At 35.8% G+C, this 72,089-nt stretch overlaps 2 protein-coding genes across 3 annotated transcripts; both read left to right on the forward strand.

Annotated features, from left to right (window-relative positions):
• Window positions 1-8,972: 8,972 nt before the first annotated feature.
• Window positions 8,973-11,102, forward strand: GJE1 (gap junction protein epsilon 1). The gene is made up of 3 exons (XM_036413524.2): window positions 8,973-9,063; window positions 9,957-10,139; window positions 10,659-11,102. Exons 1-3 carry the CDS (start codon window positions 9,025-9,027, stop codon window positions 11,052-11,054), a joined length of 618 nt encoding a protein of 205 aa, XP_036269417.1. The 5' UTR covers window positions 8,973-9,024; the 3' UTR covers window positions 11,055-11,102.
• Window positions 11,103-19,036: 7,934 nt separating this feature from the next.
• Window positions 19,037-60,023, forward strand: VTA1 (vesicle trafficking 1). Of its 2 annotated transcripts, XM_036414166.2 has the most exons (9): window positions 19,037-19,207; window positions 35,766-35,860; window positions 37,558-37,685; window positions 38,340-38,415; window positions 40,608-40,640; window positions 45,864-45,972; window positions 47,951-48,124; window positions 53,959-54,039; window positions 58,686-60,023. In XM_036414166.2, exons 1-9 carry the CDS (start codon window positions 19,096-19,098, stop codon window positions 58,829-58,831), a joined length of 954 nt encoding a protein of 317 aa, XP_036270059.1. In that variant the 5' UTR covers window positions 19,037-19,095; the 3' UTR covers window positions 58,832-60,023. The 2 variants fall into 2 exon arrangements, with proteins under 2 accessions (XP_036270059.1, XP_036270061.1); XM_036414168.2 differs by lacking the exon at window positions 40,608-40,640 and having other exon boundaries at window positions 19,038-19,207.
• The last annotated feature ends 12,066 nt before the right edge of the window (window positions 60,024-72,089 follow it).

Here is a 72,089-nt window from a genome sequence, read left to right on the forward strand (position 1 = left end):
TAATTTCATTTGAAATTATTAGAGGATATGTGACAGTTTTAGTTCATATGATTCATAAAATTCAAATAATTATAGTCAGTAGAATATTAATATAATCATCTCACATATGGTTTCATAGTTCACCAGCTCTAGTACATTTGCATCCCAAGATCTATCAATATATTAACATTTTAAAGATAAATTAGCACATCTTAATACTTAGTAAGTAGAAATTCATAGAAAAATGCACATTAAATTTTCCTTGTAAAAGGGAGCAAAGGTGATTTTATATTGGGTGTTTATTACAGGGGAATACATTAATCAGCTTTCAAAAGCTAAATTTGTCTCAAGCTGATTATTATTCAAAGCAATGAATTTTCTCTGGTAACATGTCACAAAGGAAATAAGGAACAGAAGTTCTAATGAAAGCCCAACAATTTAGCATAGAGTTTTAATTCAGTAATCTGGAGTTCATCACATATAAGACTAATTATATACACTAAAGTTTGATTCTACAAGCATTTCATAATTCAAATGAATGCTCTGTGTATATAATACAAAATATGATTCAACATATACTGAAATTAAGAAACAGTATATTTCTGTGTAAAACATAAATCATCATTAATTTTCCCCACACTAAGGCATGCAACAAAAACATTAATACTTTCTCATTATGTCCAACATTGAAAAATGATAACAAATTGATGACTTACAGAACTTACATTGATGAAAATTGGGGTGAAGTCAGGAATAAGCACTGACAAAGGAACAGTATTAAGCCTGAGCTTCTGAGTTTAACTCAATAGCAAATAATTTCACAGAAATCATTGACTGTCAGATGTTTGGTACTTACAGTTCCAGGTACTATGTTAAATACTTAAAATAACCCATCTCATTTAATCCTAATAGCAGCCCTATGAGGTGGGTATTATTATTTTTGTTACAGATGGGAAACTTAAGTCCAGAGACTAAAAACAGAAATGCATCCAATTTCATACAACTGATAACTTAATAACAGAAATTGAAAGGAAAGTTGTCAGATGTCTTCATTGTAAGAACTATCTAAAATCTACACAGTCTGACTTATTACTACTGATCACATACTACTTAATCCTTGAACAGAACTCTGTTAACATATTAATTTTAAGTATAAAGTCAGATGTACTTTATAATATTACAAATATTATAAAATTGATATAACATTTATTCAGGGGTCAGACAATTTTAACTCTTCAGAATTGTTGAGAAACATGAAACCAGTTTGAAAGGATGTTTGTTCTGGTAGATATGAAGTAAAGAGGACTGGATGTTCTTTTCTGCTTCCTGCTTTAAACAATTATAAAACTGAATCCAAAAAAGTAACAATCATTCTAAAATATAAGACAGCTATCAGAAGAGTTGTGAAATTATTTACAGATTATAGAATTCTGTCTATTCCTTTTGGTGCAATAGAAGACAAGCAGGACTGTAATCACTGAGAAGAGGAAAACAGACCAGGCCAGTCCTGACTGCATTGAGTTTATGACCTACAGGCAGCTTTCAGAAAGGCCAGCTTTAAGAGGCCACACACTGCTCAGGTAGTGGAAACCCTAATTGAAGCACCAGAGATCACTGTTTAAGGAGGCAGAGATGGATAGAATTGGAAGGATGGAGTACTACAGAAATGGGAGCCAAACTGAGAGAACTCCAGAAGTCCGCAGGAATCCACTTGAGGCTCTGCCTATGTACTGACCAGCGCATATCTGAGGAAAAGATCCATTGTGTGAGAAAGAAACACCCATAAAGATTTGAAATATAAACTGGGCTGAGAATAGTTCTGCCTACACAGCCAGAGTGGGAAGACCTTGCCATGCAATGTTCATCCTTTAGAATACTCAGTAGCACGTTACTTTAGTTGTGAGCCTAAATTTGCGCTGTACCACAACCTAATCTAAACCTATCTGAGCCATGCTTAAATCAAGCCTCAGAGGTATCCTACTGATTCCAGTAACGTATCTGCACACCAGAGCAAATTTTAACACTATTAACAGGAAAACAATAAAATACAGTAACCAACAAAATGTCAGGCATTCAGTTAAAAATTACCAGGTTAAAAAAACACACATACAGAAATATAAAACCCATAATGAAGAGAAAATAGTCATTATAAATGGACACAAAATAAGATAGAAATGATGGAACTAGGGTAGAGGAAAATATTAATATTCTGATTTGAAAAATGAAAATTTAAAAAAATATATAATCAAATTCAACATCTAGAAATAGGTTGGCTCTAGAAAGTCTGGCAAAATTTTCCTTGTAAGGAAAGATAGTAAGTATCTCAAGGTTAAGGGTCATATGACCTCCACTGCAACTATTCAACTCTCCAACAAAAGCAACTATAGACAATATCTGAATAATTCAATAAGTGGTGTCTTACAAATGGTGTGTCTGAATCTTGAGCAATAGTACCCTGAATCTTGATCTAGAGGTTAATATGTCAGAAATAAAAAGTGTTCTAAATAGAGTTAACTTCCAATGAAATCCTGTATAAAAATCAGTGGAAGTAGCATAATAACTATTCGCAATGAAACATAATGATTAAAAAAAAGCGTTTATAGATAAGATCAGGTACATTTGGGACCACATCAAGCAATCTAACATATATGATTTGGAGTCCCAGAATTAAAAAAAAAAAAAAAGGAGGGGGGGGGGACAGAACTAATATTTGAAGAAATAATGGTTGATATTTCCTCTAGAATTTGTTGCAAACAAATTCACAGATTCAGAAAGCTCAACAAATTCCAAGCAGGTGAAAAAACTGAGGCTTGGCTTGGAGTTGTTAGGTTATTTTCCGGAGGCATTTTCATAACAAGCCATGATTCAAATCTGTTTGATGATTTGGAACCGAAGTTTTTACTTATTTGTTATATTTCCTTTCAAGCTTGATGGTATGAGTCTAGTCTTCACTACAAGAGGGAAAATCATGTTTATTGAGAAACCAGCTATATATTAGGTGCTGTGCTAGATGTTATAGCATGTATTATCTTATTCAATTATAATATCTCTATTATCGAAAGATAAGAATAATTTCCCCCATTTTAGAGATGGTAAAGTTTAAAGTCACAGAGTTAACACAGAATGCTTAGAAAAAACAACCAGTAATGGTAGAAAAAGACAGGTAGCATAAGCCTCAGGTCTTCTGGGTTTACAGACTGTCTTCTCCTATAAAACTTGGCTATATGGATAGAGTACTTGAAAAAGAAATAAGGCATGCATTATTTAAGTAGAAATCATGTAGTTTAGAAACATTTGAAATAGAAACCTACTGATAAAGGAGGAAATGAGGCCTTTGATTTTAGCATTAGTTCAAGCAATCACTGGCAAAACACAAATTACAGACAATAAATTTCAGAGCTAGTACACTAGCTCCCGGTATGGCTGTAATACTTAGAACCATAAAACCATAGAGTTGTGAAATTATTTACAGATTGCAGAATTCTGTCTATTCCTTTTGGAGCAATGGAAATGCAACCCAGTAGATTGTATCATTTACCTAAAATAGCATCATTGGTTATTGACCCTCTCTTCTAAGCCGCCCCCAATTTCATTCCAGAAAATATAAATTATTCATGCAGAAAGACAAACCCAATTTTGGCAGGTCAGAGATTTCAATGAGATGTGAATTGGTTCAGGATTGTGATGTATGAATTGAGGCAGCTTTCCAGATTGCCTTATCTCAACTGTCCTTCTGTGAAACATACTATTTTGACTATCTAAATTGACCTCTATTCCATCCCATTCAACATTTATCGGCTATTTTATTAAGAAGAATGTAAAGTAACAAAATGCAAAATTCTGAAAATCAAAGGATGTTAAAAAGGATACTTATAGAGAGGTCATTTTCGCCCATTTTGCCACATGTAAAATAATCTAAAATAGTTTGTGACTGTACTCTAAAGGATAAAATGTAAATACTTTAAGCAAATTATCAAAAACATAAATGTCAACCATATGCATACAAAGTACATTCATAGATTCAAGTACACATGCTGTTCTGAAAGCCCCATAAAGACAGGGGCTGCATTATTCTCACACATTCCCAATACCTTGGATAGCAGCTGGGCGGCTGGTGGCTCTGGGTGCTCAATATTTACTGCGTGAATGAAAAAAATGAGTAAAAAAGGTGGAAACCGGTTTGGCTCAGTGGTAGAGCGTCGGTCTGTGGACTGAAAGGTCCCAGTTTCGATTCTGGTTAAGGGCATGTACGTTGGCTGCGGGCACATCCCCGGATAGGGGATGTGCAGGAGGCAGCTGGTCGATGTTTCTCTCTCATCGACGTTTCTGGTTCTCTATCTCTCTCCCTTCCTCGCTGTAAAAAATCAATAAAATATATTATAAAAAAAAAAAAAAAAAAAGAAAGAAAAAAATGAGTAAAAAAGCACAAACATTTGGAAAAGCATAGATCTAAAGCAATATATGTAACTAGATTTTAAAGTATTAATTAGAGAAAATCATAAATTACAATAATAAATAACATGTATAGATTGATTGTCATGTATTAGCCATCATGGGTAGTGTTTTCTATACTTTTATTTCAGTCAATGCTGTCTTGGGTTCTGCATGAAGTTAGAAGTCTATCCCCTTTCAGAATTAGACCAAACAAACCTTAAATATTTTTAATCTTAGAAATTTTAGGACCCCAAGAATATATATTCAAAGACTATATGTGACTTTCAGGGTGTAGAGTAGTACTGGAAGATAGTGGTGATCAAGAAATGTCAGCAATGTGTGTGTGTGTGCGTGTGTGTGTTCATCATAGAAGTGGCAGATCTGAGCTTGTCTTTATTCCTCTATCTGAAGTAAAAGCTTTTAGCAAATTTGAGCAAGCAAGCTGATGTGGTTTCCTTAAATGTTAGTCTTTTATTCAGGAAATTTCTGGAGATATAATGGTCATTTTTTAAATTTTTAGGGCTGGGAAAACAGAAGTAATTTTAATGATTAAATTTTCTCAAAATACCCCCAGATTTAGATCCACTAGTCTATACTGGACAGAAGTGCATGTATTGGCAACTTAATAGTCTCTAAAGGAAGGACTCGCCCTACCAAAAATAGATAGACATTGTAAAAAGACATCAAATATTTGTTCTCTGATAAACATGAAGGTTCTTTACATTGGAGAAGTAGTATTCTTGCTTGCTTAAAAAAATTACTTTTTTAATTTTCTGTAATCTATACAAAAAGGGAAATTAATAGAAAATAATAGATAGCTCACTCCTGGCTAGTGTTGCTCAGTGGTTGAACATTGACTTATGAACCAGGAGGTAATGGTTTGATTCCCATTTGGGGTACATGCCTGGGTTGTGAGCTCAATCTGGGTAGGAGGTGTGCATGAGACAGCTGATCAATGATTCTCTTTCATCATTGATATTTCTATCTCTCTGTCCCTCTCCCCTTCTCTCTGAAGTAAATAAAAAATATATTTTAACAAAATAATAGATGGCTTAGGCAGAATGTTCTCCCAAATGCTTTAATAATTCTCATACAACAACCCTATGAGGTAAATACTAGTGTCATCCCCCATTGAAGAAACAGAGATGGTCAATATTTTTGAGATCCCAAATCAAGCCAAATGTTAAACCAGGTTCAAACATAGTTTCTATGACTCTTGAGCCCATGTTTTCCTTTTCCTTCACACTGACTCCATATGAGAAAGAAACGTGCTGAATTCATTTCTGGGAAGTCCTTCATGCTTCTCAAGAGATTCCCTGGCACATAGGATATGCAGTTAGTTCTCTGTTTGGCCTTTCCTCTTCAGTTGAGATCTGGCCAGGAGCATGGGATAAGGGCCAAGCTCTGCAGCCCTCTCCAGATGCTGTACACCCCAATAAACCCCTAAGCTCTTCACAGAAGAAAGTCTGAGCTTATTTCCTCCTAACTCCCCATGTTTTAGGGCTCCAGAAATCAACCTAACAATATTCTCATGTGCACTATAGCCTACCAGTTAGCAACAAGCAACTCGGTCACTATCTGTCACTACTCAGTTTTGCCGCTTACTAATTGTAACTTTGAATACACTACTTAAACACTCTAAACTTTGTTTGCAAAATACTGTGAGAGTGTATGCTTCGTGGAGTTGTAAAAATTCAGGGATATAATTTTTTTTAAAACACTAGTTAGCAATACAGGCCATTTAATAAGCATAATGCATTTACAGATTAGCTTGTTTTTATTTCTTTCCCCACCTGCTCTAGTGGAGTAGAGTAGACTAGAGAGCAGCTCTCAGGGAATAATACTGTGCCATATTCATGGAACATTCCCCTCCTTCCAGAGTAGGAAGAACTATCAATATCATCCTCCAAAAGATTTCAGAATTGTTACAAACTAGTGACACCAGTGTGCCTCCTGCTCTTTCATTTTTGGAGTATAATTCTCTACTGAAGTCATCCTACCCCTCTGTCACCATGGTACATTGATCTTGTGCGGAAGATAACTTTTCCTTTTGTTTCATTAGACTTTGGATGGCAAGGAGCCATATCTGAGTCATATCCAGATTTGAACGTGATACAAATCACAAAATCCTGAACTTCAGCCCAGGGATGAGGGCAAAGAAATTGTGGGAGTGACATGAATATATGTGATCAGAGGGCACACTGTGATGAAATATAAAATTAGCTACAATCCCTGAAGCAATGCAATTGTATAAAAGGCAGAAGCTATTTCTTAAATCTGAGTTGGTGCTAACTTGCTCTGCCTAATGTAATAGCAGACAGGAAGCAAGCAGAGGATGAAATGATGCATGCACATTAGAGACTGCCCTCTTTTTCTGCTTTTAGGCCTCGCAGCTGTTCACATGTAAAGGAGCCCAGGTTATTATCCTAATGAACAGCTCTACCAATTGCCATACCTGTGAAGCCAGCTTCACTATTAATTGCTATCTTCCATGGTGAGTTTACTTTACGTCTGGAAGATAAAACGGGGCATGTGTCATTTTATTTCGCAGCACTTTTCCCCTCAGGAACAAGTTGTCCACAAAGGTCTTCGGTTCTGTTCTACTCCTCTCATGCCTAAATCTTACAGAGTCAGGGGGGCATTCCATGAAGCAAAGGAAGCCATGATTTGGCACTGACCAGGCGTGCATGGCATCTAAGAATAACACTTTCCCAAAGAGACGAGACATATCTCTCCTCCAACCTAACCTTTATGGTAATAAGAGTGTAGTCAGGTGATATCTGCCATATCCCTTTGTCTTACAACTCAGTTAGATGATCCTATATAATAAAAGGCTAATATGCAAATTGACCGAACGGCAGAACTACCAGTTGCTATGATGTGCACTGACCACCAGGGGGCAGGCGCCAATGCAGGAGCTGCCCCATGGTGGTCAGTGCACTCCCACAGGGGGAGCATTGCTCAGCCAGAAGAGAGGCTCACAGCTGGCGAGTGCAGTGGCAGTGGCGGGAGCCTCTCCTGCCTCTGCTGCAGGCAGATGGTAAGGAGCAAGGGGTCCTGACTGTGAGAACCCGGGACTGCAAGAGGGATGTTTAACTGCCGGCTTAGACCCTATCCCTGAGGGGTCCTGGACTATGAGATAGTGCAGGCTGGGCTGAGGGAAACCCAGTACATGGATCTTGTGCATCGGGATTCTAGTGCTGGTATCATTTATTGGGTCCTTCATAGTTACCAACAATGAAAATGATACTGCATTTTTCTCTTCTACACATGCAATTATGGTTCAAGTTTATATTGTTTATCTCTGGAAGAACACAGGAAGACTGATGTGTGTTTTTTTTTTTTACATGTCTGACATTGGTATATATTTGACTAAACAAAAAAATTCATTACTGTACAATGGTAGAAGTCAAACAGAATTCCTCCCATGCAAATGTTTGTTGTGACTTTTAGGAACCCCTTTGATTAAATCAACACATAGCAAACCTCTAATTTTGTTTCTGAGAAGAGGACAAATACTCAAACTCTCTTATCCAACAGCTCTGAAAGATCATTAAGTTGTTCTTTTTTATTTTTTCCTTTCCAAGACAACAAGGCCAATGTCCCTTGCCCATTGGTGACAGTTACATATGTTATGCAGTCATTTTTCCACTAGGTGAAGAGAGCAATGACGTTTTCTGTAATCACAACTTCACAGATCACAAACAAAACAAAGATGAGAAAGGCAGGCGAGGAAAACAGATTTTCCCACCACTGGCTGTATGATAGTTTGGGTAGATGAAAGATATTAAGCAGACATATCAATCCGAAGGCAACTACTTGTCTATCTTGGTCCCTGCTGACCATCAGCACCCATAACAATGTCTAGCAAATTATGTATATCTGCTGAAAGACAAAAGAAGGGGGATTATTTATATGATTTGTGCTAGATCCTGGTCTCATCCTGGTTAGCAGTACCCTATCCTTTTCCCCAGAACAGAGCTGTAACTTTAGATTTTGCCATAATTATGGTAAGCATTCAGCCAAAAGGAAAATATAGCAATACATCAGTAATAGTTAATAAAGTAATAACTATCATAGCTTCCCAGAAATCAGGTCTATTCCATGGAAGAAAACAAAAAGGAATCAAGAATATTTCTTTGTACTTGTTTAGACACATGTACATGGAAGCCAAATAATGATAATAATAGGTCATGATATATTTTTTAGAAAACTATAAGCCACAGTTCACTGATTTACACATGGGCAACTTCTCAATACAATTGAGAAGTATTAAATGCTTGGGGCCTTTATCAGTCTGGCTTCCTGCTTTGCTGGCACTCCTGTCAGGCTGGCTGTGCTGACAGTGTAAATCAAGGCATTATTAGCTTGACCACTTGCCCTAGGCTTTTGTTTCTTTGTTTTGGGACAGATAGGAAATTTGCCTGGGGCCCCAGAGATTGGGGGGGAGGGGGGGGCGGGGAGAGACAGAAAAAAAGGAGGAGGAGGAGAAAGAAATGCACAGTGGTAAGTGATTTCTGCTGTAAAAGTTGTGACACATTAGTTTGATTCTGGCAGAAAACTGGCAATGTGGGTCAAGAATTAACCTAGAAGGATAACATCTTCTGAGACATGTCTCTAAATTACATCAAAAACTTCTATGAAGGTTGTGTAAGTATTATACATTTTTTTTTAACTGTATGAGTCCAGTCTGTGTGTTTTAACATGATTCTTGTAAGCATTGATGAATAATAAGTTCCTCTATATATGGAGAGTAATATAAAGGTTAACCATATACTTAAAAATATTCTGAATTTAAAACTATAATTAGGATATTTGAGGAAGTACTTTTAGCTGTTTGTTTTAAAGTAGCCCACTCTCTTGCAATTCAATAAAGAAATAGGAAATAGACTGTAATGAGAACTACATAAACATTATTTGGTTGTTAAGATAGTGCATGAGTTTATTATTGAACTTATTATTTACTTTTCCAAAAGAGGTCCTAGACATTCTAACATTTTCTTAATTTTATTACAAAAGAATTAGGAATATTAGGAATATAAATTGAATTTTAAGCTTTTTAAGTATTTCCAAAACTATACATTTGATTAGTAACATGTCACTGTTGCCCTTCATATTTTCAGTATGAAAAGAGGTGAAATCTCATAATACAGGATTTGCATTGAGCTTGATGATCTTTAAGGTTCTTTTTTGCCTCAATACTTTATGAATCTTAAATTTTTAAAAATGTGACAATGAAAAAAACTTTAAAATATCCTCCTCTAATGTTTGTTTTCAAAAGATTTTTTTCCTGCCGAAATTGGTTTGGCTCAGTGGATAGAGCATGGGCCTGCGGACCGAAAGGTCCCGGGTTCGATTCTGGTCAAGGGCGTGTACCTTGGTTGCGGGCACATCCCCAATAGGGGATGTGCAAGAGGCAGCTGATCAATGATTCTCTCTCATCAATGTTTCTAACTCTCTATCCCTCTCTCTTCCTCTCTGTAAAAATTCAATAAAAAATATTTTTTTTTAAAAAGATTTTTTTTCTCCTAAAATTATAATAGGTGAAGCCTCCAACTGTGATTGGTCAATTCCACACCCTTTTCTTTGGATCCATCCGGATGTTCTTTCTTGGGGTGTTAGGCTTTTCAGTCTACGGGAATGAGGCTTTGCACTTCAGCTGTGATCCTGACAGGAGGGAAATAAACCTCTTTTGTTACAATCAGTTCAGGCCAATCACTCCACAAGTAAGTTTTTCTGTGTGCCCATATGTCTTACTCTATACCAGATAAAATTGTTGTCTTCTTAATGAAAATTAATGCCATAATGAAATTAAAAATACCTTAATATGTATAATTTACTAGAATTATTACTATTTTTAACCAGCTGTTTATTTCAGGTAAATTAATTTGAGTTGATTGACAGTTTCTTCCAACATTTTATTACCTACCGATGTTAAAATTATACTCCAGACCTGTAATTTGAAAATGAAAATTACATAGCTACTAAAATAAAATATTTCAACTTTATTAGGTAATTGGTAGGTGATGATAGATAGTATAATATGACTACATTTTCACAAATTAACTTATTAATTAAAAGAGACATGTTCTTCATTACTACCTTCATTATATTATTTTTATTGTTTATAAGACTTATGAAACGTGGAATTCTTAAGTTAGTCACTCTTGATAATCAATGAATTTTTAAAGTATATTTTGGTTATGTGTTGATTGATTTGAAAAGATATTTCTGACATACTTTAGGTGTTTTGGGCATTACAACTAGTGATTGTCCTGGTTCCTAGTGCTACTTTCCATCTTTATGCTGCATTTAAAGACATCAGTCAAGAATGCATTCTTCAAAAGCCCATCTACACTGTGGTTTATATCGTCTCTGTTTTAGTAAGAATCAGTCTTGAGGTGACTTCATTTTGGCTTCAGATTCACCTCTTTGGTTTCCAAGTCACGCCTCTCTACCTGTGTGATGCTGGATCTCTGGGGGAAAAGTTTACTATGATAAAATGCATGGTGCCAGATCACTTTGAGAAGACCATCTTTCTCATTGCAATGTACACATTTACTGGAATTACCATGGTATTATGTGTTGCTGAGGTTTTTGAGATCATATTTAGAAGACTATGCTTTCTAAGTAAGCAGTGACCCAGAGGTTGCTTAATTGCTATCATACCACAGTTATTTATCAATCATTGTAATTATTTTTACTTTATTCAGTGAGTACCTTAATATCAAACATAAATATTTATTCTTTCAATATACCTCAGTGTGTCCAAAATTTATGTTTAATATAAATATAATGTTAACTTCTAAGGCAGAAATTCCTGAACAAATATTTCAGTTTATTTTAATTTTGTCAAGCATTAGAAAATATACATAGAACTAATGTTAACTTGTTTACTCTGTACTTTTACACAATGGAATACTATGCAGCTGTAAACAAGATGGATCTCTTACCCTTTAGGACAGCATGGAGGGATCTGGAGAGTATTATAATAAGCAAAATAAGACAGTCAGAGAAAGACAAATATCATATGATCTCACTCTTATGTGGAATCTAATGATCAAAATAAACTGATGAATAAAATAGATCCAGAGACATAGAAGTATGGAACAGTCTGTCAAATCTCAGAGGGAAGGTGGGGCAGGGCATGAGGGGTGGAGAGAGATCAAGAGGAAACTTATAAGTATACTAAAGGCCTGGTGCATGAATTTGTGCACCAGCGGGGTCCCTCAGCCTGGCTTGCAGGATCAGCCCAAACCTGCTCTCCAACATCCCCTGAGGGGTTCCAAATCGCAAAAGTATGCAGGCGAGGCCGAGGGACCCCACCAATACATAATCAGGACTGGGATAAACCTGGGAGGCTGGCCAGCCAGGGAGGGACTGTGGTAGGGCTCCAGGGCATGTCCAGCCCATCTATCTCAGTCCCGATTGGCTGGACCCCATCAGCAAGCTCACCTACCAGTTGGAGCGTCTCCCCCCTGGTGGTCAGTGCACATTATAGTGATAGGTCGATGGTCAATTTTCTTCCCCATGGTGGTCAGTGCATGTCATAGGGAGAGTTTGAGCAGCCTTATCATATCATTAGCATATTATGCTTTGATTGGTTGAATGGCCAACCAGAAGGCCAGACACTTAGCATATTAGGCTTTTGTTATATAGGATATGCATAGCCCATGGACACAGACAATAGTGCAGTGAAGACCTGGGGAGGGGGTCAATGAGGAACAAAGGGGAGACATTTGTAATACTTTCAACAATAAAGATACATTTAACAAATAGTACTTTTATAGAGTTCTCTGACTTACAATATCTTCATAGATCACAGTACTTTGTGGATAGAGAAACTTTTATTATCCCTTTTACACAGAGTGAAAAATTTTGGCTCAAGGAGGTTAATATATGGGCCCAAATTCACACAATCATACTAGAATCCAGATTTACTAACTCTGAAACTATCTCCCTTTTCACTGAGCTATGCAGTTTTAACTTAAGGAAACAATTATATTTGCAGTCATGTTAAGTATAACTTATTTAAGCACAAAAGTTATAAGTTAATTATTAAAAGAGTCATTCTATATTTGAACACTAACTTGAAGAAATGTGACAATTACATTTTTACTATTATACTCTACTGTTTTCTTGAATTTTTAAACATTAAATGATATGGTAATAGAGCCTCCAAATAAATAAAAATGATATGAAAAATATTGTGCAAGGCTTTCTTGTTTCTTGTTGAAATAAATTAAAACCTCTGTGCTCATAGATATAACTATCACTTCTATATTCAAGATTATTGAAATGGAAAATTATATTTATATTACATTAGACTTTCTAAATAGCCATGAAATTATTTCAAAGACAATTTTATATCAATTCAGTGCATTTCTTTCCATCTGTCTGCCTTACCAATAATCATCTTCATTTGGTGTAATTTAAAATCTTTATGTATGACTGCCTTCTACTGGTGCCTTATTAGAGAAATAAGTAGAGTGAGTCAATTACTGAGGTTTTCAATCTTTCCCTCAGTATTATTCAGCCTATGTTTGATGTCATGAATTTCTACATTTAGGAATTTTAAATTCTTGAGTCTTTCTCCATATGAGTACACAGGAGAAAAATCCTGCTTACCAACAGTTAACAAATAGCTGCTGAGTATCATTTACCATTTACTGCACTGAGAGTTCATATACAACGATAACTAAGATTTAGTACCTTTATGAGATCATATTCTAGTGGGAAGTTCAGAGGCATTACTAGAGGGATGGCTGATAGAAATAGCCCACTTAGAGGGAAGGAATATTTATTCACTGTCTTTGTCTAGATCCCTAGCCCCTAGTGCTAATAAATAGTAACAATGTTTATTCCATTTCCTTCTTATTTTTAAATTCATTAAAGATAATGCACATTTTATTGCCTGCCCCAGGGTAGTCTACCAATCCTTGCACACACACAAATGTCTTCATATTGAGTAATACTTTCCTGTACCTTTGGAAGGCTAGTAAGTTTTGATTGGATGCCAGAATGGGCATTTGACTTTGTTGAATGCTGTACATATTTCTGTCTTCCATAAGTAGACATAAACTTTATTCTAAGGCATAGTAAGTTGCTTGCAAACAGTTTATCCTTTGTGATTTTTTAAAGCTTTAGTAGGTGGGACCAGTGTAGCCCTCACGGAGGGCTAATGTTGCCCCATTAGTAAAAATAAAGCCTTTCTGAGAGCTCTATCAGGTTCTCCTTTGGTGTTTCACAAATATTACCCTTTCACCATTCTCACAATCTTCAATTCCATCCTCATACTCATAGTCTTGTTACACTTGGGTTGCTACAGCAAAATACCCAGTGGATGGCTTATCATCAAAATAAATTTATTTCTCATCATTCTGGAGGTTGAATCTCTGAAGTCAGGGTGGCAGCATGGTCAGGTTCTGGCGAGAGCTCTCTTCTGGTTACACATTTGCCGCTGGAGCCTCACCAGGTGGGAAGAAGGTAAGAGAGCTCTCCAGGTCCCCTTTATAAGGACACAGATCCCACTCATAAAGGCTTCACTTTCATGCCTAATCTCCTCCCAAAGGTCTCACTTCCCAACACCATCACATTGCAGGTTAGGATTTCAAATCAGAAATTAACCAGGAGAAAAATAAAAATAACAGCACTAAATAGAACATTGTAAGCAATAGAGAAAAAGCTAACAAAAAGCTGGTTCTTTCAAAAGATCAATAAGATGGCAAAACTCACTAGACTGATTGAGCTAATAAAGGAAAAAGTGAAAATTAGACATTCCATAAATGAAAAAAGGCCCATTAAGATGATTGCAAGAGAATATCATATGAACAATGTCGTGTCAATAAGTTTGATATTTAAATAAAAAGGAGCAATTCCTTAAAAGGCACAAATCGCTAAAAACTTTGTTCTACCATAACTAGGAAATATGTATATTCTTGAAATATTAAAGAAGCTAAATATAAAAAATTATAAGCCTTTCCACAAAGAAAATGCCAGGCCCACATAGTTTCAGTGGAGAATTCCATCAAATGTGTAAAGAAGAAATAACACTACACAATCTCTTAGGAGTTAGAAGGGAATATTGGCCATTTCATTTCATGAATAATAATTTAATATTGATTTTAAAAATTCTTAGCAAAAATATATTAGCAATTGTAATACAGCTAAAATAATATATATATATATATATATATACATATATATAGAGAGAGAGTATGTGTGTATATATGTGTATATATATATATATATATATATATATATATATATATGTGTGTGTGTGTGTGTGTGTGTATAAAATGATACTACATCATGGAGTTCAAATGGAGATTATCCCAGACATAAAAGGTTTTTTTTAACATTTGAAAACCAATTAATGTAATTTAAGTGGTTTAAGGGAGTAAAGAAGAAAACCCACAGTCATCTTAATATAAACAGATAAAAGCATTTGATTAACTTAATACCCATTTATTATGAAACAAAATAAAAACAAAGATATCACTATAAAAGGTAACCACATAGCCTAGCCAACGTGGCTCAGTGGTTGAATGTTGGCCTATGAATCAGGAGCCACAGTTTGATTCCTGGTCAGGGCTCAATCCCCAGTGTGGGGTGTGCAGGAGGCAGCCAGCTGATCAATGATTCTCTCTCATCATTAATGTTTCTCCCTCTCTATGCCTCTCCCTTCCTCTGAAATCAATTAAAAAAAATTTTTTTAAAGGTGACCATGTAAATTAAATAAAAAATATTTGAAAAATGCTATATGCAACATCTCAGTTAATAGTGAAAGAATGAACAATTTATCCTATAATTGTGGTAAAAGGCAAGAATGTATAATTTTACCACTTCTGGGTAACATTAAACTAAATGTCAAGACAAAATAAAAACAAAATAAATATATATTTTGAATTTATACTTACTATGATAGTAAATGTAACAAAAATACAGGATATTCATATTGGAAAATAATATTTTTATGGAATGAACATGTACATAGTAAATTTTAGAGGTGTACAAAAAGCTATTAGAATAAATAATTAAATTATAAAGGTTAATATTTCTGTAGAGTAATAAAAATGAAATTAAAAAATTTTTAATGCCATTTGGAATATTCAAAAATATGAAACACATAGGGATAAATTTCACAATAAATGTTTCAGATTTGAACAATGAAAATTAAAAAGCAATGCTAAAAGAAATTAAAGATTCTTTTAAAAAGTAGAACAGTAAACCACGGTCATGATTTGAAAGACTTCATCTTTTATAACGCCAGTCACTCTAAATTGATCCTTAGTCCCCATACAATTCAAGTCAAAATTTCAGCCAGCTTTGTAGAAATTAACAAGATGCTTTGAAAATTTATATGAAAATACAAAGGACTTGGAATAGCCAACACAATGTTGAAAAAGCAAAATAAAAGTAGATGACTCACACTACATACTTTTAAGACTTACTGGAAGGTACAATAAGCCAAACAGTGTGGAGTTGGTATGGGATAAGTATATTGATTACAGTAAAACTAAAAGGTTAGAATTAGTTCTGAAAATATATAATTGTGTGTTTTTGTTTTAAATTCACTAACATAATTCAATTATGCTAAAAAAACAAAAAAAAACAACAACAAGATATGCATGTTGAAAAAATAAACTGTAATTTTTACCTCCAGTCCAGTCCCAGCCATGGATGTGTAAATAGGCCTGGCCAAGTCATCAGGGTTTTCTCTTTTAGTTTTCTGTGGAACTTTTAAGGAAAGAAACTATAACTAATAGAATGTGAGTCTCATAGTACTGGAACCCAAATTTCTACCATATACAATGTACCGCAAAGATATATCAATGGATATACTAGTATATTTCCCTGATTACAATAAGTCCTGTCATTTTTCACCAAAAGAGTTGTGACCACAATTGGAACATAAAGTTTTGCTGTGATATGATCACACATACACTGGTGTCTGGGAAGTAGTACAAAACATTTACTTTTTTCTATCAAAACACCTGTCAGTTCAAGTATCTCTCCCTTTTATTCTTCCTGTGGTTGCCATGAACCCCTATCTCTGCCCTCTCCTCACTGGCCAAGATTGTACCTCTATCCTGAAGGGTAATGTTAGATTTTTCAGAAAAGAAGAGTTGACGTTTTTCTTCATAGTAAAATATCATAGTGAATTCATTACTGTAAAATATCAAGAAAATCCAACCTAATGTTGTTCATATTTACTTTGACTCATAGCATAATTTCAATGTATTATTAGGCTAACATTTATCTATGTTACTTTCCCTACTCATATAAATTATCCTCTACTGATGGTAGTATAGTGCTTAGGGAAAAAAAGATCATGTGTTGGCAGATGGAGTAAAATCCAATTCTAACCATTTCAATTAATTGGACATTTTGCTCCTCTTCTCCTAGAATGTATGCAATTGTGAAAGGGACTTTGAGCAACCTCCATTCCTGAAGGGAGTGATTAGGAAAATAACACAAAGATGCAGCTTTCACTAGAAAGGAAAAGCAACACTTAGTTTTTGGACAAAATCTGAAATGGAGAAAAACAAAAGACAAAAATGTATTTTCGGTCTAGAGAGCTATTCAAATCAAATAGTAGTGGCTAGATTCACAGGCTCTGAAACCAAAGTACCTGGATTTTAATGTTGAACACTCATACTGATTGGCTGTGCCCTAGTACAAGTTACATACATTCAATGCCTTATTTTTCTCACCTGCAATGCAATGAAAATGATAATACTACCTTCCACATAAGGTTGTGATAAAAAATTAAGTGAGTTGATATAAAACTCTTAGAAACATGAAGATACGTAGACCTTCAATAAAAGCTTACTAGTTATTATTATTTTGTGGCAGAGGTGAGGTGAAACAAATTCTATTTGGTGGCCTTAATCTCAATAGCAGTAAGTATACTCTTTGACCAAGGCAATCAGGGCAGAAGGTCTGGCTTAAAAAGAATAGGAAAGGCTTGCAGAATCAGGTGTGTACTAGTGATTCATTAGGGCATTTGTCCTCAACTCTAGATATCCCATTAAAATTTCTTGAAGATTTTTTCAAAATACTGATATTTAGGATCCAACCCAGAACAATGGGTTGCCTGGTGGTAGGACCTTGATATGAATCTTTAGGAAAACTTCTAAGCTGACCTTGGACAACCACAGTTGAGAATCAAGAAGTAATACAAAGAGAATAAATGAGAAGTCATAAGACAGAGAAAGACACTTATGGTTAACCCACTCTGCTTCGCTTCATTAATTTCTCTACCAGTCCAGCAACTTCTGACTGGAAAGTCAGGATAGTGAGAGTAAGAAAAAGAAATCATAATGGCTTTGTTTGTTTGGGCTCCTATAACAAAAGATCACAGTCTTCATAGCTTACAAACAACAGAAATGCGTCATCTCCCAAAGGTCCCACATCCTAATACCATCACACTGGGCATTAAGTTTCAACATATGAATTTGGTGGTGATGGGCACAAACATTCAGTTCATAGCAAATACATCCTCAAGTGCTATTAAGCATGTTGCTGAGATTGGGAGAGAATAAAGAACTCAGTTTCTTTCTAGGTAAAAAACAAAACAAAACAAAAAACAGACCTTTAATTAAATGGTGGACTCTGCAAAGAAGAATAGACAAAAGAAGTGAAGTGGGAGTAATATAAGGACATAGAGCAGCTTCTCCAGGGGTTGGAGTCAGTTTAGTATTCATTAGAGAAGGGTATACACAGGACATTTTTAGAGCTTGAGATTTTGTTTCTTGGAAATGGTGTGATTTCAATGAAAAGAGTTTTCAGATGAACTCTCAAAAATATGAACTAAGATAAAATAATGAAAGGTTATTCATGGAGGTAAATAAAGTGAAAGATGATAATATGGGACAGAAAGGAAAGAAAACAGAACTGAAGTCACTGATGGTGGAAGGGAAAGCTGATGCCTACACTGTTATGAGTCAGCAGCATTGAGCAAGAAGTATACCAGGACACCTTCTCTGTGCATTGACAAGTAATGAATATCCCAAGTACTTTACAAATTGTTCATCATTTTCCAAAAATACATGATTTACAGATTATTCATTCACTAAAGTGTACACTATCCAATTCAGAAAACTGTTGGCTACTTTACCAATGTGTCAATATGGAAGAACCTAATTAAAAAATATAAACACATCATCTCTCATCTTAACCAAGAATTGAATGTACTGTTTCTAAGATTAAAAAATAATAATAATAATAATAAATTTTTCAAAAAAGCTTCTATGGACACTATTAATACAATCTGAGGACTTGGAAGGGATAATTCCTGAATGATGCCAAGGGCAATTAACGCCTTTATCCTTTTTTTTCCCAATCAACAGACATTATTTTGTTTTTTGTTTTGTTTTTTTCCCCCTTTCTATCCTTCCTTCTGCCATAAAAGGGACGATGGGGCCACCACCACCAAAAGTTAAAACATGACAAAATTTCTCCTCCTTCCTACCAGGAGAGAGCGCTGGTGTCCCTCAGACTTCATCGCGAGCCAAGCACACTGAGACTGTTCCTGCTGGAAAGTCGTAGTTGGCTTGCGGTTGCTTAGCAACGGGAGAGGGGGCGGGGCTTGCCGTGCGCGCTCTTGCGCGTGACCTCCCAGCGGAAGCGGAAGTGCCGGCGGCGCGCGAGTAGGAAGTAGTAAGCCTTGGCCTAGAGATGGCTGCGCTGGCCCCGCTGCCCCCGCTGCCCCCGCAGTTTAAGAGCATACAGCATCACCTGAGGACGGCGCAGGAGCATGACAAGCGGGACCCCGTGGTGGCCTATTACTGTGAGTTCTCCCGAGTCGCCGCGGCCTTCCTTCCCGCCCGGGGCCCACACTCCTCGCTCCGGTTCTAGGGGCAGGCCCCGCCTCCTGGCTTTGGACTTGACTTCTAACCGGTGCCCCCTCCTCCATCCCTAGGGGTCCCGACCTTGGCTCTGTCCCCTTGCAGGTCCTGGAAAGGCAACACTCCAAAAGCACCGTGGTACCCACCGTCTCTCCTGTTTTAGGCTTAAATATTCCTAAACTGACTACATGGTCTCATGAACACTGGAACAGACCGATCTAAGGTGTTCTTGTTTGTATTTGTGTGTGTGTGTGTGTGTGTGTGTGTGTGTGTACACACACGAGCCTCTGATCTCCACCAGGGAAACCTGAAATATAACCTGAGTAGCTGAGTAATGAATTGGAGTATTGAAGGTGGTGTGAGTGTCCCAAAGACAGTAGTGATGTGGACAAAAGGAAAACAGACTAATTCTGTAAACATAGTAATAAGCGTAGGTTAGTTATGACAAATACAAACCAGCTCAAAAACTCACACATGGTTAAATGGAGAGTATCTGCTACAAAACAAGCATTTTGATTTTACCATTCCCACTTCTGTGTCCAAACTGCTCTCTCCCACCAGTGAGAATTTTTCATCTTAATAACTGCGATTTAGATGTTTGGTAGCAATATTCTCACTTTGGTTGATTGTCAGTACTTATAATCTACAGTCGATGCAAAGGAAGCAGGGATTAAAATTGTTCAAACATTTTTCCTTTGCAGTGAAGAGTGTCATTCTATATTATGTCAATTTTACTTTATATCCCATACCCAACTGTATTGCAAATAAGTAACCTGGAATCTGTAAATCTTTTGAAAAGGATTTTTAGAGTTAAGCTCTACATAAGGTGTCCTCTGTTGTGAAAGTTACTAAAGTTAGCTAAAATCTGATCCTCTGTCACCCTGCCGTATTCCAGGTGTACCCATTTTCATTTCTCACATGTGCAAGGCCCTTTTAGATTGCTGTGTTCTTCACCTGGGAACATCTACCTTTTTTTCTCCACTTGGCAAATTTCAAATGATTAAAAATCTTACCCAAATGTCACCTATTCTGTAGTCAGTAAGTTGAGTACTCTCTAAGCTTTGCCTCATTTTGTTCACATCTTACAGTATTCTTACAGTATTGTTACTCAGTCCCTCAAGCAATGGCCATTAATCACTCATATTTATTGAGCTTGTGCCTATGTCAAGCATTACCAGGCACTGTGGCTGCAGTTCCCGCATTCATGGAGTTTACATGCAATGGGATGGGGAGATTAAATAATATGATGAGTATATTATGAGGACGTTTAGAAGGTTTATGGAGAAAAATAAAGCAGGGGAAGATAATGCAAGTACCAGGAGCAAGGTGTAGGGAGTGCAGAAGAAATTTCACTTTCATAGTGGTCTGCTAACTGCTTCAGTGAGTTCATATCTGAACAAAGACTTGAATGAAAAACAGACTTTGGTTCATCTGGCAAACAGTATTCTCTTTTCTCCATAGAGGGAATAACATGTACAAAAGTCCTGAGGGAGGGCTGTGGAAGGAGGATCAGGAAGCCATTGTAACTGGAGTGGTTAGAGTAAGGAGAGAAATTATGTGAAGTGGACAAAGAGGTAATCGCTTCCAACAATGAATAGGAGCTATTGTTCATGTCTAAAACTAATCAGTATTCATGGGCTCTGTATTGTATGCCTTTGTGACTACCCAGGGACGCTTCATTTCCTGTGTCATTATCTTCTCCCTCTCGCCATTTCTTTCTAAACTTACCCAGTTTCCTTCATTTAAAAAAATAAAATTCTTACTATGGCATTCCCCTAAAGTTGTTGTCCTGTGTGCCCATCCTTAAAGCTTAGCTTGACATAACTGCCTGTAGTTGTTTTTACAACCTTATCCCATAGAATCTTTTCAGCCCATTGAAATCTGGTTTTCATGCCTATTATTTCACTGAAACTGCTCTCAGCAGGGTCATGAACAAACATTTTTATTGCTAAATCCAACTTAAAAATACTTTTTAGTGAAGCATATGCATATTAAAGAACATATATAGTGGGTGTATACAACTTAAGGAATAATAAACTGAACATTAATGTACCCACCATGTTTGATGTTATTAGACTTAAATTTTTGACAATCTGGTGGACATGAAATGGTGTGTCATTGGAGCAAAATTTGCAATTCATTGAGTCTTAATGATATTGAGCATCTTTTCATATGTTAATTAATCTTTTGTGATTTCCTATTGAAATATTTATTGCTTCTGACTATTCTATTTCACCATATGTCTAAATAACCTAGATACATTTCCTTTGTTGTATGCATTGCAAATGTCTTCTCTGAGTTAATAGGTTGATTTTTCATTCTATAAGTCCTTTGATGTTTAAAAGTTCTTAATTTTAAAATATAGCCAATTTACCACCCTCTTCCCTATGACTTGTATTTTGATTTTCTAGTCCTTGGTTTCCTTTTGTGTAAGTAGTACCTTGTTTGGGACTTTGGCATATTATTCTTTATCTATTTTCTCTATTTTTAAAAAAATATATTTTATTGATTTTTCACAGAGAGGAAGAGAGAGGGACAGAGAGTTAGAAACATCGATGAAAGAGAATCATTGATCAGCTGCCTCTTGTACACTCCCTACTGGGGATGTGCCCACAACCATGGTACATGCCCTTGACCGGAATCGAACCTGGGACCTTTCAGTCCACAGGCCGACGCTCTATCCACTGAGCCAAACCGGTTTCGGCTATTTTCTCTATTTTTTTATTGAAATTTTGATAAGATATGTGTTACACTTTCCTTCTTTATTTCCTTCTTAATGCTTTCAGAGTTTGCATTCTTTTGCCTCTCTGAGCTACAGTTGGTGTAATTTCTTAAAGTATGTGCTCATCTTCATATAGGTATCCTGTTGCATTACCCAGGTATTGTGTTTCTATTTTATTTTATTTTATTTTATTTCTAGATCTTCTTTTATTGTTTCTTTTCAAATTGACCTACCCATTTCTGTTAATCTTTTGTACTATATTTTTTAAACATTCTTATTTCGTTAAATGTTTTAAATATATTTGTTTTCAAATTAGCTGTCTGATAATTCTTGTAGCTCCTGTATTTGTGGGTACATAACAACTTGTGCTCTAGGCATGCTAAAACAGTACTTTTCAAACTTCTATGTGTAAATAATTCTACAGGAATCCTTTCCCCAATTCTCAACTTCCCTGTTCCTTTCCTTATAAGACTCCTTTGGCTACAGTAGCAATACTGTATGTTGCTTTCTCTTTTTTCAACATCCTGTTCACAAGTGCCATTCTTCTAGTTCAATGTTACCCACAGTGTGGTACACGTACCCCCAGGGGTACGGGAAGAGTTTGGTGGGGATATGCACTGCACCGTGCTTAGCTGTGCCTAATTCTACGTTCTCATGAGTACGAGAGGTACTCAGCATTACAAAAATTATAGAAGGGGTACACATATGTCAAAAGTTTGGGAAACAATGAACTAGAAGAATCTAGTTTAAAGAAGAAAGACATACTATTATGAATCATGAATATTTTTAACCTCCAGGTTCCAGAACAAAAGAAAAATTTAAATTACTAGTATTAGTGAAACCTCCATTAATTAAGGTATTAGGTAGAGTTTCCTGTCTTACCCTGTGTCATGTGGAAAAAAATCAGTCAGAGTAAAGAATAAGCGTTTATTCAAAATGCTGGCTTGAGAAGATGTAAAGGAGCATTCTAATTTGGGGAAAGAGAGTGCCATCCTATCTAATAAAAGAGTAATATGCAAATTTACCAAATCTTCACTACACCCACCAGCCACACCCACTAGCCAATTAGGAGTGAGATTGCAAATTAACACAACCAAGATGGCTACGGCCAGAGAGAGAGCAGGAGGCTTGGGTTTCCCTGGCAATGGAGGAAGCCAAGCTTTCTGCCTGCCCTGGCTTGCCTTGGCCTCCATTTAAGGCTACAAAGTTTCAATTATAGAAGATAAATAACTCCAGATACTAGGGCCTCTGCATAGGTTGCCGGGGGGTGTGGCCAGCCTGCAAACCACCACAGGCCCCTCACCCCAGGCTGCCCCACGCCCCAAAGGAACTCCCATCCTGATCTGGGACACCCTTCAGGGCAAACCAGCAGGCCTCCACCTGTGTACCAGGCCTCTATCCTATCTAATCCTTCTATCTAATAAAAGAATAATATGCAAACAACTGTCACTCCAACACACAAGATGGCTGCCCCCATATGGTCAAAGATGACTGACCCCATGTGGACACAAGATGGTCAGCAAGGGAGGGCAGTTGGGGAAGATCAAACCTGTAGGGGAAGGTAGTTAGGGGTGACCAGGCTGGCAGAGAAGGGAAGTTGGGGGTGACTGGACCTGCAGGGAAGGACAGTTGGGGGCGGGGGGGTACCATGCTTGCAGGGGAAGGCAGTTAGGGGCAAACAGGCTGGCAGGGGAGCAGTTAGGCATCAATCAGGCTGTCATCGAGTGGGGGGTGATCAGACTAGCAGGCAGAAGTGGTTAGGGGCAATTAGGAAGGCAGGCAGGTGAGCAGTTGAGAGTCAGCAGTTCTGGATTATGAAAGGGATCCCAAATTGGAGAGGGTGCTGGCTGGGCTGAAGGACACACTCCTCCTCACCCCCCTCCCTCGCATGAATTTCATGCACCGGGCCTCTAGTGTTTTTTGTGTTTTTTATAAAGGAAATGGGGGAGTCACCTGAAGTTTGTCAAGATGAATCTCAGAAGATGGGGGAATTGTTCTTAGAGATTAGCAGCTTTTATATAATCATTTTGGATTTTATCTAGAGGGGTGAGGAGGCACAGTTTGGAACCAAGGTTCTGTGCAACAGGCGTGGAGACAAAGACATAGAAGGACCACACTGGAAAGTTCTCTTATACACATATCTGTTCAGGCACAAACAAACAAAAAAGTTAGCTTGCATTGCTGTGTATTGAATTCCCAAAATGGTAAAGAGTTTTTATGAAATGACCTTACCTTCTCATTCTCTTTTCGTTATTAAAGAATGTCATTCCCGAGATAAGGGAGAAAAGGGTCAAAAGAGAAATGTTTAAGGGGCCATTGCCTTTTTCGTCCAAGTGATAAGCTCATCTAGGGGAATCCAGATAACAAGCATATGGGGACATAGGTTAACATATTTATTCAAATTGGAAAATTAAGTTGTATTTTTCTGAAAAAGTAAACCTCATTGGCTGATTGGTTTGGCATTAGCATCAGGTTTTGTCTTTTATGTAATAAGATAAACATTCTCTTTAAATAACTATATCTTCAACTCTAGGATGTTCTGCTTTTTTTCAGAAATACATTTAAAACAAGTGATAAACTAACTTATTTATTTGCCAGAGGATGTTGAAATAAATGGTATTTCAGTATTCACAGTCGTGTGTCTGTCTAGGATAAACAAGAAGCCTCTGACTGAAAAAAAAAAATTGTAAGATCTTTTTTTATATGCTTCCTGGGAATTGAGAAAATGAATAACTTTACTGATAGGGTGACAAATTCTTTTCTAGTTTTAAAACAAATTTTGAGGGAGACTTAATTGAAATGTCAGCCAAGAGATTATTGAAAATAATACTTGATGATAGGTGATTACAAGATTTTTAGTCCATACTCAGAAGGAATTTAAATAATTCAATGGTTTGCTATGACACAACTTTCATACTCATCTGCTGCTTTATGTGAATGAATTTTATTGGCATGTTACATTCATAAAAATGAAAGTGGAAACAGAACCAATACTCTAATATGGTTCATTATGACAAATCATATTGGCTCATAGATAATGCAGTTTAACTCATTCTAAGATGTGTTTCTTTTGTTTGTTTGTTTGTTTTTTATTAATCCCCACCCAAGGATATTTTTTCATTGATTTTTAGGAAGAGTAAAAGAGAGAGGGATGTAGAGAGAGAAACATCAATGTGAGAGAAACACATCAATTGGTTGCCTTTTGCATGAGCTCTGATCATGGCCTGGGCCGGGGAGAAGCCTGCATCCAAGGTATGTACCCTTGACTGGAATTGAACCCAGGACCCTTTGGTCCACAGGCTGATGCTCTATCCACTGAACCACACTGGTTAGGGCATAAAATGCATTTCTAATAAAATTTAGCTTTTATACATAACTAGAGGCCCAGTGCATAAAATTTCTGCATAAGAAGGGAGGTCCACCAGCCTACCCTGCACCCTCTCCAATACGGGACCCCAGCTGGAGATGTCCAACTGCCTGTGAGATTGCACCTAAACTGGCAGTTGGATATCCCTCTCACAATCTGGGACTCCTGGCTCCTAACCACTTGCCTGTCTACTTGCCTGATCGCCCCTAACTGCCTCTGCCTGCTGGCCTGGTCACCCCCAACTGCCCTCCCCTGCCAGCGTGATTGTTCCTAACCACTTCTGCCTCAGCCCCTGCCACAGTACTTTGTCCGGAAGGATATCGGAAGATGTCCAGCCTAATTAGCATATTGCCTTTTTATTAGTATAGATCAGTGGTCGGCAAACTGTGGCTCACGAGCCACATGAGGCTCTTTGGCACCTTGAGTTTTTAGCAAAGGCCAGCTTAAGAGTACTCTAAGTTAATAACAATGGACCCACCTATATAGTTTTAAGCTTAAACAATTTGGCTCTCAAAAGAAATTTCAATCGTACTGTTGATATTTGGCTCTGTTGATTAATGACTTTGCCAACCACTGGTACAGATGATTATTAAGATATATAAAATTAATGTTTGATCAATTGCACATTTTAATATAAAAACTAAATTCCAAAATGGAAATTTTAACACATAGCACCTTATCTCACAGGAAATTTTAATTAAAAATTTTAGCTTGTATACACTTTTCAGAGAAGCATGATAAGCAGGTTAAAATTGTGAGCATATAAATATATACATACATTTTTAAAATTGTGTTTATTTATATTTGAAGAGATAGAGAGAGAGACAGAGAGAGAGAGAGACCAGTGTGAAAGTTGAATATAGATCTATTGCCTCCTGCAGGTCTTTTACTGGGGATCGAACCCAAAACCAGGGCATGTGCCCTGAATTGAACCAGCAACTTTTGGGTTCATGGGAAGATACTTAATTGGCCAGGGCCATATATTTTTTTTATAATAAAATTTTATAGGATTAGTAAATGGAAAGATGAGTTAAAATGAAATACAACAGTGTATTATTTGTGATTTAAAAAAGGCTTTTTGTGTTTTAAAATAGATTGTGATAGATACCAATTTGCTATATTTTCAGATGAAAGAGTATAATTTTAGATTTAATGTACACTGAATGGCCAGATTATTATGATCTCTGAGCACATCATAATCTGGCCACTCAGTGTATATCCTATATAATAAAAGGCTCCTATGCAAATTGTTCCCTAAACCAGGAGTCTACCAGCAGGCAGGCAGGCCAACTACCCATGTCTCCTCCCCATGGCCAGATTGGCCGGAGCCCCCCCACTCATGGACGAATTCATGCACCAGGCCTCTAATATATATAATATATATATGTATATGTATATGCATGTATGTGTATATACATATGTATATATGTATGTATGTGTACATATGTGTGAATGGCCAGATTATTATGTGTTCAGAAATCATAATAATCTGGCCATTCATTGTAGTATAGTAGTTACTTTTTTTGTACCTATTTAAACATCTGATAAAAAGTAGATGTTTAAAATGTGTAAAAGGATACTTTTCTATGGTCTTAGAGCAAACAAAAATAATGAAGGACAGGTTTGAGCTCAATATACCTCTCTCTTTCTTTTTTTAATGAAGCCAGAAAAATTTTGAGTCCCCATTAAACATGGATACCATATTATACATATTTTTATTCTGTCAGGTTTGCTGTGGTAGATAAAGTTAAACCCAAAAATATTTCTTTTAAATTTGTTTAATTAACTAAACATATGAAGTTTCAAGTTGGTTTATAAAAGTTTCCTCTAGGGGGTGATGTTGTACAAGGCTTTCCATGACTTTGTATAAATGTTCTTTACAAGCCAATGATGACTTTCTTTAGTCATTTTCAAGATGTCTCTTTCATAGGATATGACCTTTCTTTCTTTCTTTCTTCTTTCTTCCATTGATTTGTAGAGAGTTTGGAAGAGAGAGGGAAAGACAGAAAGAAACATCAATGTGAGAGGGACACTTTGGTTCCTTCCTGCATGAGTCCTGACCTGGGCCCTGGCCAGGGAGGAGCCTGCAATCTAGGTACATTCCCTTGATCAGAATCGAATCCAGATCCTGCAGTCCACAGGCCTAGGCTCTGTCCACTGAGCCAAACCAGTGAGGGCAGGATATGACATTTTTTAGCCCCTCCAGCAGTGAACCTTCATTTTTTCCTCCAGGAGTGAGGTGGAAAAACTCTAGATTACCTTCTTGGATTCTTATTACCCAAGTTACCAAGAACACTGCGAGTGGCATACAGAGAGCTTAGCCAATGAGCGGTCAGAAAAGGTGTTTCCTCTGCAGCTCTCATGCAGAGGTGGGACTGCTGGTGCGCCGCAATTTGTCTGCTCTGGGCCTGCTTCTGCCACAGTAGTTGGGGTGGGCCCCCCTGTGTGTGTCTGCTCCAGGCCTGCACCATCCATGGCTTGCCTCACTGTGCACACAGTCCACGCCTGCCCATCTGCATGCACAGCCTCCTCCTGAGCCGGTCATGACTGTTACAGTGTCCTGGCTAATTTGCATATTACCTCTTTATTTATATATATTTATGTTATATATGTATATAATATATATATCCTTTTTTTTTTTTATTATTGATTTCAGAGAGAAAGGAAGAGAGAGAGAAACATCAATGATGAGAGAGAACCAGTGATCGACTGCCTCCTGCGCACCTCACACCAGGGACCGAGCCCACAACTCTGACATGTGCCCTGACCAGGAATTGAACCATGACTTCCTGGTTCACAGATCAATGGTAAACCTCTGAGCAACACGAGCTGGACAGGAACTTGATTTCTTATGAGGCTTACTGACAATTAATTTTGTTCTATTGTGTTAAATAAACTTTTTATTTCATTTTTACTTTTTAAAGATATTTTTGGTGCATAAAAATTTTATTTTCTCCATTTATTTTTTTCTTTCAGCATTTTTTTTTTTTTGCCACATTTTCCCACCCTTTATGGGGTGTTGGGGGGAATTCAGTTACACATTTATTAGAACACTTGATAATTTTCCCACACCTCAATGAGACATTCCCTTTCCCCCTGTTTTTTTTTTTTTTTTTTTTTTGAGTATTTCTATTGCTGTATTCTGAAGTTCACTAATCTTTTTTTCTGTAGTATTAAACTTATTCAGTAAACTTTATTTCAAATGTTATATTTTTCATCTCTAGAAATTTCATTTATATTCCTTTATGTGTGTTCTATTTATCACCTCACTTTATACATGGTTTCCTTTAAAATATTTTATAATTGTTTCCTAGTATTTTAATGTCATCTATTTCTGTTTTTTTTTTTTGTTTGATCTCATTGGGCTGTTGATTTATTTTTCTTTATGGGTTCAAAAGTCTCTTCACAAAAGGTAATACTAACTATATAGCAAATATTTACAATGTACGTACTTATAAATAGTATAATATATTCAGTTCTATTGGAATAAAATATGCTTTAGACATCAATCTATATCATAATGACTCCTATTTGAGTGCCACATTATGAACCTATTCAAGTATCACTCTTCATAATTGCTTTTAATGTATTATTTTTGTGCATTTTATCATGCATTTCATATTTCTATATTCCTCACGTATAGACAAGGATGCGTTAGAATGTTAATGTTTAGATTTTATGGAACTTTGAATTACACATACCTTTAGGATTAGTAAATGTTTGTCGCCAAATGCCTCACGTGAAATTAAAATTGAGTTGGAAAGTATTTAATCCTCTTGCAAATATGCTTCATTACTCATCTTCAAATAATATTTATTCATTAAAATAAACACATTTCCATGATGAAATGTATCAAATATATTTCTTTATACATGATTTTAGCTACACATTTATGGTGTCTTAGAAGGTAATTTCCATATTAGACATTAATTTTTCATCATGCCGCTGCTACAATGAGCTATTTGTCTTGAATAAAGTTCTATATGAATGTGATCCTTTTTTCCATCCCTATGGCAAAAAGATCTTTATTAATTTTCATAAGTAGATTTTAAGTTTCTTTCACTTTTATTACATTTACAGAATGCATCTTGTGATACATTTTCTGTATCTAAGACTTGTAAACTACATAAGATATTTAAAAATGTAAAGGCAGCCCAATTTTTGTCCTTAATCTTTTCGATTCTGAGATGATCCATTTCTTCATTTAAAAGTGTTACTGTGTAATAATGTTTTTGTAATTACAAAGACTAAATATGCACGTAAACCAAGAAAAAAGAGCATTTGGAAAAACCAGTAAACTATATTGTCATTCCACTGTATTTCAGGAATCAGCCATCTGTATTGAGGTTAACTTTTAAAAGACAAGAATCTGATATTTGTTGATCATGGTTTTGGTGATAGCAAAGTGGGAATAATTTGATTTTTGCCTCAAAGGAGATAGTCAGATAGACTGACTCCACCATTTTTATTGTAAGCAATAGTAAAAGTGAAGAGTAATAAATCTGAAACTGAAAATTGTGCTCTTTACATAGGAATAAATTTCTTGTACAAGGTAGCAAGAAAATGCTGAATTAATCTCCTGCATGTTTGCTTAATGATTAGGTTCTGAGATGACTGCCACTAAATCCAAGGTATCAACCTCATTTCATATAATCTGGGCCATTACCTGTGCTTAATAGACATTTATCCCCAAAGTTGGTCTACCAAGTAGCTAACTACACTGGATGGTAGGATTCATGTAGTGTTCACTACTGTGGTTAGAAAATAAGGAGAAAGACCTGGAAAACGAAACTATCAGTACTATATTTCATATGAGTACAGGACTAATGTTAATCATGTTCTACCATGTTGGTCAATATTGTATATAGATAACAAATACTCTCAAATTTTGTGTGTCTTTTTGGGTTTGTTTTTATTGAGATTCGAATTCTTTGAGATAGTCATTTGTGAGATTGGGAAGGCAGTTATTAAACTTATTTGATAATTATGATCTTTTAATGATGCTAATATGCCAGCGGTCTCTGCAGTTTGCATATAAATATACAGGGAAAAAATAAATGGCTTTATATATGAGCGTGCTTTTACCAGAGGGATGTAAAAAAAGATTCAGGGGTAGGAGGAGTTAGGATAGTAATATTCTAGAAAAATATAATGTAACATCAAAGCTGTTTGTAGAAGGACATTGAAGATGAGAAGACTATCATGAAGAAGTAGGATATACCAGTGAACTGGAAGCCTATTGTAAGATGCATCGTTGAATGTTGGAAAAAAGGAATATTGTATTTATAGTGAGTGCTTGATATACTGATTTTGGAAGTTTGTGATGGTAAATTAATAATGGAATTACTGGCGTGTAAGAGAGAGTAGATACAAGTATTGGAGGTCAGGGTCAATAAGAATTGAGAACATGGTACTGGGTAAACATTATAATTAGATTTGCTTTCTAATCACAGGATACCCAAAATAAAAATGAGTAAAATACAATTTACTTCCTCATTTTAAAATATATTTATTGATATTTTACAGAGAGGAAGAGAGAGGGATAGAGAGTTAGAAACATCAGTGCGAGAGAAACATCCATCAGCTGCCTCTTGCACACCTCCTACTGGGGATGTGCCCGCAACCAAAGTACATGCCCTTGACCGGAATCGAACCTGGGACCTTTCATTCCGCAGGCCGACGCTCTATCCACTGAGCCAAACCAGTTTCGGCTACTTCCTCATTTTAAAAGAAAGTTTGGTATTGGCAGTATCCCATGCCAGTATGCAAATTTCATGAAGTCATTAGGGAATCACATTCAATTTCAAATCTAAAACCATCACGTGGTTACCATTTCCAAGGTTGCTTGTGTCCAAGATGTCCCTAGAGTTTCAGTCATCCCATTTTTATTCCAGGCAGTAGAGAAGAGAAAAGGGAGAGGGTCAGTCAGATCTTTCCCCTGATATCACTTTTTATTTTAAGGTGACTTTACAGAAGTTTCTCCCAACAATTTCTGGTTGAATGATATTAGTCTTAGTTACATGGCCATAGTTTGCTTTGAGGAACCCTGGGAAATGTACTATTTTGGCTGGGTACATTACAACTCCCTAATAATGTAGGGGTCTTGTTAGTAAGGAAGATGAGGAGAATGGATGTGAAAAGGTAGTTGGCAGGCTCTACCACAAGTATTATCTATGTGAATAGGGGTTACGATGGGAGAACAAGGAGGTCCATAGATGATTATAAGCATAACAAGATCAAGTGGAAGAGGGTAGCATGAACCCCAGACCAGCTTGTTTAGAAGACATTGACAAAATACTGGAACGTAAGTAGCAGTGGGGTACAAGGAGAAAACTGGTCATACCTGCCAATCCTGACATAGGAATATAAGAGAATTAAAAATTCTGGAGAGGACTGCAGATGATTTCCTCAAGTGACATTTGGTTTTAGTTAAAAAGAGAGAGAAGGAATTTGAGGAAATGATTATGAAGCAGTTTCAAGGGATACAGTAGAAGAAATGGGGTCTTGGGAAAGAGGCCTGGGTTAGGTTGGGGCAAGAAAATACCATTTGTAATTGAGAGAAGTGAGAATGCAGTGAAACATGTTTCTTAATGTGTTTTGATCATCTATCCAAATGAGTTAAATTTTTTAACATGCCTCAACTTATATTTTAACAATTTCTACTCTTAATTAAAAAAAAAAAAAAAAAAGCCTTCCACTTAAAAATAAGAGTAATAACACTTAAAATTTCTTAGAAAATTTTGGTAATACAGTAAGGCATAGTAAGATTAAATTAGGAGAAAAAAATATATATCAATTATAGATATTATCATATAAGGAGATGACATTTGATTTGAGATCCCAGCAAAATAAAATAGGAAACATAATAAGTTTAATTACCTATATTAAAGAAGAAACACACATCATTAGGAAAGGAGTTATTAAGTGAGTTTTGAGACAAATGACAATAACTGGGGGGGGGGAGGGAATGCAAATTAAAAAGTTATATTTGAAATATTAAACCATAAGAACAACTAGAAATATTGTACAACTGAATATCAAGTCCTTGCGAATAAAAGAACTTTCCAAGCTTCTAACTGATAGGGGAAAACAACAATAGCTTTGAATATATAAGTATTTGAAGCCTCTGTTTTAAAACAACATGTAAAAATTGAAAGATAGTATTTGCAGCCTGTTTGTTTATCTAAGAGGTCATGGTGCATTAAAAAATAATAATAATAAATGCAACAAAAATGCTCTAAGAAAAAACTTAACAGCTCAAAAAGAAGTCTTGGGAGTTCACTCTATTATAAGAAAAAAAGCTGACTAAAACAGGCACAGAACTTAAAAGAAATATGACTGGTTTAAAAAGGGGAGGGCATCCAACTATGTTTTAAAAGGCCTGGCGGAATGGGGGAATTGCTGTTTAAAACCTAATAGGTATAAGGAGAAAAGGACCAAGACAACTTGCTAAAACATGACGAGTTAAAAGAAGGAGAAAGAGAAGAAAACTTGGTCACTTTCATGATTAAAGCAATGGATACTTAAACTAAAACAAATGCTTTTCCACTGTTGGATCCTGTGCACTGAAAATGAAACACCATGTTTTTTTCACTGTGTGGCAGTGTATATCTATACAGTACTTATGGAACTCAATTTTTTTTCTCTCTTGTTAATCCCTAGATGGATAAAACACTTAAATTTGTTTTGTGGAAATAAATATAATAATAAATTAAACCTTAAACTCTAAACCTAAGCTTGAAACTGTAGTTTCTTCTGATAAAGTTTTAAAATTAAAAACACAAATAATATACACAGTAGTGTGTGTATATTAATACTTATTTTAAAGAAGATATGCTCAGGTAGACATAATTGAACTGAAAATCCTGAGTATCAAGTGATATTATAAACTAGTATATAAAGCAATGATAGACCCAGTAGACCCAGTAGGCTAGAGAAGCAAGATGGACAGTATACAGAATTAGAGCCTTAATATATGATAATGAATGATAAAAATGGCATTTAAATCAGTAGGGCAGAATGAGCTATTCTCTTATCTATTCAGAAAATGTTTATCGAAGGCTAAGTACTAGCCTGGATGCCAGGGACACACCAGCAAACCAAATAAAATTGTGTTCATCATGAAGTTTAAATTCTAGTTGGAATAGAGACAGCATAAATAAATAGAAGATGATTACATGCTGAAGAGTAAAGTAAAACAGGGAATGAGGATAGTGTTCACAAGATTCCATTTGGGGGGGGAAAGATCTTATGTTCCTATTTCATACTTTATAAAAAAAAAAAAAAAAAAAAAAAAACAGCCAGAAACCAACTTTTTTTTTTTTTTTTAATATATTTTATTGATTTCGTACAGAGAGGAAGGGAAAGAGATAGAGAGTTAGAAACATCGATGAGAGAGTCATCAATCAGCTGCCTCTTGCACACCTCCTACTGGGGATATGCCCAAAACCAAGGTACATGCCCTTGACCAGAATCAAACCTGGGACCCTTTAGTCTCCAAGCCGACATTCTATCCATTGAGCCAAACCAGTCCTGGCTAGAAACCAACTTTTTAAAAAGCAAATAATCCAATAGAAAATTTAGTAAAAGTTTTTTCTTTTATTTTGATAAACTAGAGGGCTGGTGCAAAAAATTCATGCATGGGTAGGGTCCCTGGGCTGGCTGGCTTTTGGGGCCATTCAGAGCCTTGCGGCTGCCAACTGGGACTTTCCTTTGTTTTGCGCCACCCATTGGTGATCAGTGCATGTCATAGTGAGCGATTGAACTCTGTTGAACTTCCAAGGGAACACTTTGCACATTAGCCTATTAAATATATAGATAGTCCTACTTCATAAAGGAGGATATAGGGCCATCCAGTAAATATCTAACATCTATTTAGTAGTTAGGAAAATGCAAAACCAAACAGTGAGATACCAGTTTCAATTCAGATTAACAGGAAGTTTAGTAATAGCAGTTCTTTATGGATTTGAGGGAAATGGGTGCTTTTATATGTTGCAGGTATAACTGCGTGTTAGTGTAGTAACCTGTTTTGGAGGACAGTTCAAGAGTAGCTTTCCAAGTGAAAAAAGGTACACATTGCTGTGACCCAGGAATTCCACTTCTTGATATGTACCTCAGGGAACTTGAATGTATGCACAAGAAGGAATGATAGGGCAACATGATTTGTAATAATTAAAATCTGAGAACAACCTAAATGTGCTTTAGTTAAAATGATGTGTCCATACTGTGAAGCACTATAGCATGGACAGTGACCTCTAAAACATACAGTTGAATGTAAGAGTAAATTACAGATGATAATGTACATACCAGTGATAACAGTTGCCACTAAACTATTCACACCTCTTACCATTGGAAAAGCTATTAGTCCTAGAGGTTGTTAGCTTTACCTTTATCTCTAATGTTTTTCATTCTTTTAGAATATTTTCTACGTGTACATAAAAATACTGAAAAAAGTTCTTTTTATTAGCCTCAAGCTTAAGTCTCATTTCCCATCATTCCAGCCCATCTATACTAATAAAAGGGTAATATGCTAATTATACTGGATCATCCGGACATCCAACTTCCTTCTGGACAAAGCCACGATGGCAGGAGCCAAGGCAGAGGCAGTTAGGGGTGATCAGGCTGGTAGGGGAGCAAGCAGTTAGGGAGCAATCAGGCCAGCAGGGGAGCAGTTAGGCAGAGGCGGTTAGGGGTGATCAGGCAGGCAGGCAGGCAGGCAGGCAGGCAGGTGATTGGTAGGAGCCAGCAGTCCTGGATTGTGAGAGGCATGTCCCGGATTGGAGAGGGTGCAGGCTGGGCTGAGGGACACCCCTCCTCCCCCACCCCTGTGCATGATTTCTTTCACTGGGCCTCTAGTATTATATATATATTTTAAAATATATTTTATTTATTTTTTTTACAGAGAGGAAGGGAGAGGAATAGAGAGCTAGAAACATCGATGAGAGAGAAACACCGACCAGCTGCCTCCTGCACACCCCCTATCGGGGATGTGCCTGCAACCACGGTACATGCCCTTGACTGGAATCAAACCCTGGACTCTTCAGTCTACAGACCAATGCCCTATCTACTGAATCAAACTGGTTTCAACTAGTATTGTATATTTTATCAACATTGCTTATCTGACAATTGTCACGTGGTTTTCTATATATGGGTTATTTTTCTGAGTACCCCAACTAACCAATTAAATTACAGGTCCCTTTGACAACTAGTCCAAAAGAATCCTTAACTTGCTAACAATTTGTTAGAATAATATTTTCTGTTCTTTATATTTATAATTAAGATTCCTAGTAAATCGGAGTTTTATTTTTAAGTTTACTTAAATGTTAAATGATTTATTAGATAAAACATTTTAAAAATTCAGTCAACAAAAGATGTTAAAAATTAAATTATTTAAATTATTTTCCTTTTTTAGGCCGTTTATATGCAATGCAAACTGGAATGAAGATTGATAGTAAAACTCCTGAATGTCGTAAATTTTTATCAAAGCTAATGGATCAGTTAGAAACTGTGAGTTAAACAGAGAGAATTTCTTTTCTGATTAATGTTTAAAATGCTATTTTATTTGTGTAGGTTTTTTTTTTGTTTGTTTTTTTTTTCTGGGCAGCAATCAGCAGTGTCATTATAGATGATGAAAAAATAGGCAACAGGGGCATTCAACTGCCCCTGTTGGCCTTAACACTTCTAACATTGCTTCTATGAGTGCAGAAAAATTGGAGTATTCTTTCTTGGAGAATGAGATTAGGTGGCAGGAAGGAGAATGTGTCTTACACATAGTGACATATTTGTGAAATTCATCTCTAACAGACATTTTATGTAGAATATATCCCTATTAATTTTTCAGTATAACAATAATCCTGTGTAATAAAATCCCAGCGATCATAACAGCAGATCAGTACTGTGAAGTGCATTGACCACCTCTTGGTCCCTCCCCCTGGCCATCAGGCTCCCATCACCCGATGGCAAACTGGGAACCTGGATGGGTGGTAGCAGGGGGCAAGGCCAGCTGCAGGCAGCCAGGGAAGATGGCCCTGATTGCAGGCCAGGCCTGCTAGTAGGTAAAATAATAGCTTTTGGGTAACACAAAACTCAGTTGTTTATAATAAGCAAAGTGTAAAGTCACATTTATAAAGTGACTCATCAGGATTTATTAATATCTAAATTAAATAACAAGTAGAGTGAGTTTATTCCATAGTGAGAGCACATCTATCTAATATAAAGTTTATATCACATTTGGAAAACTTTTAGTATATTTTTGCTACCAAATATTTTAAACTCTTTTCTAGAATTAACTCTGCCTCGAGAATTAATATAGAATTAAATGATTTCACAGTTTGGAGATAGTAATTAGTATTACATGCAGGCTTTTTCTATTTTTGTTTAAGATAATCATAGCTAAAAATGTCCTTAATTTCCAACATTAAATCCCTCTGGACATTAAAGTATTTTATTGTAATTATAAGAGTATTTGTTGATTTTATGAAAAATCCTAAAGCCTTTTTTAAATATAATTTTTATTTTATAATGTCTTTGAAAAAAGCAGTTTTAAAACAGTAGTATAGTGCTAAGATATAATATTCCAGAAGGTAATTTATTTCAGTGTGACAGTCTGAGTATAATGTAGGAATTTAGTTTGTTTTTAAAATACTTTAAATTATTATATACTTAGGAAAGTGATATATTGACTGGAAATTAACACAATTTTAAATTGTGTTGATTTCAGGTTTGTACTTGTCTAAATTTAAAAAAAATTTATAATCCAATTCCAAGTTTGTAATCTATACCTTGCTTAGAATAAGACCTCCCTTTTTACACATGTGCTCTGAAAAATACTATTTTAGGATATAGTGAACCTTCTAGTATAGTTTTTTTTATTAGAAATAGAAATTGGAATAAATTAAAATTTTAAATTACATATGATTAGGAAGTAATTTTTAATTTCATTTTAGGATACCAGTTTGTACATTGAATAATATTTTATTTTGAAATGTCTTATGCTTTAAAGTAGCTACTTGGATGTGTTATCTTTCTATTCTTGGTTATTTTGATTTTTAGAGATAAATTATACTTTGCAGGGTTTCATTGATACATCTTTTACTGAAATGCATATAAATCATTCATTTAAAATGATTGTTAGGGTAATTTACACTTAAGTATACATTTCTGTAAGTCCACAATCATAAGCTTTGCATTTGCTTTTCTTTTAGCTTAAGAAACAGTTGGGTGATAATGAAGCTGTTACTCAAGAAATAGTTGGTTGTGCCCATTTGGAGAATTATGCTTTGAAAATGTTTTTGTATGCAGATAATGAAGATCGGGCTGCACGATTTCACAAGTAAGTAAAGAAAGAGGAAAATAAAAATGGTAAGTTTAGTTACTCTAAACCAGAATTATCCAGTTTTGCATTGAACACTTTCTGACTTCCTGATTAATGATTTAAATATTTAAAAATTACTTGTAGAATCTAGAATGATTTTGAGTATCAGATGCAAGCCTGTTTTATCAGAGAAAATTACTAAAAGAACATCCAGGACAGATTATTTTCTCAGAAAATATACTCTAACTAGTTCTTTAACATTGCTGAAAATGTAAGAGTTGATTTTCGACAAAAAACAGTCTGGTTCAATGATGCTGATTTTAAAAATTCCCACTCCACTTATTCAAATGGTTTGTAATTATTATAATAATATTGCCAAAAAAAAAGTACATGACTTGATATGGTTTTAGATACTACTCTAGTTACATTATTCAAGATCAAATGTATACTATAAAACCTTACTGTACCATATTTACATATAGTATTAGTGTGTTACTTTCTCCTGATAACTTTGTAAGAGGAGTTCCATTGTGTGCCTAAAATACGATTGTATTTAAAATAATTTCAGAATGCTTTTATAAAAGTTGGAATTTTTTTTCTTATAGCTACATAGCTAATTTTGCATCATTATGTTTTTTCTTTAAACTAGACCAGCTCTCTTTTCTCTTCCAGAAACATGATCAAGTCCTTCTATACGGCAAGTCTTTTAATAGATGTCATAACTGTGTTTGGAGAACTTACTGATGAAGTGAGTATATAGTTTTATTCTCTTAATCGCTAAAGATCAATATTGTTGCTGTTTACCAGATTTATTATGACAATGTTTACTTAGAGCAGCATGTAATGTAAGCAAATTTTTAATTTTAACTTCTTATACATTTTTTTTAAGTATGAACAAAAGATAAAATTATTTTTAATATATATTTGTAGGAAGTTCTTTAATTTTATATTGGGCAGCACAGGTTTTGAGTTTTGATTTTATTAAGGGTTTAAATACTACTAATCCTGTATGCTGTTAAGTTTCTTCACTGTTATTTGGTAAACATAGAGGCAGAAACTTTTTAAGAATTTTTCCTATTTCATTTCTACTCAGAAATATTGTTTATAATTTGTCTCTGTTGTAAAATACATGTAGAAGATGATATTTTACAAGGTACTTCATATTTATAATTTGTTTCTCATAATCACTCTAAGATAGAGTGCATATTCATTTTATACATGAGTAAATTGAGGCTAAGTGACAATCATTGCTGTGAATTCATTGTTGTTTTACTGTCACAAGAAAATTTATTTTCTGTAAGGGGAGATACTAATTTAGAAAGAGAGGGTGAAAAAAAAGGAAAGCTATAATGAGACTGATAAACGCTTCTTATACTGTGATTTGAAATCTATGAAGAACATTGCTTTCTGTGATAGGATTTTTTGAAGTGATGAGCAGATATTCAAGTTCCAAACAAAATAAAGTATAATCTATGAGATATTTGCATTTTTATAAAACAATATATTCAAACTGTGCAAAAAATTCATTATGTTTGTATGAAAAATAAAATCAGGTTTTAGACTTGATAATTATAAGCTGGGTTTTTGCATTGGCAGAGTTGTGCAGGACATTTCAAAGTTGTGCTGAAAAAGAGACAGTTTATTATGTGATTGCTCCTTTTATTTCAAAACACCAAGCATTCTTGGCCCTTGCCTACACAGCATTCCCCAGTCATTCAAATAACCAGAAACCATCCCATATATTCCTAAAACACCTTCTAATGTATGGTACAGTGCCCATTGAGAGCCACTGCTGTCCAGTTTTTTTGAGACAGAGTAGTATAAGAAGAAACTGAAACCTGGAGTGTAGAAACCTGAAATACTTCTCAATCATGGTACATTTTATATTCTGAAGACCCGGTGGGTCCACTCTGTTTAGCTCCCTTTCTACTCCAGTTTCTGATTCCTGATCTGGATTTCTTTCCCCCTCTGTTGTACTAGTATATGGCACAATATTAGAAATTAAGAAGCTCGGCTGATTTATCCATGAAATTATGGAAAACTTTAGATAATTCAGTATGGTTATGGAGAGTACCAGGCCGGCAAAGGAGAATAATGGGCCTCAGATTAGAAAAGTAAGTCACAAACCAGTTAAGAACTAAGTCTAGTAGGAAGAAGGGAGAAGAAAGGTAGCATAGCAATAGTGTTGGAGTGAGCAAGCTAAACACCTGAGACCTTCCATATGACATTTGTACATAAAGATTTTTAGTCTTCTAAATAAATTATTTTTACTTTGCTTCAAAAATAAATAAATAAAGTTTGTACTGTTTTTCATTCTTTTTCCATGCAATCTAGTCTTCACTGTCATTGTTTTACTGAAGAATCCATAGGGACTTTTCATTTTCAGCCATTGTGCAGGTTTATCTTACTTGTGGTATTTTCTTACCAATCCTACTTCTTGTTTGTCAGGCCAGCCTGCTAACCACCCTCCCAGCTTTCACCTCTGGGGACTTTGTCTTTTTAGCCTGCTTACATTGCATTCCCTTTAAGTCTTAGCTACATTGTTCTAGACCTTATATAAATTTCTCCATTCTCTCAACTCTTCCACCTTTAGAGTCTCAACTATATGGGTATTACACTATAAATGTATTGACTTAGGTTTTATATAGTATATTTTGGAGTAAGTTATACTGCAAGTCCTTGAAAGGAGAACTTTGTCTTACTCTAGTCTACTCTTATTTCTTTTGCATTAAGTGCCATTCACACACAGTAAATACAGTGGCTAATGAATTAATATTTCAAAAGTTCTTATAGTTAGCTTTTTATATTTTTACCTGTAGTTGGAAATAATGTTCAGACCTGTTTACATAGAACTTCTTTCATAACTTTTCTGAAATGTAATATGTCTCATTACTCACAGCATTTTGGTCTACTTCCTAATTTTCCCCCTTTTAATTTCATGTCATTACTCATGGTTACACAAAACTAAATAAAGTCAGTATTTTCTTTAGTCTTTAGCTGTTTATGTATGTGTATTTTGTCTGCTACTGCTCTGATTCTCAACTTTCTACCTCTGTTTTAGGTCTATGTATTGAACTCTTTTAACTGTGCCCAACATAATTCCATCTTACTATTTAGTTAAAATTTTACATTGCAAACTTCTCACATTCCTGTAGCTTTCTTGGATTCAGTGTCTCGGTTTTAAGTATAGAGTCACAAGAATATACTTTAATTTTATATTTTAAAGCAAGAAATGTTATTTCCTTACTATATCCTCTTAATTACTCTATTTATGGTCAACATTATTGAGAGTCTTTCTTTTGTATTATATATTTACTAGAGGCCTGGTGCATGAAATTTGTGCATGGGGGTGATGTCCCTCAGCCTGGCCTGCCCCTTCAAGTCCTTAGGCCTGGCTGATGATCAGAGCCTATCAGGGTTTTATTCCCCCAGCTGACCCAGCCCCCGCTGCTGCCACTGCTTGCCATTGTGTGGCGCTATCGCCTCTTTCCCAATACTAGTTTTCTCCCTCTGCGGGTGACAGGTGTGGGGTGCAATTCCTTGACTGGCCTAGGCCTCCCTCTGCAGGGCAATTGCAGGCTGGCCCCACATACCCACCATAGCGTCGCTGGCCGGTGACCTGGACCTCCCTCTTTGGGGCGATGGGGGGAGGGGGGCAATTGTGGGGGCCTCCCAACCAATCACATCACACCCACCTTGGCTGGCCTAGCGCCATTGTTTATTGTAGTGTGGTCCTCTGGAAGGTCGTCTGGGCAGATGTCTGGATTGTCGTTCTGTTGTTTGGTCAATTTTCTTTTTTTATATATTTTATATATTTTATTTATATATTTCTTGTTTCTCTTGAGGAAGAGAGGAAGAGAGGGATAGAGAGCTAGAAACGTCGATGAGAGAGAATCATCGACCAGCTGCCTCTTGCACACCCCCTACTGGGGATGTGCCTACAACCAAGGTACATGCCCTTGACTGGAATCGAACCCAGGACCTTTCAGTCCGCAGGCCGATGCTCTATCCACTGAGCCAAACCGGTGCCGGCTGTTTGGTCAATTTTCATATTATGCTTTTATTATTATAGATTATTATAGATTTTACTTCTAGCAATGTCTAAGGAACAGTATCATTTTACCTTTTTTTCTTTATAGTCTTTGGTTTAAGTTTTCTACTGCTAATTTAGAAAGAATATTGAAAATCACTTATAAAAGTTAAGTACACTGCTCTTATCTCTTGAGTGTCTGATAATTTTAAGGAATCAAGTGAATATGGTGTGTTTTCCTGCCCTCACAGGCCTTGTGTTCTAACTTGTAAAGAGAAACAAGCTAACTATAATGACATGTGGTCTAGTAATGAGAATATAGAGGTCAAGATCTATTTCTATCACTTTCCAGGCACTGTATTTAGATGCCTCAAGATATATTTTGTTCTTTTGTAACTCTGAATTATAGTAAGAGAAATAAGGGTCAGAAAAATGTGAGCACCTTGTCTTCAGATGCTATAGCTCAGAATAGTGATCTCAGACTTGGTGATAAAAGTCCAGCTTTTTTTTTGTTTTGCAATCTGATGCAGACTGATGGTTATATAAAATACAAGTAATAATTGAAACACTAGAAAAATGAAACTTAAAAAAGACATGCAAAATACAAGCCTAATTTGCTTTAAGTTTCTAAATACTCTCAATCTGTGTGCTATTTTGTCCAAACTGGTAATCAGTTTACAGACCAGCAATGGTTCTGGGACTACATCTTGTTTAGCACACTGATCTAGATCCTTCTATGGAAGACCCCCAGAGAATCCCAATTTATCCCAATCTGGGACTCTTGTTCCTGGAAAACCAGAGGTCTGGCACAACGGGAGCAATTATGTACTTGTGTGGCCATCTGGAGGAAGTCTGTCTCAGGTATCCATTTGCATTGGAAGTTTCTGAATTAAGCAACATCTCATTGCTAACCTAGAAAACCTTGGTTGAGTGGGAGAGCTTTATCTAATTACAAAAGTGTGTGTACTGTTCATATACCTGCACTTAATATTCAAGATATTATATAATATTATAATAAAATCCCAAGTGGCTATATTAGTATTAGAATAAAGGAACTTTAAGATGTGTTACTAGAGGTAAAATGGATATTTTGTAATAAAGGGTTCAGTTCATCAAGAAGATATTACAGTTAAAAGTGTTTCTGTACCAAAATAATAGTTTTAAACTATATGACACAAAAATTGATAGAAATAAAAATATACATAAATTCACAGTCATACTTAGAGATTTAATACTCCTCCCTTAGTCATCAGTAGAATAGTTTAAAAACAGTAAGATTAACTAAAATGAATAGTCTAGCCACATCACATATTGGCTAGAATGTAGAAAAACAAGAGCTTTCATACATTGCTCGGTGAAAATGTTAGACATTATAACCACTTTGGGAAAAGATTTGGCAGATTTTTATTAAGTTAAACACATCTACCTTTTACCCAGTAATTCCTCCTTGGTGTTTATTTAAGAGAAATGGAAACATGTGTCTAGAAAAAGACTTGTTCAAGAGTGCTCATAGGAACTTTATTCATAATAGCCCAAAGCTAGAAACAACCCAGTTGTCCACCAACAAAGGAATTGATAAGTTGTACTATTATTAAAATATCAAAAGGGACTAGTGACCTTCCCTTCAACATGAATGAATCTTGTGGATTTTATGCTGAGCAAAAGAAAACTCAGTGCAAATTGGATGATTCCCTTCATATAATGACAAATTCATTCTAGTAAAAAAATTGGGATGTTTGTTGGCGGGGGTGGGGCAAGGGATATTTGTCCTAGAAAGGGATATGAAGGCACATTCTGGGAACTAGAAATGCTATAATTTGATAGGTATGTTTTACACAGGCATACCTATCTTTCAAAGCCCATCAAATTATATACATTTAAGATTTATTTATCACAAGATATGACAGTTTTACCACACACACAAAAAAAATTATTAATTTTTCTTGATGGTATTAGGTTGTCAATTCTAAAACGGCTTACTCTGTATAGGATTAAGCAAATGAGTAAGTATATTAAGGGAGCAAGGTTTCTCACTTACGGAGGAAGAACTTAAATATGAGATGTCAGAATACTACATTGTATTGTGTTGGATTGGAACTGCAAATGTCCATATTATGCTTTTAGATGTATTAGATAAATAGAGAAATGGACAGGAATCAAGTCTGGGACCTCTTGATTCCTGGGTCAATGCTCAACAGCTGAATCACATAGGCTGGGCTATAGAACCTTTTTTATTATAATGGAGTATATAAGAGTATATTTTGATGAGGAAAGAGGAAATTAAATATGACACAAATTCAGTAATTTGGTGGGTTACTCTTTAGGTTTCTATATAATAATCTGTAGCATCTAGATAATATCATATAAACTACTCAACTAAATATCTAGACTGTGTGCTATATTTGTACTCATTGGTGACTTAGTGGATCTTTACAAAAGGCAAAGTACAGCTGTTTTCAACATAATGAAACTGTTTTCTCAAATTAATGTATATACAGATCCTCTAGGGAATTTGTTATAATATAGATTGTGCTGCAAGTGTGAATATTCTTAATTTCTAACAAACTCCCAATTGATACTAGTACCACTGGTCCAGGAGTATCCTAAAGGTCCATTAACTATACGAACTGAAAAATCACTAGTCCATTCAAAATTCTGACTGATTTTATTCTAATATTCTTTAAAATATATATGTATATTTTAAAGAATACGGTACTTACTCATTTGCTTAATCCTATACAGAGTAAGCCGTTTTAGAATTGACAACCTAATACCATCAAGAAAAATTAATAATTTTTTTTGTGTGTGTGGTAAAACTGTCATATCTTGTGATAAATAAATCTTAAATGTATATAATTTGATGGGCTTTGAAAGATAGGTATGCCTGTGTAAAACATACCTATCAAATTATAGCATTTCTATAAGAATATTATATATACCATATTCTTTAATGGTATATAGCATAAACTTTAAAGTCAAAATAAGAAGAGGCAACTAGCAGGCTATTCACTAATATTTTCAGTTCTCACAGCAATCCCATGATCTATTATTTTCTCCTTTTGGGAACTGAAATAAATGAGACTCAGAGCTGGTAAATAGTACACTACAGGTTAAAAGTGAAGTTTGCCTAGCTATCTGTCTTAGTGTTTGCTTGCTTTAACCAGTTTTCTTAGATTTGTACAGATTTACTTTTTCTTCTAATGAAAATAATTCAACTTATTGTTATCTTTTATATTTAACTAGAGGCCCGGTGCATGAAGTTCGTGCACTCGGGGGTGGAGTCCCTCAGCCTGATCTGCGCCTTCTTGCAGTTTGGGAGCCCAAGGGGAATGTCCAACTGATGGCTGGCAGTCAGACAACCTTAGTGCTGTAGTCAGATAGCCTTAGCACTGCCATGGTGATGGGAAAGGCCCACCATCGCTCCTGCACTTGCCAGCTGCCAGCCTGGCTTACAGCTGAGCAGCACTTCCCCTGTGAGATAGGGCTGAAACTGGCTCTCCAGCGTTCCCTGAGGTGTCCCAGGTTGCAAGAGGGCTCAGGCCAGGCCGAGGGACCTAATGATGAATAATTGGGGCTGGGGAGAGATGTGGAAGGTTGGCCAGCCAGAGAGGGATAGCGAGAGGGCTCCAGTGCGTGGCTGACCCACCTATCTCAGTCCTCATCGGCTGGACTCCAGTAGCAAACTAACTTACCAGTCTGAGCATCTGCCCCCTGGTGGTTAATGCATGTCATAGCGAGCGGTTGAGCAGCCTTAGCATATTATTAGCATATTATGCTTTGATTGATTGAACAGATGACTGGACACTTAGCATATTAGGCTTTTATTATATAGGATTTTATCATTCCATTTAGCCTATTTCTCCTCTGTGTATATAAGTTGCAAGTTTTGCTTGAAGGATATTCCCATATTTCCATTACAGACCTTTTCTGAAATTCAGAACCATTAGACATGTGTTTTGAGGTAGATAGCTTTTTATTAAGCCTGTTGAGCCCTAGACAGTTGGTAGAACCTAGTGGTAGGATTGAGAGGGTGCTGGAGTCTTTCAGAGCTGTACAATGTAAAAATGGGTTTTTCCTCAAGAATATGTTATAAATTATCATAAATATGTATTTTTGCTTAACTTTTTTACTGCAGTCTAATATCGATATAAAAATATTCTTTTTAGAATGTGAAACACAGAAAATATGCAAGGTGGAAGGCAACATATATCCATAATTGTTTAAAGAATGGAGAGACTCCTCAAGCAGGGCCTGTTGGAATTGAAGATGATAATGGTATGTATTTATTTCTCTATGTAAAATGATTTAGTAAAATCATAATTTTTCATTATTATCTGAAGTTTTCTGAAGGAACCATATAATTGTTTCTCTCATCAAGTGCAAAATTCATGAAAATTGGTTATAAAATCATAAATTTGGGACAGTGAGAGATTAGAAACAAACTGTTCTAATGTCTAAAAAGTTTTGTAAAATATATAGTATTTAATATAGTATTTACTAATGCTGTTTTTTTTATTTGAAATTTTATTAAGCACATATACCTTTAAATTTTTTTGTTGTTATTGTTAACTGCCTAACCTTTTTATCATTATGAAACATCCTGATTTACCTCTGTTAATATTTTTTGTCATGATTTTTATGTTGTTTATTATTGAAAGTAGTATTTCAGCTTCTATCTGCTTAGTATTTACATGGTATATCTATTTTCATCATCCTATTTTAAACATATATGAATCTTAAAGCATATAGATATTGTTGTGTTGTTGTTTTTTCAGTCTGACAGCATCAATTTAATTTACATTTACATTTACATTTAATATAATAATTGCTTAGCTAGATTTTAAACTAGTACTTTTGCCATTTGTTTTTTGTTATCCCATCTGTTTTTATTCCCTCTTATAGTTTTCTTTTCTCTGGTGAGTTTTTTCTTTCATTCATTATGACTATATTTTTCTCTGATAAGTTTCCTGGTGTTAAGTTATTTTCTGTTAATATCTGGGTCATTGTAGGTTATTTTTCTATAGACTTTCTGGTGACTGGTCACACTTTTCTCACCCCATATTTGTATTGCTTTTTAATGTTGATAAATAAAGAATTTTTAGTTCCTCTGCATTCTGTTATCTTACTCTGTGAAGTCTTGATTCCTGTTTTTAACAAGCAGTTAACTTGCCTGTGGGAACCCACAGGGATTGGGCGTAAACTGGCAATTGGACATCCCCCAAGGGGTCCCTGATTGGAGAGGGTGCAAGCTGGGCTGAGGGACCCCCATTCCCCTGTGCACAAATTTTGTGTATCAGGCCTCTAGTATGTTTATCATGAGACAAAAAACATTGTAAAATTAAAAGGAAACAAATCGAATTCAGAGATCTGTAGTTCTAGTTTATTTTAAATTACTAAGGTTCTCCAAAGTGACTAATTGCCATTTTAAATATACTATCAAAATTTAATTTTCTCAAAGTAGTTTTCAAATTTAGCTAATGATATGTAGTATATTTTGAAGTCTACATATTAAAACTTATCAACACAAATCTCTCTTTTTAAAAAAGAAAAACATATTCTGTTGATTTTTTAGAGAGGAAGGGAGAAGGATAGAGAGTTAGAAACATCGATGAGAGAGAAACATTGATCAGCTGCCTCCTGCACATCTACTACTGGGGATGTGCCCGCAACCACGGTACTTACTCTTGACCAGAATCGAACCTGGGACCTTTCAGTCCACAGGCAGACGCTCTATGCACTGAGCCAAACAGGTCAGGGTAATACAAGTCTCTTATTCTTTAATTATAGATAGCTGAATGTGAAATTTTATTTCTTTGTTTTTATTGATTAACTTAATAATTTGGACAACAAAAACACAGTCATTTGATAGATTTAAAAAAAAATGCTGTTAAGTAAAAAGGGCAGCTGAAAGAAAATAGAGTTCTTATTGGGTAGCATAAATGTGACATGTTTTGCCAAAAATGTCACTTTTTTTTAAGTTTAAAGAGTAGGTTTAAAGGAAGTTTATTTTCAGGAAAAATATACTATGTAAAAAATATTATAGAATTGAAATTAGAAATAAAGTAATCATATTGCCAGGCATAACTTTTAGAAAATATTTAAAACTGTTATTTTTAAAGATAGAGCCTGCTTATCAACAGCATTAAATAAAATTGTATTTGAAGGTTTGCCATGCCTGTATAGCAAAATAAGAATATTAAGCATTTTTATTTCAAAATACCTAGTTTAACATTGCACATATTTTCTATAATAGATGTTGAAGAAAATGAAGATGTTGGAGCCACCTCTCTGCCCACTCAGCCACCTCAGCCATCACCTTCACCTTATGACCCCAGCAACATGCCTTCCAGCAACTATACTGGAATACAGATTCCTCCCGGTGCACACGCCCCAGCGAATACACCAGCAGAAGTGCCTCACAGCACAGGTGGAAAATGAAACTCAAAAAGTTTGGAACTCTTCTTTCTCAAATAAGCACTGCACTTATATCTGTGCTACATAATGGTAGTCATCAAGCGTGATAAGATCTTTTCATTCCATTTTGACCTACAAAAAAAAATTAAATTATTTTCATTGAAATTTTTTAATATCAGTTGTGCTTTTAGTTTAACAAGAATTTTTGTTAAACTAAAAGCACAACTTTTAAACTTTTAAATGTACTGATTGATTACATTGGCTTTATATTTTATTAATAAGAATAGCTTCTATGCTTTTCTGTGTGTTTCTGATTTCTTTTTCTTCCTCTCTTTCTTTCCCCTTTAATGTTGTTTAAGAATAGCCATTTCCTTAGGTCCCTGATCTGCCTTCAACATGGGTTATTGATAAAGGAGAGGCATAGAATCTCAGTAGAGAGGCTTTGGGTTACTTTTTTTTTTTTTTTTTTTTTTTTAGGATTATGTGACTAAAATCAAGGAAGGAAAGTGATATCTGCTATCTTGGAATAACTTAGGACTCTCTGTCTATTTTCATAGAAAAATAGTCTGACAAAACTAGCCTCCAATAAGTTAATATTTGTAGATAAAGAGATTTGTATAAGTTGCAAAGAGATACCCTTCTATGTATATGTCTTGTTAAGTTAGCATCAACCCGACTTCCAAACAAAAAGGTATTTAAAACCATAGGGCAAACCAGCTGGCCCCCATCCATGCACCAGGCCTGTATCCTATACAGGCTGGCAGAGATGTGGTTAGGGGATGATCAGGCTGGCAGGCAGAAGCACTTAAGGGCAATCAGGAAAGCTGGCAGGCGAGCATTTGGGAGCCAGCAATCCTGGATTGTGAGAGGGAAGTCCTAGATTGGAGAGGGTGTAGGCTGGTCTGAGGACACACACCCCCATGCACAAATTTAATGCACCGGGCCTGTAATATATATATGCCTAAGCGACTGTTATAACGGGGATGGGAACAACCAGAAAGACTGGTTGGCCAATTGTGATGCACACTCACCACCATGGGGCAGAGGCTCAATGCAGGAGCTGCCCCCTGGTGGTCAGTGCGCTCCCACAGTCAACCTTCCATGGCCTCTCCCCCTGGCCATCTGGCCCCATCAGCCCCTGGTGCTAAACCATTGGTAGAGACCTGCTTCTGGGTCAGGGTTTCCTACATAGCAGAGCAGCTCCCTCACTGCAATGTATTGAAAGTCTGCCCTGGACACAAGGGTTTGTCTCACTCCCATCCTCTCCCTTCCCCAGGGGCTGCCCACCCCCTATGGTGTTGGCTCGGGACGAGGGAACTGCAAGGTGACAAGACGCTGATAGTAGCGTGGGTTCTGTTCCACGCCTGGCAACCGTCACCCCCTCTCCCGACCTCACGGGGGCCTTCAGGGCCCAGGCTGGGACAGGGAACCAGGGGTAGTGGCGGCAAACGTGACCCCTTTCGCATGGGGCCCAGGGCCTGCTCTCTCCTTGGGGACAACAGCCAACTTCCCTCGGTCCCTCCCCTAGGCTCCCACCAGTCAACCTCCCACAGTCCTGTCCCCCACCCCGTGCACGAATTTGTTCACCAGTCTTAACAATATTAGTGAAAGGAATAATTTTAACAATGATCTCTTTTGTGTCATCATTCTGTATATTTTACCCTGTCTTGCCTTTTCAACCATGCAATAATATTAATAGGCAAACCAATTTGAATTAGTTTGTAAGTAAAATTTTATAGAGCACTGTTTTAAACATTTAATCTTTTAGAATTATTGATAATTTCTCTAGAAAAAAAACAGCTACTTTAGGCATATTAGTCTTAGATGAATACTGTCTGGATTAAAACTACTAAATTTAAACACTCATCAAGAACTGTAGACACAAGCAGCCCTGCAGAAGAGTGAAATGAAAATAAATGTATTTTGAAGTCAAATAGAATTAGTTATGAGTTTCTTCCCATTGCTAAACCACAAACTCAACTATTATTTACCTACTTTTGACAAAGCTTTTTCCTCTTTCTAAAATGAGATTAATCATATTTCTCATGGTTGTTTTAATTTTTAAAGGAGAAAAAGAATAAAAATTGAGTAGTACTATGCCTAACACAAACTCAGTATTCAGCAAATTAGCTTCCTTTCTTTTTTTTTCTATTCCTTCCTATTTCTATGCCAAAGAAAGACAGGATATTTAATAGCAAGTTAATGAACACTTAAAATCATTTTATGAATCAAAGGAAATGTCACTTTTGGGGATAGGATATGACCTTAAAAAGATTGTCTAAGGGGTATTGCTTTAGACAATATATCTTAGGGCTGAGTAGAGGTATAGCCATACATACATATTTTATTTGTAGACATCCTATATGTACATATGCAAGGGAACATATAATTCCAATAAAAGGGCTCTGTCAGGTTGAACCATATGAAATTGCTATTTTTGTTCAACAAAAGTGATAGAATATTGGTAGTTTCATATGTTCAAACTAACAGACAATACTTCCTGCTTAGAATATGCATCACATAAAGATAGATATTAGGAGGTAATCTTCTATTAGGAATAAGATACTATCTTTTTACTGTATACACTCTCATAAGCTTAGCATTTATACAATTACAACTGTTTTATAAATCTACTCTTACAGAAACTGTATTAGTTATTGTTGTCCTTATTTTACTAATAGTAAACAAATTAACCAGTTATCTCAAAAATTAAAATACAAACATACTTAGTAAGTAGAGAACTAGAGTTTGAACCCAAGTCATTCTGATTTTGTGTTTTTGGAGCCTTCCTTTTTTATCCCTTTCTCTAAGGAGCTAATATTCTATCAAATATAAACCTACTTTTCTGATACATATTTACTCTTAAAATTGATTTGAGATGTTGGAATCTTCTCTTTGCTGGAGGAAATTTTTTCTGTTATATTTAAAACAGTTTTGTTTTTTTTTAATCCGTTATAGTTGCCTAATAGAAACTGAAATAAAATTTTTGTTTATAAATATAGCAGATGTTTCCCCTTTTACTTGCTTTAAGAATGATTTACTTTCTCCCATATAAAGGTCCAGGATGAACTTTTATCGAAGGGAAATCCTTAAGATAGCTGAAAAGAATAGTACGTGCTAATATAGTTTTTAGTTCTTCCACAAGAAAGTAATGGGTACAACCAGAGCAGGGATAGTGATTGTTTAAAGAGGACATGTGTTTGCTCTTGGGCTTTAATCACTGTAATAGCAGATATGGACAATACAGTGAACTGTTTTCTTCCTTTTGAAACATCACTTTTTACAGTTGGTAAATATAGAGGAAGATTTCAGTAAAAAAATCTAGATTAAGTCACAATTTTATAATTAATGCCAACCTTTGAATTATAAATGCAACTCACCTCATATATAGATCAAAAACTTAGTTCTTTTATTGTAGTTCTTCTAAATGTCAGCAGTTTTGCATTTGAGTTCCTCTATACAGTTTTCAAAGTTGTTTATATTCTAGCTTAATCATTTGTATCAATACTATTTTTCATGATTATACTGAAGTTTTATTCAACCCAGTCTTCCTGTCTTTTCTTTGCTTAGTATTCCTCATAGATAGCATGTCTTTCTGCCTATTTGTCTGCTGTTCCAAATGCTACATTTCAGCATTCTGTTTAATTATACTTTTTTGGACAGTCTTCTCTCATTTTCTAACAAAACCCATTTTTCTCACACCATTTATAAAACAAGTTAATACTTAACTAGAAATCTTGTGATCTTTAATTTTTAAATGTGTATTAATCCCATCTAATAGGATTCACAGCCATCTACTTAAAAATTAACCCAAAGTTTACTTTTTAATATTTCTTTTTTGTTAAATAATAGAAAGCCATTTTCAACATCCCCCAGGAATATTCCCTCCCACACACATATTGCAGTCTAGGGGCCTGCAACCCATTTGTGAATTGACAAATGATACCTTCCCAAATCAGAAAAAAAGGGAAAAATGCTAGATTTTGGCATCTCAAAAAACAATAAACATAAATTAAAAAACATTTTTTTACTAATTTGACTGTTACTTATGCACTTGTATTGAGCCAGTATGCTAGGCCTTCGTGGCAATGTTCTACAGTGATTGCCAAGAGGACAGGCCTTGGCTCATGTGTGTTAAGACAGACGAGATGCAGCATCTTCTAACTGCTGTATGAGGTATGTTGAGCAGCCTGTGTTTTCAGTGCAAGATCTAATTGAATGACTGACCAGAAGTCCTTAATGAAATGCAAACTATTTTTAAAATATCACTCAAATAAAATGTTACTACATAGCAATATTTTCTCCCTGTCTGTTTTGTTCTTGTAAAGTAATATTGCCTAAGTAATATTTTCATGATTTAATAGTTCCAAAGGTATAAAATGAAATTAATTTGCCCTAAATCAAAATTAAATGAGATAACATAGTATATATTTAAGCAATTTTTCTTTTTGGTTGGTAATGAGAAGGTCCTCCAAAGTCAAAACTTAGATCTGAATATTATTTTAAATTTTAAGTCAGCCTTTTTAAAACCATCATGGTAGAACTTTCATTGGCCATGTTTTTGTTTTCCTAGAAACTTCCTAGTTATTTTCTTTAATTTTCTCCTTTTTATTACATTGTCTTTCCCATTTGATACTTACTACAAATTGCCTATTCAAATTTAATCTGTTAGCTTGGGGAAATGAATCCTGTTTTCTGTTGAGTGTATTGATTTAGAGTAATCAACTTTTTTCTTCATTTGCTTGCTTGCTAATTGGATCATGTAAGTCCCTCTGGGAAGTTTTAACAATTTGTGTTAATATTTTAGGTGATTAGTAACCTTCAACTCTATTATATTACTTAGCATTAATCAAAAATGCTAGTGTCCGGCTGGTATGGCTTAGTGGTTGAGCACTGACCTATGAACCAGGAGGTCAGAGTTCGATTCCCAGTTAGGGCACATGCCCGAGTTTTGGGCTCTATCCCCAGTAGTGGGTGTGCAGAAGGCAGCCAATCAATGATTCTCTCTCTTCTTAGATGTTTCGCTCTATTTCCCTCTCCCTTCCACTGTGAAATCAATAAAAATATGTATTTTTTAAAGGATGATATTCTTTATATAACCAATAAACAATTAGTTTTGACTTCCTATTAGAACTTTTTATGACTGTTAAATTCAGTCATTTTTTTAAAAATCATATTTTTATTGATTTCAGAAAGGGAAAGAGAGAGATAGAAACATTTAGTGATGATAGAGAATCATTAATCGGCTGCCTTCTGCATGCCCCCTACTGGTGATCAAGTACTGATCAGAATCGAACTGTGACCTCCTGGTTCATAGGTTAACTCTCAACCATTGAGTCACTCTAGCTGGGCAAAAGTATCATTTAAAAACATGTTAACTGGAAAATTTGGAAAGTATAATCTTTATTTCATGCAGAATGGTGAAATGGGACTTACCCTGTAAGGTAAATTACCCTGTAAGGTAAATTAAATCATAATTACATTCCACCTTCTCCCCAAATTATTTAATTGGCTAAGAAATTAAAAGGTAGGAAGGGTTCTACTACTTCTACAGATATTTGGTAAGCTATAATTGAGAAGAAAATTAAAGTAGTATTAGATATGACAAACTACATTCTAGGAAATGTGTAACTAATACTATATATGTAAACACTCAAAATATATTTTCCTGCATATTTTCTACACCAGCCTCCATCATCAAATAACTATCAATTTAGAATTCATTAAGGTGTCGAGGAAATAAAGTTACGCATTTCTTCCATAATGCTTTAAGTGTTTTCCTGCTAGATAGCAGGATAATTAAGAGGTATGAAACTTTAATACCCTTTGTGGTTTTCTGATTTGCAGGTGTAACAAGTAATACTCTTCAGCCTACTCCACAAACTATTCCAGCCATTGATCCTGCACTTTTCAATACAGGTTCCCAGGGTAAGTCAGCTAAGAGTTTTATAAGTTATAATGTATCTTTTCTTTTGGGGTATTGTTTTGTAATTTTATCTTAGGAGTGTCCAGGTAATTTGAAACACATTTCTTTGAGTGCCACGTTCACCCCCACCCCCACCTCCAATTGACTTCCTCGATTAAGCTCCTACCCCTCCCCAGGCCTTCACCACATCATTGACTGTCCATGGGTTATACATATATGCACCTTCTCTCTAAAATTTATCATGTTTCTTTTGGTCTTTCTCATTTAGTTATCATCGTATGTCTGATGGGATTTAGTCCTCTTTATTTACAATAGAATGAAAACCTTACTCTACTATTTTTTGTTACTTAGTTTGAGTTTGTATTTCCCCTGACTATGTCTGCAGGTCTGTTTCCCATGTGATTTTTTTATTCTCCTAGTGAGAATGGAAACTGGCCATTAAGCTACCTGCCTCTAAGTTGTGGAACTAGAACTAGAAGAGCTTTATTTAGAAGGGTGATGGGAGGAGGTGACACATCTACCATGCTGGTGCCATTATGAACATAACATGGTTACATTGATTACATTGTGTTCCTCTAATTCTGCATTCATTTGGTTTCTAGTATGACAGCAAAAATATTTATTTATAGTTGGTTCAGAATTTAATGAAAGTTAGGGAACATGAGAGTTTGGAGCACAGTGTGTTCTCTATTGAAGGTAATGGTGTCTCCAAATACCAAAGACTATGTTGGTGACTATACATTTGAATAGATGCAAAAATATTTTAAAGATTTATAAGCTGTAATGTTAATGAAAACAAGGAATGACTTTTACGTGCTGTTGATGGGACTATAAATTGGTAAAGCTTTTCCCATTAGCATTATGTCAGTATCAATATCAATTAAATATCCTTAGACGTGGGCATAAAATGTATTTACAGAGATATTTATGTAACAGAAATCATTTATAGTAACAGAAAATAATCTTAGGTGCTTATTAATGGAAAAGTAGTCAATTATGATCTATAGTCCAGGCGTCCTCAAACTTTTTAAAGTGGGGGCCAGATCACGGTCCCTCAGAGAGCTGGAGGGCCGGACTATATGAACTACTAATTCCTACTGTAACACCTCGGCTGCGCTCACTGCCCAAAAAACCTGGCGGGCCGGATCAGACTCCTCTGCGGGCCGCATGTGGCCCGCGGGCCGTAGTTTGAAGACTCCTGATACTAACGAATACTGTGCACATATTAAAAAAGGGTGTGATTGGGGTCACATCATCAGTCACATTCTTTTTTTCTCCCAAGTGTCCATCAATAGATGAGTGGATAGAAAAGCTATGGTACATTTACACAATGGAATACTACTCTGCTGTAAAAAGAAAGAAAATTTTGCCCTTTGTGACAACATGGATGGTCTTGGAGAACATTATGCTGTGAAATAAGCCAGTCAGAGAAAGACAAGTAACATATGATTTCACTAAATATGTGGAATTTCACAGAAAAAACTGAACTGCCAAGCAAAATAGTGATGGATGCAGAGAGAGCAGGCAGACAGCTCTAATGGGGAGGAGAGGATGGGGTATAGAGGGGTTGAGCAAAAAAAAGAAAAAAGAGAGAACTCAAGGATATGAATAACAGTATGCTTGATTGTGGGGAGGGGGTGGTGGAGGTGGAAGAGGGCAGAGAGAGAATAAGTGGTGATGGAAAAATAAATAAGAATGTGATAACCCTTGTGAAAAGATCTAGACACAGTAAGTAAAAAATCAAGTTGCAGAACATTGTATAGTATGGCCTGTTTAGTAAACAACAACAAAAAGTTTAAAACAACTATATCCTAATATTTGTATATATTTATTTAAATGCATAGGAAAAGCCTAGAGAAGTCACAAAAATAAATAATGGTTTCATATCCACCATATCTACCATCACTATCACTTCTAGTACTTTTACTATCCCCTTTTCTCTTTATTGTTTAGTTTTTAATGTACACATAATATGTGTGCATTAAGTATTAATATATTTTCAATGTTTTTGTAATGAATTTTTTGCTATCTCTGGAGAGGAGAATGGAATTGGAAAGGGTATTCGAGGCTCAGTATTTACTTTTTACTTTGTGTACCTCTCTATATATAGCATTAGAATATGAATAACAACTTATAAATTTTTTTGAGAATAGAATATCTAAATGGCATTTGCATAGTTCCTGGTAAAATGAAACTCTACCTCTAATCATGGCTACTGTTGTTGGCATTAGGAAGTGTCATGTTTTGGTGATGCCTAGGTGGAAGGTAAGGTTTCTGCACTATGCTTTACAGCTACCTCCAAGATTTACTGCAGGTCAGAGGGCACCCCTCCAGTCCTGCCTGTGCATCCACTGAGTCAGGGAATAATAGAGTATATTAGGATCAAAGAAATTATCCAAGGTTCTTGACATGAATTTCTAGAACTACCTGGTTAAATAGAAAAGAAAAGAATCTCAAAGACTCATTTTGGAAATATTTACAATTAAGTTTTATTCCTTGGAAACTTGATAATTCAGCCTTGGAAATGATTGCTTATGCCAACTGAGCATGCAGGGATTTCTCTTTATACCGAATAATGTGGCCTTTGATTCAGTGCTGACCGAGGCACTCTTTCCACTCTGCTGGAGAACTTGATGGATAGCTCTAGCTGTCTTCTGTGTCTGTTCTTGTCCTGCCCTGTGAAGGAGAATCAGGTCTGTGGTTCAGACAGTCTTGTCTGAAGCCTAAAAGCACATATTTCAGAAAAGAGATATTATGTTAAACAACCTCTCTAATCCTTTAAACACCTTTTAGGGCCACAATATTCTCTCTGTCTGGTTCTGATTATGGGTTCTGGCAAATTTTAATGATAGGAAAAAACAACTTTTATTTTGGTACATTAAGCAATGTTTACTATTTTTTATATAAAATCAAATAAAATGAAATTGAACTGTTTTTCCTTCCTATGTCTTTTCTACTTCCTCTGTTTGGTTTTAAATGCTAATTTAGAAGAGTCATAATTAAAAAACAGACTTTGTTTTTATTTAAAATTTTAATTAAAATGTTTTATTTTAATGATTTATATATTATTTTTTTAATATAGGAAAGCCTAAACTGTTAAGAAATATCAGAAGTAACTATTGAACTGGCTTAATAAGTTATTTATACTTCTGATTGTTGAAAATAAATTACATGTCTAAGTATATAACTCATTATGTATCTAAATTATAAGTTGGTTATTATTTACTTTTTGAGTTAAAATTTGTCATATCTATTATATTTATTACATATATATAATTATATTTTAAAATACTTTTATTTATATTTTATAAGTATTAAAATATTTATTTTATAAGAAAAGTCAGTATTTTGTGTATTAAAATAGTTTTATCATTGTTAGATAGGTTTAGTTATAAACCTAAAATAGTAACTGAATTCTTGCCACTATACACATTTTATCTGATTAATAAATAAGTGATATGTCAGCAAAACAGTGCTAAAGCTAATGCTGAAAAAATAAGATTAGTCCTGAGCATTAGGACTTTCTTCCAGGAAATCCGGTAAATTCTGGGCGGATGCCTTTTATTTTTAAAGATTGCCCTGAGATATGAGGTAGGATATTAAAACACAAAATGAATAGATTCATAGTAAACTTGATTTTTAAAGGTGTCTCACTTACTTAGAAAGTATGTATATCTTAGTTACTATTCTCTTAATATATGTTGAAAAACCATTAAAGAATCTGTAGGTATTTTCAAGCAAAAAATACAAAGTGAGGCATGCCTGACTAAATTATCTAAGGAACTGCAGGATAATTATTTAGGTTTAATGGGTAACAAAATATATTATGTTTGTTCTAGTCTTCCCCTAGCCTTCTGATCAGTTCTCCTAAAATCCTCATAAAATTTCTAAGAAAAGGTGTATTCATTTCAAAAGACAAAATACAAAGTATTTCATTTTATCTTTAGAAGTATATATTCAGGTATATTCAAATCCTAAATTGAATGACATGTGTTTAGTATTATTAGGTTGGGCTCTACACATATCAACCACTTGCTGAGAAAATAATTTTAGAGAAATAAATTGTAAGGATGGTTTACATGCTAAATTGTGTAGTTTAATTATATAAAGCTTAGTTAAACCTTAGAGGTTTTTGTCTGGGTGGCACAAAAAGATAAATTTTTGTTTATATTTAAAGGAGTTAAACAACTTATGTAAAATTTTCACATAAAGTTTGTTATTTCTTTCTTTTTAAATTGAGGGTTAGATTTCCAGTTGAAATGAGGGTTGAATGGTTTAGTCTGTGTGTATTGTTCCATGAAAAGAGAGGCAGAGTGATTTCTAGCATAAACACCAAACCTACTACCCTTGTTTCACAGAGTATAATTTTTATAATTAATTTTCTAAAATATAAAGAATTCTAGTTTATTACTTCTGAAAGGAAAATCTTGCTCGAGTAAGTTTTTATGTATTAGTATGTATGTGCTTTATTTTAGTAATAAAAAATAATAGCATGAAAAATTGATTTAAAAACAACTGGGATTGAAAAAATCCTTTATGTTTTTCCATAACCTCTAATACTTTCTATAATCTTGAATTTAAGCTTTTTCCTAGCCTGAACAGAACATTTTTTATATTCTTATAAATATCAATTATTCTTTTCTTCTAGGGGATATCTGTCTAACGCCCGAGGACTTTGCTAGAGCTCAGAAATACTGCAAATATGCTGGCAGTGCTTTACAATATGAAGATGTCAGCACTGCTGTGCAGAATCTGCAGAAGGCCCTCAAGTTACTGACTACCGGCAGAGAATAAAGCCTTTGTACAGCAGATCCATGCATTTTGGCTTACAGAACTAACAGTCCATTAGTCTCCATCTTCTGCCTATCAGGAGCACAGTTTTAAGGAAGACTTCAGTTCCATTGACTATAACAATGAAATCTGTGTCTATGTATCCGATTCCTGTTGAAGCATTCATCAGAGGCCTCAACCAGTTTTTATTGCCACTTAGTGGATCCAGTAATCTCTGGGTGTATCATAATCTCTGGGTGTATCGGGCTGATGTTAAAAATGCCCATCGAACTCTACCAAAAAATGAAAATACAGTTCTAAAAAATTTATTTGTATCTTAATTTACATGATTTAAGGAATATTTTAATTTATAATTTGAACAAACAGAGCATAGTACTTTGCTATAAAATTTTAATTTTAATAAAGATGGCCAGAACATTCCAGATTAGAAATCATCCTTTTTGTTTTCCTCAAAACTTAAAAAACAGGTATGAACATCCTAAATTGTTAGATAAATCTGAAAGAGATTGTGTTCAAAATTCCATTTATATTCATGTTATAACTACATTAAAAGTTTAAATTTTCTTGGGAAAGAAGATAAGGAGGTAGAATCACTTTTAGACATAAGAAAGATGTTGGTTTCCCAACTGCTTTTCCTTATTCTTTGAAGCTTAAGGTGAATTGGTATTTGTTTCATAGGCAGCTTGACTGCATGTATTAGAGAATGAAAAATGTTTTAGTAATGCCTGGAAACCTGGTGCTTTAAGTTAGGATTCTCCTCTGCTGCTATGGAATGGTTCTCTAGAGTGTTTAGCTATGAATGATGCAGAAGTTTATAAGAAATTAGATTCTCAGTTATGTTTATAAGTTTTATGGGGAATTTTGGACTTAATGTGTCACCTGCATTTGTGCTGTATAAAAAATAAATGCAAGGATTCTTTTCACTACTTCAATTTACTACAGAGCCAAATGTCTGTTTTAATTTGCATGCTAGAATTGTCATTTTTAAGTCATTATTTTTAGTTACAGGGAATATGATATTTCTGTGGTAAGACACAATTTTCTTTAAAAGAGAGAGATAAATTTGCTTAATTTATTTGTAATGCATCTGGTCCATTTATTCCACTAAGATTGAAATACTTTAACATATGGGTCAGCAAACTATGGTTCGTGGCTTGGCCACCTGTTGTTCAAATAAAGTTTTATTGAATCAAAACCGTACCCATTCATTTGTTTTATCTGTGGTTGCTTTCCACAACTGCAGAATTGTATTTCCTACAAGTCTAAAATATTTACTATTTGGCCCCCTAAGGTGAAGTTTGCTGACTCCTGATCCGATAGTCTATCGGAAAGGAAATGAATTATTCCTAATCATTGTGTCTCTCAGTTTTTCTTTGCATCAGTGTAATGTTGTGGTATAGGTTTGATAGAATGAGGATTCAGACAGAATAAACTACTCTAAATATTTTTAAAAAATAAGCCCCAAATAACATGCTTCCTGATTAATGTTCATATCTTTCACAAATAAAGTCCTAGACCATTTTATGGGATTCAACATTTACATCTAGAAATCTAGTTCCCTGATATATTTCTTTAGAATTTTATTGCAGTAGAAAAGTGGCTATAATGATGATTAGTGCTTAAAAGAGGTAACATTTTTTAATTCAAATCTTAACATGTCTGGACACGAAAAAACAAAACTGTCGCTTCTTATTTCACACTGTTTTTTTTGTCCCCAGTTGGGAGAAGAAGGAGGGGACAAGACAGTGTGGGAACCCTGGAGCCTCCTGATAAGTGGGCCATGGTGTGACAGCCCTTATCTGTAAGATGGAAGCAACACCACCAGACACCTCAGAGTTTGTTCTGAGAGCTGAATGTGGGAGTGTACATCAAGTAGTCAGCACATAGTAGCAATCTACAAGTGTTCATTGTTGTTAACAATGTTATAAATGTTAATAATTTATTTCCTGAATTTCAGGAGATCCCTGTTGTCTCTGAAATTCAGGAAATAAATTATTTATTTATTATTATTGCCTAAAATTGCTTTCTTTTATGGGGAATTAAATTATAAAGAGATTTTTAATTGTACTTCTTCCTTAAAATCTAAGACAAAGTTAGAAATTTACTGATGTAACACTAGGATGGCAGTTTTCAGTTAGTCATTCATCATGTACTTATTGAGCAGCTACTTTGTGTCTGATAATTTTCTTGGGTAAAAAAATTGCTGAAAACAAGAGGGGGAAAAAACTGCCTCATAGACTATATTTGAATGAAAGGTAACAAACTAGATAAAAAGTATATCATGTATTCAACCAGAGATTTTCAAAGGGTAATTGTTAGAAATGCAAATATCAGTTCCTACCTGCCCCCAGTCTCACCCTATCAGAAACTCTAAGGGGGGGTGGGGGGTGGGCAGGGGTCCCTTTTTGAGTTTTAAGAAACAGAAGAGATCAACCAATGAACTGCTATGTATATATGCATAATGCATGGACTTGGACAATGGGGTGGTGAGGGGTTCGGGGAGGATGGAAGTGGGCTGAAAGAGTTTAATGGGGGGGCGGGGGGAGAGGACCTATGTAATACTTTCAGCAATAAAGATTTAAAAAAAAAATTTTTTTTTTAAATAAATGCTTCAGATAGTGCAGCAGTCCCTAAATTTGAGCGCTACTCAAATCAGAAACACTGAGTCTGAGAGAAGAGATTCTCCTGAAACTGATTCTCAAGAGTGTGGGCCCTGGACCCCCCAGCATCAGCCTCACCTAGGAACTGTTGGTGATAAATGCTATGGAGAAAACTAGAATATAGGATAAGGAATGCTTAGGTGTGTATAAATGTACATATTTTCATAGGATGGGCTCACTGAGGAACATTTTTGTTTTAAAATTTATTGTTGAAAGTATTACAGATATCCCCTTTCTTTATCCCGCTAAGCCCCTCTACCCCAGCCCCATCCACTCCCCAGGCCTTCACCACACTATTGTCTGTGTCCATGGGTCATGCATATAGATTATTTGGTTAATCTCTTCACCCCCACTCTCACCCTCTGAAGGGCATGTGAAGGAAAGGACAAAGATGTTCTCGGCAGAGAGAGGTAGATAAGAGAAGGGGTCAGGGCATAAGTGGGGAAAGCTTGTGAACTTGGTAGAAGGTTTGACCATATGCTTTTACTCTAAGGAAGATGGGGAGCTACTGAGAGGTTTTGAACAGAAGAGTATCTGATGTGACAACTTTTAAAAGGATCATATTGACTACTGTGGGAGCCCAATTAAGAATATTGCAATAATTATAGCTGAGATATTCCGATGGCTTAGGTCACTAGTAGCAGTGGAGGTAATAAGATGTAATTGGATTCTGGATTTTTTTTTCTTTTCTTTTTTTTTTTTTTTTCTTAGTAGAACCACAGTATTTCTGATAAACTGGATCTGAGAAATGAGCCAAAGAGGAGAGAAGGTTTCGGACCAAGTTTTAACCTGAACACCTGACAGGAATGAACAGTCATTAGTTGAACTGGGAAAAGTTGCTAAATTCTTCAGACTTTTAGGCTGAAGCACAATGTTTCCTAGTTCTTGTGACCATCCTAAGTGAAACTGTTTGATAACATTGTTTTGTCAATGCACACAGAGGGGGAAGAAAAATAAGATAAGTTCCATCTACATTGATTGTCACAGACATCTCACTAAATCACTGCTGACCTGGACTGAGAGCCAACCACAGTTCCCATGATTAGCATGGCCAAGGAAGTTTGCAGGCTTCAAGATCACACCAAGAAAAAGACCACAGTTACAATTCTTGAACATTAACATCCTCAGGTGATCATAGAATTGATCTATACTAGTATATGACTTGCACTTCTAGAAATTTGAGGTCACTACATACGTGGTAGGTTATACGCTATTCTTTCTAAAGAAAACTCTCAGCAGCTTGGTCATAAATATTTTGAACTCTTAAATGAATAACAGTAGGAAGTAGTGTTTTGCTTATCTGCACAGCTTCCTCTCTCTACCCATGTCCCCCTTTTTAAAAAACTACACATTATGAACCAATACAACTGGATCAGGTCATCTAGTTTGGACCACAAATAAACTACCAGTAGAAAAGTTCTGTTCTTAAAAGAGATCACAAAAGACAAAGACACTCCTCATGGAGATATGCTGATCTGGTTGGTTGTAATCTGATGTCTACATAGAATTTTGAGATGGAAAGTTCATTCATTGGAGTATACTTAAGTAAGACTAATTCCAAGTAAGCAATACTTTAATAATCTGTAATAATTAAAGTGTAATATGCTAATTAACTGGACAACTGAACGACCTGTCAGGGCTGAGGCAAGCCACTGAGGTTGCTAGGGCTGAGCCCCTTGCATGAATTTCATGCATCGGGCCTCAGTAGTAATATAATAGCTATCATTGAATGCTTACTAAATGATAGAGCATTTGAAGGAAAAAGAAAAAGATGTTCTTGGCAGAGAGAGGTAGGCAAGAGAAGGGGTCAGAGGATATATGTGGGGAAGACTTGTAAACTAGTCTAAGTATTTTATGCACATTCATATAATCCTGCCAATATTCCTGAGAGGTGGGTTTTGTTTGCCTCATTGTTTTCTGTTTTACAAGTGAGGCAGCCACAAAGTAATAAATTTGTCTGAGGCTGCACAGATAATACTGAAAGTTTCTAAGCCCACATTACTTATTTCATACAATAAGTATCATCTATGTAGGTAAATCATCAGTTAAATTGTTATGAGTACAGTGAGATGTTTTAAATTAACTTCACATTACCAGTGCCACTAGTCACAATCAATGTCACAATTTCTCTCATTAACAGGTGCAATAGCTGGATTTTTCTATTATCTGGCTCTGTGTTCCAATAACTAGGTGGTAGGCAGTGAACACAGGGTATGAGCACATTCCCTGGAGCCTATGGCCTGAGAGCAAATGGACTGCAAGTCTAAGGAGAAAGCAGAACTTGAGTAGCTGGTGCAATGGATTAATACAATATCATCTCTGAGAGGGTGAAACACATCACTGGAGAGTCCTGAGTTTCCCAGACAAGCCTGTTTTTTCTTTTTAAGTAACATCACTATTTTTATTTTAAACATACAACATTTATTTTAAACATCTTCTTTTAAGACAGTAGACAGCCTTCATCTTTCAGGAAACAGATTAGGATGTGGACTTCAACATAAATATAATAATAATATTTATTATGAATTTCCTCAATTAAAATGTGACTAGTGTACTAGCCCCTTAAAAATGATTCTTATGACCCTGAATAAAACCAATCTATTTTTTCTTTGTGCAGTGGTTTCCAATTCCTCCTCTTTTTTTTTTTTTTTTTTCTTCCTTCCTTTATTTTCCTTTGCTTCTTTCTTTTTTGGAATGACTTTTATATAGGATGATATGAAAATAATCTATGGACTGCTTTTCTCATAAATGGAGATTTTATTACTATAGATGTGGGGACTGAAAACAACATGTCTGCCTTTTGTGATGCTAAATTTAAAGGGGATAAATACTGGGGATTAAAAAAAAAACAAACCCATGCATGCCTTTAGTTATTTATAAACTAGAAGCCGGATGCACAAAATAGCCAGTCTGTACCCTCTCCAATCAAGGACTACCCATGGATCAGGCCTAAACCAGCAGTTGGACATCCCTCTCACAATCCAGGAGTGCTGGCTCCTAACTGCTATCTGTCTGCCTGCCTGATTGCCCCAACTGCCCCCCATGCTGGCCTGGTTACCACTAACTGCCTTCCCCTGCCAGCCTGGTCATCCCCAACTGCCCCCCTGTGGGCGGGCCTGGTCACCCCTCACTGCCCCCTCTGCCAGCCTCATCACCCCATGCAGCTGGCTGTTCAGTCATTTGGTCGCCCCCTCACTAACCTCCCTGCCGGACTCGTTGCCCCATGCAGCCTGCCAGCCTGCTGTTCGGTCGTTACTACCTGACCATGTGGCCTATTGTTACTGTGATGGCATCCTGGACAATTTGCATATTCCTCTATTATTAGTATAGACGAGTAGATACATTTAATGAGTAAATATACTTATTGATTCTCTTTTCAATACATTTGAGATACTGTTTATAAATATTCCCTGTTATTTTAAATATTTTCAAATTAATTAGCCTGAAAAGTTTTGCTATAGTGACTTAGACTTTTTTTTTTTCCCAAGCTGCTTGATTAACAAATTAGTTCATTATTTATTGGTACCATTTATTTTAAAAATCCCAGTATTGCAGTAGAATATCATAGACAATCTTGTTAAATATGTGTTTGTGTATGCATATGATAAACAGTGATGGGCAAAAGTAGGCTTGCAGTTGTTTGTATTGAAAAAGACATGCAGATTCTGATTATTACAATAGCTTTATTAGCTCAAAAGAATGCCACAATGCAACTGTAAGCCTACTTATGCCCACAACTGTATTGTGATTCCTTTTTAAAAACAAACAAACAAACAAAAACAAAAAACCTTTTATTATTGCAGAAACAATTATTTGCATTGTGGAAAATAAGAAAATTTAGACATAAATTTTCAATAAAAACCATAGCAAAATCAGCAGTAACACTGTAATAGATATGCTTTCTGGGTGTTTATGTGCAGTTTAACCTGAATGAAATCAGACTTTATATACTGTTTCATAACCTGTGTTGTTTTTGAGGCAATGAATCTCCACTTTCCTTTTTAGTAAATCTTCATCTCATCTAATACCAGAACATATTCAGATTTCCTGAATTGATGCTCAAGTAGCCATTATAACTGATTCATCCTCACATTTCATCTGGTTATGTCTGTTAAGTCTGTTTTATAATCAAGCCCAGTCTTTTTTTTTTTTTTTTTTTTTTTTTTTTTTTTTTTTTTAACTGACACCACTGTTTAAGAGACTAGACCAGTTTTGTATATCTAGATTAGTGGCCAGGTGCATGAAATTCATGTATTGGGGGGGGGGGGGGGATCTCCTCAGCCCAGCCTGCACCCTCTCGAATCTGGGACCCCTCAGGGGATATCTGACTACTGGTTTAAGCTCCATCCCTTGGGGCAGTCAGACATCCCTCTTACAATCGGGGACTGCTGGCTTCTAACCGATTACCTGCCTGCCAGCCTGATCACCCCTAACTATTCTGCCTGCCAGCCTGCTCGCCTCCAACTGCCCCCTGCCAGCCTGCTTGCCCACAACTGCCCCCACCAGCCTGCTCTTTCCCAACTGCCCCCTCCTGCCTGCCTGAATATCCCCAACTGCCCCCCACTGCCAACCTGCTCATCCCTAACTGCCCCCCCACCAGCTTTGTGCCCAATTGCCCCCCTGCCAGTCTGATCACCCCCAACTGCCCTCCCCTCCTGGCCTGTCGCCCCAACCACCTCTGCCTCAGCGCGCCACCCCCCACCTTTGGAAGGATGTCCAGAAGGTTTCCTAGTCTAATTAGCATATTATCCTTTTATTAGTATAGATATACAACCTAGCTATCTGGTTCTTTCTTTGGATTTGGGGCTCTTTTTTATCCCCAGTATTTCTTGTGAATAAGTTACATGAAAACGCTTGCTGGTATTTAACATATTAGAATTATCATATAGCACAGGTCATGTTGGTTGCCATTATGTGCTATTATGTTGAGTCATGTCAGTAATTTAAAATCTGGTTGACCCACCCTTAATGGTACTAAAGGTGACCACTGAATTAGCATAAACACATTCTACTTCCTCCTTTGTTCAGCTATGTTTTCCTCCTGTTGCTAAAGCTTTACTTTGGCATTATTAAAAATCCAGCTTCCTGTCAACCATTAAACTAATGTTTGATTTTTAAAAAACAAAAACACCAATTGATATGTTCTGTCTGAGATAATACTTAATTGGATTTGTAAAATTATATTTTTAGTTCTATCCTCTGTATTTATTAAGTAGCATTATTCTGTAAAGAAGAGTTTTTGTTTTTTAATTAAATGGGAATATTTGGTTACTCTGAAGTATTGGCAAGGCAGAATAAATGCTTAATTCTTTCTCTTTAGTTATCAATTTTCAAAGTTGAAGTTCTAGTACCATCTCAAATGGTGACAATTTTTTTCTCTTTTGAATATTATTATGTAGAGGTATATTTTCACTGATTTGGTCCATCACAGCTATTATCTATCTTGTTTAAAATATATTTTTATTGATTTTTAGAGAAAGAAGAAAGGAGAGAGTTAGGGAGATAGAATTATCCATCAGAGAGGAAGTCATTGATTGGCTGCCTCCTGCGCAGCCCCGACTGGAGATCAAGGCTGCAACCTGGGCATGTGCCCTGTCCGGGAATTGAACTGGTGACCTCTTGGTTCCTGAGTCAATGTTCAATCACTGAGCCACACCAACCAGGCTATCTATCTCTTTTTTCACACTTTGGCTGGTGGAATGATAGAAACTTTCCCATCTGACTCCTCTGTATACCCTCACCTTTTTTTTTTTCAGTTAAAACTTTTTAAAACTTTATTGAAGTATAATTGACATACTAGAAATTATATGTATTTAGAGTATACAATTTGCTGATTTTTTAATATGTACAGGGGTGGGAAAAAGTAAACCTACTTTTGCCCACTCCATATATGTATCAGATAGTAATCCTCTTGAAAATAATTTTAGAATTATTTGGCACAAAAAGCTAAGAAAATCAGAAGATAAGTTTCTATTCTAGTAACCCAAGGGCACAAAGTTTCAATAGAATTCTCTACGGCTCAGAAGCTTAAATTCTAATTAGGGTTAGATTTGCACAAATCTAATTAGGGATTAGACATGCACAAATAAACATAATTGGAGGCATAGCTTTAAGTGCCAAAAAAAAAAAATACTCATGACTTGCTGCTGAAAGTTAGTAATTTATTTTCTCCAAATTGTGGAAGCTGGGGCAGGACATTTCACTGTGAGGGCAGCTTTTGAGTTGCCCCTTATTGCAGTAAACTGAGGTGGATACGTAAGATCAAAAGAAGGCATAAAAGGAAAATATACAATGGGTCTTTTGACAAGAAGGAATGAATTTTATGAGGAGTGTGTTTGATTTGGTCACTATTTACCTCCTCAGGAAAGTCTCAGTGTTTGAACATTTAAATTTCTTAACTATTTGTGAAGCTGAATAATTCTGGAAACTTGAATTTAGTCCTAATGAAGTGTTAAAAGTTTTATTAATGCTGATGAAGGTGACATAAACTATTTGGTTCATGAACTCTTGAAGATGGAAGGATCCTTAGAGATGATCTAATTCGATCTTTCCATTCTAGAAAGGACATGCAGTTACTTGCTCAGGATCTCAAAGCTGGTTGTTGGAAGAGAAAAGGAGAAAAAAATTCCATCTCTCAGACTAAGAATATTTTCTTAGAATACACATTATTTTGAGACCTTGTTCAAAAAGACTCAGCTAAACAAGCACATCCTTTAAATTTACCATTTTACCAAAATATATATGTAATTCCAAGGGGGATCATTGGTCGATCGCATCATAAACATTCACTCATTATTACCCTAAAAGCCTTTAAAGCCACACTAATATATATATATATATATATATATATATATATATATATATATATAATTTCTACTTACAGATTCCAAGTTTCTCAGAGTGGTAAGAAAAATTCACATGAAAAGATATGTAGCATCCCAAGACAATGTCTGATAAAATGTCAAATGATTGAGAGAGAAAAGAATATGGGTTGTCTGGCCAGTGTGGTTCAATGGTTGAACATCAACCCATGAACCAGGAGGTCACAGTTTGACTGAACTCCAGGTCAGGGCACATGCCTGGGTTTCAGGCTTTGTCTCCAGTATAGGGGGCATGCAGAAGGCAGCTGATCAATGATTGTCTTTCTGATACTTCTAGCTCTCCTTCTCCTTCTCTGAAATCAATAAAAATATATTGTATTAAGGAAAAGAACAAGGGTTTAGGCTGTTCCTGGGTATGGAAAGAATGAAAGGGTTGGGAAAGAAGCCAAGAGGAGCCAGAAATATTCAAGAAGGCTTTGTGAAAAAGCAGAGCTTGAAGATAATAAGATTTTTCTGGTATAGCTTAACCTCCGCTTACTGGCGGCTATTGTCCTTCAGGCTTGCTGCCTTATTGCTGGTCTGAAAGGATGTGTACTCTTTCTTGCCACTGTTGGAGTTTTTTGTCTGGTGCTGACTCCTTAGGAGAGAGGTTCTTAAGCCAGAGAAGGATCTGTGCTTTTGACTAAGAAAAGAAACACACATCTTAACTCTTTTAAAATTGAGCATGTCCTACAACTTTGAATGTAAACAACAAAGCAATTTGTATAGCAAGTCCTGTGACTCTGTCACCAATAAAAATTACAGATAGTTTCATACCTCATTACGTTGTTGCAGTCATTACTGATATATTGAAAAGTCATTTATGTCCAATACTATTTTGAATGTATGGACAGTATTAAATGTGCTTTAGATGTTATTATTGTGTTAATAAAGACAAGCATATTCTTAATCACATATTTTTTCCACATGATTGTTATTATTTTAAAATATATTTTATTGATTTTTCTTACAGAAGGGAAGGGAGAGGAAGAGAGAGTTAGAAACATCAATGAGAGAGAAACATCGATAAGCTGCCTCCTGCACACCTCCTACTAGGGATGTGCCCACAACCAATGTACATGCCCTTGACCAGAATCAAACCGGGACCCTTCAGTTCACAGGCTGATGCTCTAACCACTGAGCAAAACTGGTTAGGGCCACATAATTATTTTTAACCATTATCCTAATTAGTTAGAATAATGGCCCCCAAAGATGCCCATGCCCTGTTCTCCAGAACCTGTGGATATATTATCTTGCATGGCGAAAGGGGCTGGGCACATTTGATTTAGGTAAATGACCCTGGATATCCAGGTGGGTTCAATCTAATCACATGCATTCTTAAAAGCACAGAACCTTTCCCAGGGATGTGCAAAGGACTTGATCAGCCTTTGCAAACTTTGAAGTTGGAAAAAGGGAGCCATGAGCCAAGGAATATAAGGGTGGCCTCCACTGGAAAAGACAAGGAAACAGATTCTCCCTTACATCCTCCAGAAAGGAATGAGCCCTGTCAACACCTTCCTGTGAGACCAGTAAGACCTCTGTCAGACTTCTGACCTTCACACTGTAAGCTAATAATTTGTGTGGTTTAAGCCACTAAGTTTGTGGTAATTTGTTATGCAGCAATAAATAGAAAACTAGGATCCTATTTATTGTATGCATTTAAAAATATTACTTTAGGAAACTTCACCAAAGGTGTTCATGCCCAAAAATGTAGGTTGAAAACTCTGGCCTAGTAGTGTCTGTTGCTATAGTTAAAAGGAAAAACCTTAGGTATTATAGTTTGCCATAGACACCAGTCAGTGTCTATTGGTGCCCCAACGGCTAATCTGACATATTTTTTTTGACAATTGTCCAAATGTTCCAGTAACAAATTTTGTAGCACAATCACAAATATAGTTCTAATTCGAGCTTGGCTTTTTCCCCTCACTTTCTTTCTCAGTGGTTCTTATTTTTTCTGGCTTCCACCTTTTCCATATCTGGATTACTTTCATATATGCAACTCATTCATGCAAGAATGGGAGCCAAGGGAAGAGTGACTTTAATCCTCTTAATCGGCAGTATTACTTTATTAGCTTCCAAATGAAACCAGCAGCTACTCAAATGTCATGCTAGGGAATTGTAGGAAAAGGAAACCCAGTAGAGAGGACCTGTGCCAAAGGAGACGTGTTTCCCATTTCCAACGGTGAAAATCTCTGGGGATTCCTTTATTGAAATTCTTGGGATCAATTTCTAATTTGTTAAAACATGTTAATGCAAAAAAAGATTTTTTTAAGGTTTCCATTTTCCTACCTGTTAAACATAAGTAGCACATTTTGAATACCTGGTTAATTAAAATTGGTCATGTCAGTACAGATCTAGGGCAGTGGTCGGCAAACTCATTAATCAACAGAGGCAAATATCAACAGTTCAATGATTGAAATTTCTTTTGAGAGCCAAATTTTTTAAACTTAAACTTCTTCTAACACCACTTCTTCAAAATAGACTTGCCCAGGCCATGGTATTTTGTGGAAGGGCCACACTCAAGAGGCCGAAGAGCCACATGTGGCTCGTGAGCCACAGTTTGCTGACCATGGCTCTAGGGAAATGCCTTATAGAACTTGACCAGTGAATTCTTTTCTCTTCATTTGGAACCTATCAAAAAAAATTCTTCTTTGTAATCTAAAATAGATGTTTCTTCACTATGAAAACTGCATGCAGCTTTGGACAGGTTCAAGTCTCAGACTAATGAGAGGGCACAGTCCTCTCATGGCAAAGCTACATGCAGCTCCCAGCACAATTATAGCCAAAGTCTATGGTTGTAAGCTTGATCGTATGGTTCAAACCTCTGGTCCCAGGTGGCTTAGTAATGTGGGCTGTGGGAGGTGAAGCAAGTGCTACCAAAACAAAGCTTGATAGAGTTCTCAATTCCATGTAATCAAGTAGATTAGAAACTCAAGAGAAAATTGTAAACATCTTGACCATGCTCTTGCTTTGCCTTGTGGGATCTGACTATAAAATAAAGACTCAGCTTGCAGGCTGTGGCTCTGTCTCTCCATTCAAGAACAGTGTCCTACCTAGCCCCAGCTATATTCTCTTGTCTGTTTTCTTTAATCCTTCACCCTCTCAGGTTCACTACTGGCTGTGCTGGACATGGTTCAGTAACCAATGTGAGTCTGCCTTTATCAATATCAGAGTTGCCTGTTTTCTGTAAGACACAGCTTACAACACACTTATCAACACATCCACATCCTCTTGTCTCAAGCAGTCTATATGTTTAAATAGCCGGAATGGCTCAGTGGTTGAGCCAGTAGGGGGATGCAGGAGGCAGCCAATCAATGGTTCTCTCACATTATTGATGTTTCTATCTCTCTCTCCCTCTCATTTCCTCTCTGAAATCAATAAAAATATTTTTAAAAATATGTGCAAATTAAAACTACCAAGGAAAACATTATAAAAGTATAAATTATAGATCAATGTGCTTTTAAAAAATGCATAAAACAATCTAATAGTCTTTCCCAGAGCTAGCTTCTTTAAGTAATGCAAGAACAAATATGCTAGGTCAAAAACATATGCTGTGTAATGGTGTGTAACTAAGCATGATATTTAGACCTTATCATATGCAATGCCAAAACTAGAATGTTGCCAGCTTTCCGCTATACAAGGTCTAATTTTGTCGATACACCTGCTTTTTATACTTCATAAAACTCAATGCATTTTCAGGTATTTAAAGCTAATAGTTCTTGTTACTAAGGATGCATAGAT

Source organism: Pipistrellus kuhlii, unplaced genomic scaffold (genome assembly GCF_014108245.1).
Source record: "Pipistrellus kuhlii isolate mPipKuh1 unplaced genomic scaffold, mPipKuh1.p scaffold_m20_p_5, whole genome shotgun sequence".
Lineage (NCBI taxonomy): Eukaryota > Metazoa > Chordata > Mammalia > Chiroptera > Vespertilionidae > Pipistrellus > Pipistrellus kuhlii.

Bases quoted from the DNA above. Each gene is read 5' to 3' on its own strand.
- VTA1 (XM_036414166.2), top strand. From the start codon at position 19,096: ATGGCTGCGCTGGCCCCGCTGCCCCCGCTGCCCCCGCAGTTTAAGAGC. The intron at 35,861-37,557 runs GTGAGTTAAACA...CTTTTCTTTTAG, and splicing joins TAATGGATCAGTTAGAAACT to CTTAAGAAACAGTTGGGTGA. The intron at 45,973-47,950 runs GTATGTATTTAT...TTTCTATAATAG, and splicing joins TGGAATTGAAGATGATAATG to ATGTTGAAGAAAATGAAGAT.
- GJE1 (XM_036413524.2), top strand. From the start codon at position 9,025: ATGTCTCTAAATTACATCAAAAACTTCTATGAAGGTTGT. The intron at 9,064-9,956 runs GTAAGTATTATA...AAATTATAATAG, and splicing joins AAAACTTCTATGAAGGTTGT to GTGAAGCCTCCAACTGTGAT. The intron at 10,140-10,658 runs GTAAGTTTTTCT...GACATACTTTAG, and splicing joins TCAGGCCAATCACTCCACAA to GTGTTTTGGGCATTACAACT.